The sequence below is a fragment of the Apodemus sylvaticus genome, chromosome 14, assembly GCF_947179515.1.
Source record: "Apodemus sylvaticus chromosome 14, mApoSyl1.1, whole genome shotgun sequence".
Lineage (NCBI taxonomy): Eukaryota > Metazoa > Chordata > Mammalia > Rodentia > Muridae > Apodemus > Apodemus sylvaticus.
In genome coordinates this window covers 20,614,811-20,686,899 of record NC_067485.1, presented here as the reverse complement: position 1 = coordinate 20,686,899, position 72,089 = coordinate 20,614,811, and the positions used below count along the sequence as shown (strand labels likewise).

The window sequence follows — 72,089 nt, the reverse complement described above, 5'->3', positions numbered from 1 at the left end:
TCCCTTGTCCACTTGACACACAAATGCATCACTATTAAGCCTCAACAGTTACTTTCTTATACATCCCTAAGATCTAAATAACTTTAAAAGCCCCATAGTCTTTTCAAATTCTTACATATTAAAATTTCAATCCCTTTAAAATATCCAATCTCTTTTGAAATCCAAAGTCCTTTTACAATTCAAAGTCTCTTAACTATGGGCTGCACTAAAATATTTTCTTACTTAAAGAGGGGAAATTATCAGGCCACAATCACAATCAAAAACAAAATCAAACTAATCATTCAATGTCTGGGATTCATTCACAATCTTTTGAGCTCCTCCAAGGGCTTGGGTCATTTCTCCAACTCTGCCCTTTGGAGCACACACCTTGTCTTCTAAGCTCCAGCTGCCTGTTCTCCACTGCTGCTGCTGTTCTTGGTGGTTATACCATGATACTGGCATCTCCAAAACACTGCTGTCTTCTGCTGCAACTAGACTGCACTTTCAAATGGTCTTTCATAGGCTCTTTTCATGATGCTAAGCCTCAACATCTCTGCATGACCCCTTCAGTCCTGGGCCTTCAATTGACACTGAGGCTGCACCTTCACCAATGGCCTCACCTGGCCTCTCATAGTACCAAGCGTCAGCTGCTACACCTTCATGTTTCAAAGCCAGTACCACCTGGAAGACTCGTATATGTTACTAAGTCTGGCTGCCAACACAAGGTACAACCGTTGCTGCCTCTGGAACACAGCTTCTCTTTGCTCTCAGAAAACACTTTAGTGATGCTGGTCTCTTCTTAATTACCTCTAATTTCTTAGCTCCAGCATCAATTGTCCCAGCAATGCAAAGGTTTCACTTTAGTAGTTCTGGTATCTTGTAAATCACAGCTGATTCTTTAGCCCCAGCTAACCAAAATCACGGAATTTTCACAATCAAAACAGCAACAGCCCTGATAAGAGTCTTTAATCTTCCCTCTGAAATTTCACAAGCCAGGCCCCCATCATTTGCACTGTTCTCAACATTATCTTCCAAGCTCCTACAGAACATCCCATAGAGCTCTCAACATCCCAATGGCTCTTCTAGCTCAAAGTTCCAAAATCCTTCCACAGTCTTCCCCAAAACATGGTCAGGCTGTCACAGGAATATTCTACTCCCAATACCAGTTTGTTTTAGTCAGGGTTTGTATTCCTGGGCAAACATCCTGACCAAGAAAAGCAAGTTGGGGAGGAAAGGATTTATTCAGTTTACACGTCTACATTGCTGTTCATCACCAAAGGAAGTCAGGGCAGGAACTCACACACAGGTTAAGAACTTGGAGACAAGAGCTGATGCAGAGGCCATGGAGAGATGCTGCTTACTGGATTGCTTCTCCTGGCTTGCTTAGCTTGCTTTCTTATAAAACCCAGTACTTCCAGCCCAGGCATGGTACCACCCACAATGGGCCCTCCCACCCTTGATCACTAATTAAGAAAATGCCCTACAGCTGGACTCATGGAGGCATTTCCTCAAAGAAAGCTCCTTTCCCTGTGATAACTCCAGTGTGTGTTATACTGACACACAAAACCAGCCAGTACAATATAACTATAACCTCTTAGATGTTCTCCATCGTGACCCCAACCCACTTAAACAGAAAGAGGTCAAATCCCACTGAATCCTCCAGGTCCCTAATGAAAGGACATTAACTGGTGCTTTATCAGCCTGTTAGACAGAAGGCTATAAAATTTCTTTTCTTTTAGGGGGCTCATGTGGACATAGACCAACACAACAATATCCTTCGTGCAACAAGGACAAGCCTTGAAGTATTGAACTGGTAGATAGGAGTTTTCTACGGAAAGCCACGTTGTCATGGTGAAAGCTCCCGCATCCATTTTCACTGGTTGCTTCATTTCTATCTGCCCTGTTTCCCAACGGACTGCAGACAGCTGACTCACGCTGTCTAGTTAACATGGTACCCAGTGAATTATTAATAACAATCCTTTCACTTGAAGGCTGTGGGTGATGCAAGCATTCTGAAGTTTTCTTAGTGTTCCTTTTAAAGTCTCTCTCAAGGGATAAGAAGATGGCTCAGTTAGCAAAGTGCTTGCTGCAAGACCATGAGGACCAGAATCTGAGTCCCAGAACCTACATTAAGAAATCCAGGAGTAGTGTTTCATGTTGGTAATCCCAGTACTAGAGAGGTAAAGATGGAGGGATCGCTGCAGCTTATTAGCCAGCTGGGCCAGCCCGACTGGCAAACTCTAAGCCAATGGGAGACTCCATGTCAACAAGGTGGGTGCCATCTGAGGATCAATATCAGAAGTTGTCCTTTGAATTCCATATGCACAAATCTGCACACAGAGGCGTATTTCAAACCTCATTCTATCACTTCCAATGTGTTAACTCGTGATCTTTTTAAAAAATATAGATACTATTGTTCTTATATAATGGACTAGCAATCTTTCTGCAGCCACAAATAATGCAAGGCAGCACAGAAAGACCTTTTGTTAGTCAATAAGCAGATCAATGTTATAATGGTAACTTTCTATTCCCTGGTCAGTTTCACAGGAGGGGGGCAGAAGAAAGCAATGATCTTGGCCTTTATCTATAATACAATTAGTAACTCTAACTTTCAGGAGACAAAATTGAGACTAGGCAAATGTGGAACCGAGTATAAAGTGACTTTATTATATCAAGGTTCATGCTCAGGTTGTCAGGTCTCTGGGCTTCTGCCTTCACCACGAGGAGGGGTGCTTCCCTACCCCCATCAGGGGATGTGGTCACACACACTGGGTGCCATAATGTCTTCATCTGTTTCAAAGATGGTCAAAGAAGCCACGTAGCTTTCACTCAAGCTAAGGCCCAGCTAAGGCCCCGTCTGAAGATAAGCCTGGGGTAAGTGTAGCTGCCTCGGTCTCTGTGTGAATAATCCATTCCTTTTCAAACCTCCCAGCTAAAACGATGAGATTGCAGATAGCATCACGAACAACACGGTTGATGAGTAGTCTCCCTGCCATTGGTACTCATTAGCTGAATTAGCAGTTATTACTTAGGACTGGAGAGGCCGACGTGGGAGGATTTGGCTAAGAAATGATCTGGGCAGATGATCCAATGCTCCAACAGTGCTGCATGCCAGAGTCTACTTCTCCCCCACCCCTGACTAAGCAAAAGTTTTTAAAATTATTATTGGAGTTGTTAATTCATTTATTGAGAGTGTGTGTGTTTGACTGTATATGTATGAGTGTGTGAGTGACTGTGTGTGTGTGAGTATATGTGTGTGTATATGTGTGAGTATATGTGTATGTGAGTGTATGTGTGTGAGAGTGTATGTGTGTGTATCTGTGAGTATGTGTGAGTGTGTGTGTGTGTGTGTGTGTGTGTGTGTGTGTGTGTGTGTGTGTGTTGGTCAGAGAACAACTCGTGAGAGTTGGCTCTCTCCTTCCACCACGTGAGTCCAGAGATTGAAGAGGATTGGTTTTTTGGTTTTGGTTTTGGTTTTGGTTTTCTACACTGAAATTCATTCCAGCTCCAGGACAATTCAGATCCCACCAGTCTACAAGAGTCAGTTCAATGCCCAGCTTCTGCAGTGAATCCATACCCTTGTCTGTCTGTCCTGTTTGGATTGGTTACTTTTCTCATTGCTATGACAAAACGCTCAGCAAACCAACACAAGAACAGAAGGGTTTATTTTGACTCGTGGTTTGGGGGTCCAGTCCGACAGTGCGACAGGCCAGGCAGAAGGAACACGGATAGACGGAACACGAGATAGACGGTTCCATATCATCCTAAGTCAGGAGGCATACAGAGGTGAATACTGGTTCTCATCTGGTTTTCTCCTTTTTAATTCTGCCCGGGACCTGGACCTATGGGATGATACCACCCACATTCAGGAAAGATCACCCTTCCTCAGTTAAACCTTCCTAGAAACACCCTTACAGACACACGAGAGGTGACTGTAAATCTAGCCAAATTGACAGTGGGCATTTACCATCACACTGATGCAACAAGAGATGCATCTGGGGAGCTCAGTGATTCTCTTAGAAAGAATGTCAGCATGCAGATGTAACTGCTTTGGTCAAGTTTTACCATGTTGTCAAGCCATAGTGACCAATGAGAGAGGGAAAGAGGATGGGAGGAAGTCCTGAGTAGAAGAGATAGAAGAGAATTGCCCATGAATACTAATTAGGGCCAAGGGAACTCATTAGAAGAGTACCCTAACATTCTTTAACACATCTACAGACAAAGCTGGAGAACAGACGACATTCATATTGTAGGACACAGACTCAGATCAACTTAGAAAGACAACTGATTATTCTGTGCTCTGATTCTGAAACCATACTTCCTAGTTAGGGAGAATATCCTTCACATCAGAGGGAAATTCCCTGTGGATGTGTGCAGACCCTATGGTTCACTCCCTAACCCTCTCTTTTATTAGCAGGCCTATACCTCTGGTGATTTGTCTATCATCTTCTTCATGACTCCGGAGTGGATCTTCATTAGCTTCAGACAATCATAACATCTTGTTTTCCTTGAGCGTGATTGTTTCAGGTATACATGTTTCTCCATTCAGACTGAATGAGACTTTGGGAGAACTCTATGGATGGCAAGTAGTTCTAGAAAAAAAAATGCTTATTTGTTTCTTTACATAGGATCTCAATATGTATCCCTGGCTGGTCTAGTCATCATTAGGTAGCCCAAGGTGGCCTCAAACTTGTGGCCTCAGCTTCCTGCATAACAGGGCTAGAGGTGTGTGTCATCACCCACAGATCAGTTTTTCTTAAATAGGACAAAGTTGACCTATTATATATGGTACCTCTTCTGGTACCCATTTTGGTAATAGTATCTAGCTCTGATACCTATACGTGCACACTCTTTATGACAGTAAGGACTCAGTCAAGGACAGACCTGACAGGGAAGGAGAATCTGGGCCTTCAGATGTAGTTCAGCCATTGAGTTCTCCATACTTGTCCAGGAACTTCCTGTTAGATATGATTCAGAGGGCCATATATAGTTCAGTGGTAGAGCACTTTCTGAGTCTTCCTACACCCCTAGATTCAATGCCCAGTATTGCAAAAGCAAAGACAGAGAGATGAGCGTGATTTGGTAAGAACTATGTTTTGATCTTTTCCTAAACTAGAGATGCATAGGGTCATACTCGTCGGAGATGTTGGGCAGGCACAGCAAGCAGCAGCTCCCAGCACATCATCCTCGGGTTCCTTCCTCCCTGACTTAAAGCATTTCTATTGCCTTAAGTAATTCTTTATCGACAGATACCTATTTTGCCCACACCTAAAAGGAAGAAAACCAGCCCACTGAGGCATAATCAGATAGCATGTTCTATTCTCATACATAACGAGAGGTTTCAGAGATGCTGAGAGGATACAACTTGTACAACAGAGAGATTCACAATGACACCAGAAGAGCATATTCATGTCTTCTCACTATTTTAACACTGTAGTGCTTTTGATATGATTGTTCTGTGGTCTCAAGAGACCCCATCTCACAACAGGGTTTACTTTTCAGTCCAGTGCAAAGATGCACCTAGAATCTGCTTAGTGGCTTCTACTTACCACCCCCACCCCCACACATTGCTTACATATGTCTACTTTCAACTCCAAAGCAGACAGGGCAGCATACTTTTCTGTTTCCTTGGGTCATCTGGAAAGTTCCACCCCTTAAGCTAACCAATGTGCTAATTTGGCTGTGCAATGTCTCCCAGTCTCATGTGTTTCAATAGTTGGTTCCCAGTAGGTGGCACTGCTTTTGGAAGGTCATAGAACCTTCTAGAAACAGAGCTTCTTTGGAGGAAGGGAGTCACTGGAAGCTGGCCTTCAGATTTTCTTTTCCCACCAAGATGTGAGGAGGTGAAGATTCCAAGCCACAAGCTCCTACCACATGAAATCACCCATTGCCACTCCTTCTTCTCCATAATGGACTGTGTCCCTTCAAACCGTAAATCAAAACAAACCTCTTAAATTGCTTCGTATTAGGTATTTTTGGTCACAATGACAGGAAAAGTTAACTAGTATGTAATAATTTTACACTTACAAGTCACCTCAAGCCCACTACCATGAAGATCACCCTCAAATCGCCTCAGAGTATAGAAACCCATTGAAAGCCTTTTTCTTTAGTAAATCAAAACCTTCGTTCTGCTTTTCCCAGTATAGACTATCTGGTATTCTTAATCTCTTAAATATGCAAATTGAGACCAAGAGTCTTGTCTGTTAAATATTAATGAGACTCTGCCTTCTCTCAGGCAAATCCTGTGTTCCGGATGCGTGAAGGGGAAGAGTGCGGTTCCCACAATGCGTTCTGCTCAAACTTTCCACAGCTTCATTAGAAACAGATCCTTTAGTCCCACGTGTTTCTTTTTTCTAATGTGATGACAAAAATAAGACATAAGTAAAATAATTATTTTTCCAGTAAAGAATGATTCCTCAAGAGAAAAGTGAGAAATGAAGGGAATCTTGTGTTCTCTATAACAAAGTATGGTAATAAAATAATTAGCATTTTAAGTGTGCCAGCAATTAGGAGCAGAGAGAATATTTGAAGGCTCTAAAAGGACCAGGTGTGGTGGTGCATACCTGTGATCTTGGCACTTGGGAGGCAAAGGCAGGAGAATTGCCATACGTGTGAGTCCAGCCTGGTCTACATGGCAAAATCTAGGCCAGCTAGAGCTACATAGTGAGACCCTGGCTTAGAAAAAAAGGAAGGAAATAAGAAAGGAAGAAAGGGAGGGAGGGAGGAAAGAACAGATGGGGAGAGGAAAGAGAAGAGAAGAGGAGAGAAGAGGAGAGAAGAGGAGAGGAGAGGAGAGGAGAGGAGAGGAGAGGAGAGGAGAGGAGAGGAGAGGAGAGGAGAGGAGAGGAGAGGAGAGGAGAGGAGAGGAGAGGAGAGGAGAGAAGCTTCAAACACGACTCTCCCTGTCTCTGCGTGTCCTAAATTGATGACTGTGCACACACAAGTCATGGAAATGTTAATTATGTAGATAGGCTGGTTGTAAATGTCATGGGCACAGGCTGGATTTGCCCTTCATAAGTAGGATTTGCAGGTAATTACAGTGGCTGATCAAACATCTCCACAATAGGGAGGCAACGTTTCACCCAGGGGCCAAGTTCCACCCCCTCAGTTCCTAAAATGGGTACCAGTCCCTTTAGGACTCAAAGTCAAATGAGAATATTGCCCACAGTGACCATGGTGACAGTATGTCACGTTTGCTACTTATGCTAATCATGAGTCTGAATGTTTTAGCCTGTTGCACGCATTAGCTAATTTCAATCTTAAGAACAGTTTCAAGATGGAGGGGTGCTAATCTGATCTGCTGCCATGATCCCCCATCACCGAAGATTCGCTCATCTAGAGGAGATAGGGAACAGAATAAAAGGTTAAGGGGGTTTGGAAGCGATTATAAATGGGTAGAATGGTCATAAGCAATGGGGGAGATGCTCTCTCTCTCTCTCTCTCTCTCTCTCTCTCTCTCTCTCCAATCAGGCTTCCAGTTTATTACTGTCACCCAAACTAGAAGCTACCAAAAAAAGTGAATTTAAGACTCGATACTTTGGTTAAATAGCATGTCAGAGCTTCATAGCAAAGCATCTAAGAGAGGGCATCACTTCCCTGCCTGTTCCAGATGGCTTCTTATGAAAAAATAAATTTTGTGTCTGGAACAAAAAAGGATTTATTAGAAAACACTCGGAAACACAAAGGGATTACACTAGCAGAGAAGATACTTGTCTCTACACATGTTGGTAATTTATATTCATCTAGTATTCAGGTACATCTCCAAGAGGGCTGTGTGGAAGTATTTATATTTGCATAATAATGTTTACAGAAATGATTTCTACTCTAGTCTGTGCTCTGCTGAAGGGAAGTGGATGTCTGAAAGAGGAGAGACATTAACCATGAGGACAACAGGAAAAATGCAAGTGACATAAAATACTGATAGGCACAACCTACATGCTGTGTGATGCTCAGAAAACTACAAGGAGACCTGAAGCATTGTTAGCTTTGGTTCACCGAAAAGTCATAATTTGAACTTGGTCATTAATAAAGGAATGTCCAGTCTGGGGAAACTGTGCTGACAGGGAGTTTCAAATGACATCTAGCAGGAAGAGATGGGGAAAAACTCTCAAAACATAACACTATGATTTCTGACCAAAAACATAATAACAGCTTTAAGACAGAGTAGGTTGGGGAGACAGCCTGCGTGATAAGGGGTTGATAGTGCCACATACTTGTAATCCTAGTCCTGGGGATGTGGAGAGAGGCTCATCTCTGGGGTTTGATGGCCAACTAGCCTAGTACGTGAGATAGCTCAAAGAAGGTACAGGATGCTCCTGGAGGTTAGCACTCCAGGTTTTTCTCTGGCCTCCATATACACTCATGCACTCACATAAATAAAGAAGCAAGATTTCCTAGTGGCAAAGCGTTTGTGCAGGTGTAACCGACCCTCCTACACTGGGCCCCTCCCTGTAGCTATGAATGAAGGGAGGAGCAGAAACAGTCCAAACATCACAGTCTATGTCTGTCTGCATGAGGCAGCTCTCAACTTCCCTACCCCCTTGCCTCAGGAGGCTCTTGCTCTAGAATACAAATGTCCCCAGTTGTTCACATACCTGATATAGAACCATCCTTCATCTCTGAGAAGCTAAGCAAAAGGTACTTAAAAGACCCCCTCAGAGGGTCTGCTGTCCTTTTTCTGATCCAGCTGGGTCCTTCAGCACCTGAAAGTTTACCAAGTTCATGGGACAACAATTCTGTCTTTTCGTCTTTCACTATCTTATGTCCCAAAGAAGTGAACCTGAGATGTCTGAATGTCACACTGTTTCCCTTGGACCAGTGACATGTTAGTCACTTCGAAGCACTGAGAGACATTTTGAGCCTTTTGGGGAAAAAAAAGGGAAGGAATGCCTAAACTTGTTGCATCTGCATTTTGCCAGATTAGGTGGAGGGGGGGGGATCCATATTCAGCCAGCTCCCTCCATAAATAAGTATTTTAGTGGCCAGTGCATGGTTGGCTCTTTAGTTGTGTTTACGGTATTTAATCTCATGTCTCCTGGCCAAGCTGGTTGACTGGGAAGGAATGGAAAGTTAAGGGAATGGATCTGAAGACTTACTATGTCAATCAGAAATTGGGAGAGGCCAAGAGAGGAAGAGAGGGGGGGAGGGGGGGGGAGAGAGAGAGAACATTTTCACACTGGGATACAGAAAAGAGTCGAGTGATATGCATATTATACATATTAAGAAACCAGTACATTTAACACAGTGCCCTTGGGCTGGGAAAGGCTAAAAGTCTCCGGTACCCCCTGATCTGCAGTGTAAGAAGAAAGGCGAGTGATTGGAACCCAAGTGTAAAGCTGTATCAGAAGAACTACCTGACAGGGGGCAGCTGCCTGTGGTGGCAGATGTGGTCAGTCTGTAGCAAGGCAGCGTGGGACAGGTTGAGATAATATGTAATCCAATCCCATCCTTGTACATCCTCCTGATGCCTCTAATGAACCAAGCTGGACCAAAAGACTGCCAAGGAGCCCCTGGGAGTCCATTCCGGCCAAGCATGACTCAGCAAGCAGAGTAAGGTTCAGAGAAGCACTGGGTCTGCATCAGTCAGCTACAATGTACACCAGGCTCAGCCTCCTATACCATCAGACCTCACACCTTACCTTCCCGGGGAGAAAAGCTTATTCCCAGCGGTGCAGACACACAAACATCATATTAATAACTCTGTCAGCATAAGACGTGTAAGATTAGTTAGCATTAGTGATCTTCCTAAAAGGCCTCAGTGGAAAACATAAAACAAGTACATATCACATAGCATGTAGCTGCTATGGCCTCTGTTTCAGGAGGCGTTCATAAGGTTCATAAAGCATTCATGGCGTCTTTGATTCGTGCAACATTCCCTCACTGCTTGCAGCAAGACATAGGTAGAGTGACTTAAGCCTTATGCCTGTAGGATCTGAAGCTTCAGTGGTCCCATCTTTATGAGGTTGCTCCAATATTCCATTGACTGACAGATGTAAAGTATTAAAAAGGCATGCCAACAAGCTTGCTGGGTTCTAGGCACAAGCTTCCTTACTCGGGTTATGTGGCAGTATCTTAATGTCCCTTTAGGAATCAATATTGATGACTCAAGAAAGGCCAGTGAGCTTCTTCTAATCGCTTCAGTGGCATGTGGAGCCCTAAATGACCATTTAGAGAGTGTCAGCTTTCCTCTATCGAAAATATCACTCTGTTCTCTGGAGGAAAAACTCTTCTCTTTGGGATTAGGATCAGTGTGCCCACTGAGCCCAAGTTTGTAGAGCTAGAAAGCCAAAATAATCTATCACTGATGCAACGAACCTTTACTGCCAAGAGTCCTTGAGGAATGATGTCAGAAAGAAAGGAAAACCAGGGAACCACTAGGTTTACACAAAGGCATAAAGACCTCCAGGAATGGCAGCTTCACACCTAAACGTGTCTTTTTCTTGAGCTTAGTCTATTTAAGGTAAACTCAAATGCCCTGTAAATAATGACAGCAATAAACAGAAGTGGAGGAAACAGCTGTTCTAAGGCTTTCTTCATATTTACAACATAGGACAATAGTGTGTGAATATGATATGGTGCGATTTAAAGATACAAGATACAAACTCTAAGATAACTACTAAAACACAGACAAAAGCAAAATAGCCACAGATACTACACCCACAAATGGGGCCAGGGCAGACAAAACTAGAATCACCCAACCAAGGCAAAGTAGATTATCTGAGCCTTCCACCCATTTCCCTGCAAGTATGAATTAAATTCCTTCCATTAAGTACGCAGGAGCGGTAGAGCAAGACTACATGCTAGCTCTATTTTTAGGGTTTTGAGACACCTCCATCCAAGTCTCCTTAGTGGCTGCTCCAGTTCGCACTCCCAGAAGCAGCACACAAGGATTCCCCCTGCCTCAGCCTCTCCAGCTCTTGTTAACTGTCTAAAAAACAAATGATTTGCCTAACTAGGTCAAACCTGGTTGTAGCCCTGTTGCCTTCCTCATTGCTACAACCAAACAGCTGACAGGAAAGGCACTGAAAGGAAGAAGGGCTCCTTCGGGCTCATGGTTGGAGAAGATCATCCCACCACGGAGGGAAAGGCTCGGTTACTGAGGCAGGAAGCTGGCTCATCACATCCACAGTGAAGAAGAGGGGAGGGGCTGTCAGGCCTCAAGGGTCACACTAGGGATCCATTTTCTCTCTTAAAGGTTCCACAACCTCCCCCAAACAAAGCCACTGGCGAGGGATCAAGTGTTCGAACAAGACCCGAGAATGATTTGTTTTGGATCGCGTTCTCCGTCTGTAGTTGCTTTGTCTTATCGCTTTGACTCTGGGAAGAGACTGGGGTTCATGATGAAAACTGTTTATGGTGTCAAAGTTTCACATTCATGGCGGTTTGAAAGTAGAGATAGAAAGGTTTCTGACGGACATGGAATGTCCTTTCAAAGGCTTGTCGCCAGTGAGCTACTTCCTCCAGGGAGGCCTTGACTCCAAGTAGTGTCTTCTGCATCATTGATCCCCTGGTGAGATCATAACACCCTTATGGTACAGTCAGTCAGTCCCTTTAATATTGGCAGCTGAGGACAAAGCCTTCACTTCATGAGCCTCTGGATACTGGATAGATTTAATACAAGCACTGAGATAGTCTTTATTGTCAGAAATCACCTAGGAGATGCTTCTAGACGTGGCTGTGGGTCATTGCTTGAGAACGTTCACTAAGGAAAAGAGACCCACCCTGAACGTAGACAGCGCCATTCTACGGGTTGTGATAGCAAATCAGAGCGGGGCATTGAACAGAGGCCATCATTCGTCTCTCTCTGCCTCTTGACTGCCGATGTAGCCTGTGTCCCCGCTGCTGTGCCCTCTTCACCACGTGACAGAGCCGCCCTCTTCAACACTGTGAGAGGCATCTCGCCAATCCACTGGACAGAATAATCCTTCATTTGACCGTTTGCTTTTTTTTTTCCAGACATTTTGTCCTAGCCACAACAAAGTAACTACTGCAGTTATTATCCATCTATCAAATATTTATAGATTAAGATACGAGGGTCCTGAGACTGCCTCCTCTGATAAACCTCGGTGGGTTTCCTGGAGGTTTCAATGAACCAACAGCAATATGACTACAGTCCATGATGTGGGTGGCAGGGTGTTATTAATCAAAGAATGCCAGGAAGCCTAGAATCAGGGAGAATAAACTGTAGATGGGGTAGATCTTGGGGTGGGCCCATTCAGAGCCCTGGGTCTGGGCCTGGAAGGAATCTGAGCTGGTCATCCCGTAGGTCTCATGCTTTTCCACGCTGGGGCTGGCTCACCAGTAACCCCAGCAACCAGGGCCAGCTCTATAGACATTTTTATATATTACTATTTTTTTTAGCATACTGATGGGGTTGTTCAAGATTTTTATTCTAAAGACTTAAAATAATCATTGCCCTGCTGATCACATTTACATGCCTTTTTCAATAACTCTTACTATGCCCTGATGAGAGTGGGCCCATTTGGTCCCTTTCAAAGGCCATAGCATTAAGGAGGAGAGTTTGACAAACTATTAAAGAAGTGTTAAGGGGCTGGAGAGATGGCTCAGCAGGTGAGAGCTCTTCCAGAGGTCCTGAATTCAATTCCCAGCAACCACATGGTGGCTCACAACCACCTGTATCTGAGGGATCCAGTGCCCTCTTCTGGTGTGTCTGAAGACAGCTACAGTGTACTCATATAAATAAATGAATAAATAAATAAATAAATAAATAAATAAATAAATAAATAAATAAATAAATCTTTTAAAAAGGTGTTAAGTTTACAGATCTCAAGGTATTTCCTAGCCTAGACTTTGGGGGTCAGACTTTATATTTGTTTTATTATACAGGACCTTACCAGGTAACCACACACACACACACACACACACACACACACTATCATCAGCCAAGGGACACAGCGTGTGAGAGACTCTGCTGGATAACAACCAGCAGGTTGCCTGACAGATCAGAGAGTATCTTAGGAACAAAGTAGAATTTCTTTTCTCCTTACCCTCCTCCCCACCCCTCTCTCTGATCATGATAACCAGAAATGGAAAAGAACACTGAACCAAAAATAGTAGCACCATTCACTCTGACGGAATAGGAAGCAAGAAGACTCTACTTGTGAGTTTAGGCTCTGGAAGCAAGCAACACCTCCACAACTCCCTTTTACTCATCCATCAAACTGAGAGCAGGAGTAGATGCGAATATGTCTTGGGGTGGGGGGCGGGCAAGGCCAGAATTAATGCAATCTTGAGGCCAGTTGTACAGCTCCGAATTTCACCAAGAGAATGGACCAACCAAATGGAGTGGCCAGTTTTAATGTAGTCCTATTTGTATTCAGAAGCAATTTGCAATGTCTGTGGGATCGAATAGATACATTCTTACTGCATGCGCTGCTCAGAGCACAGGGGAGCAGAACATCTTAGCACCTAAGTGAACAGTCTTTAAGAGTTGAACGCCGGGTGGGAAGGTAGAAATGCTTCCAAACTATGGTTCCTGTTCTCTGCTTGGCTTTCTGTGTGACTCTCGCGCCCACTGAAGCCTCAGTCATTACCTCTCAAATTTTTCACACAGTGTCCCTCTCTGCAAAGAGAGGCAAGGAGTACCATGTCCAAGCATTTGAGGAACATCTTGGAGCTAGATCTTGTAATTATAGCATCTCCTTTAAAACGCACTGACTGAAAAAAATAATCAAACAGAACTCTGAGTTTGGGCCTGCTTCTTGTGTTTCTCATCTTGAAATGAAAGTGGTTTTGAGCCATTTTTTTTTATACAGTTTGTTCTCTAGAACCCATGTTCATCATAGTCTGAGGCTTTAAGTTGCTGTTAAAACACGCTCTGGATCTCCAGGTTATGGAAGTAGGGGGAGTAGGAATGTGTGAACCACGGATACATGGTGACGGTGTAACTTAGTGATGTTTCAGTTTTAAAGCCCTACAAAAGTAACACATGGAGGGTGGGGCGGCTGGCTTAGTCTGCATCGTGCTTGCCCTGCAAGCACAAGGGCCTGAGATCAATCTCCAGAGCACACTGAAAGGTCTAGACCTGGGGGCAGCCATGTGTAATCCTAGCACTGGTGAGGCAGCGATGGATTGGTGGATCCCTGGCCCTTGCAGGTCAGCCAGTCCAGGCTAACTGACGAGCCCAGTTTCCCAGTGAAAGACTGTTTCCAAAACTAAGGTAGACGATTCCTGAGGAACAACACTCCAGGCTGACCTCCGGCCTCCGCAGACACACACGTACACTGGCTTATACACAAACCTGCACGCACATACTTTACACATACATAACATGACACCCGGTAAAAATATGGCACTGCAAATTGTGAATTTTGATTCCCCACTCCTTAATAGAGTGTGTACTCTAGAGATATGTACTTTAAGAAACTCTTCTGATGTCCTGGATGCAGCAGCAGTGAACTCCAGCTCCCCTCAACCACATGATCCTAGAGGGAGCACAAGCTAGTGAACACAGCCTCATGTTGGAACGCTAGACTATTCAGTGTGCAGGTGGACTAAACCTAAGTTCCATCTATAGAATTTTCAACCTACAATGGGTGGGTTTACTGAGACATGGTCCCCTCCTAGAGTATGAAGCAACTGTGTCCTAATTTTAAAAGTTCTGGCCTGAGTAATTACACAGATGAGGAAATTGTAACCAAATGTATTTTAGAACTTCCCACCTTAAAAGAAAAAAAAAATAGAAAATAAATATCCCTCCTGAGACCCATGACTCTTTTCAGCCCACTTAACCTTTTGATATTTTCCACCAGAATGAAAACCACTAACTGCTATCTTTCAGGTAATTGCCACTTTGGGTGTGTCCATGTGCATATACATGTATATGCATGCACGTGTGTGTGTGTGTATGTGTGCGTGCGTACATATCTAGGCTCCAGACACTCACCCTGAGCTAAGCTGGATTCACCCTTCCTCCTGCCTGCTGTCCTAACTCCCTGAGGTTCCCAGCCACACCTGGTGTCCAGGAGTTAGGGAACCCCAGCTACCTACGTTTTTTGAGGAGTTGGAGAGACAAGATCTCACACTGGCCTGAGACCTTACCAAAGATGCTGGCTTACCAGTGAGGTAGGTCCAGGGGTTCACCTTTACCTCCATAGTTCAGAGAATGCAAGTGATTGCTACAAGGGCCGGCCTTTTAAACACAAGGACTCTAGCTAGAGATCTAAGTTAACGCCCCATGCTTGCAAGACCAGAGCTTTACATACTGAGTCATCTCTCCAGCCCACTTAAGATTCTTCCTACATAGAAAAAGACATATATAGTTTGCTTCCTGCTGTACTGGCTAAAGAACCAGAGTTTGCTCTCTGCAAGCTTCGTGTCCCCATTGCTGCTCTCTGAGCCCAACTCTGCTGATGGTGGACAAACACTCTCGATTGATTTTGGCTATTTCACTGGAGAGTCACACTCTTGTTTCTAAACAGTGTTCTCGAACTTTCTATGACTAGACACGTGACACACAATCTTCTGCCCATTAAAATCAGACAGTGGTACAGCTTATCCCTTCCCATTCCAAGTGGTATTGGGTAGTGTTGGGTTTCAGTAAATATGCCACAATTTCTTTATCGGCTATCTTGAGACAGCTATATGAGCTGGCTCCAGGTTCTCTCTGTAATAAACACAGATACGGTGACCATCCCCAAGGTCTGGGCAGACAGGCAAGTGTTTCTCCACATCCCTAGATGTGACAATGGAGAATCCCTGGTGGAGATAGTCAACTCATTTTGTTTTTGTGAGTGTGTGTGTGTGGTGTGTGTGTGTGTGTGTGTGTGTGCGTGTGTGTGTGTGTGTGTGTGTGTGTGTGTGTGTGTGTGCCACAGAGGCCAGAAGAATATGCTGGGTCCCCTCGAGTTGAAGTTGCAGGCAGTCTTGAGCCGTCTGATATGGGTTCTGGAAATCTAACTCTGGTCCTCTGCAAGAGCAGTATGGGCTCCTAACCATTCAGCAGTTGCTCCAGACCCCGTGGGGGCAAGTGGAACCTTGTCACCAGACAAAAACTGGGCAATTTTTTACCATCAGACAGAAACCCCGGTAATTCTCATCTCTGAAAATGGTAGGCATTTTATCTATTCCTGACCCGGTTTCTGACCTGGTGCACAGGACTGCGACACCCTGCATGAGGATCCTTTCAACCAGTGACACAGTACAGGACAGAGTTCTCCATGTTAATGAGGTATCTAGATAGGCCCTGGGGAGTGAGTGGGTCAATAAGCTTCCCTTCCTGGATATTCCTTTCTGTAAAAGGTAGTTAATCTCTGGTCTACCCTGAGTATCTCCTATGTGTCTATTTTCTACTACCAATAAACAGTTTGGACAAGGACCATCTCTTATCATCAAGAACTGCCATAGGGGCAGGGAGGGGGGAAGCCTTCATCATACAGAGCCTCACCACCTAAGTCTCCTGCAGAAGGACCCTAGCACTCCATACACTTAGCCTGAGCTAAGCCTGATTCTCCCCTTCTCCTGCCTGCTGTCCTGACTCCCAGAGGTTCCCAGTGGCACCTGGGTGCCCCAGAGTTAGGGAGCCCAGCTTGGTCCCCAGCCTGTGTTGTTTCTTGTCCAGGCTGGGTCCCCCACCTTAGGCTCCATTCCAAGATCCCTGCACCCTAATGGGGTGAGGATGGTATGTAGCCTAGCGCCTCCCCTTTGTCTGCCTGAGCAGCGTTCACACACCCCAGCCACAAGGCTGAACTCAAGAACCCAAGTCCCCACAAAACAGTTCTTAGCTTTAAACACTAAAAGTTGTATTTATTATTCTTATCCTGTACAGTTGTTCTCTACTGGTGTGTTTAAAAATATGTTTAGTGTTCTAAAATCCTGGAAGCGTCCTTCCAAGTCTTAAATTTTTACCTCTCCAGTCTAAATCCATAACCCATCTGTTATGGTTCAATATGAAATGTTCCCTGAATGGGTTCATGAGTGAACACACAGCTGGTGGCACTATTTGAGGAATTTCTGAAAAACCTTAGGAGGTTGGGCCTGTCTACAGGAAGTAGGTCACCAGACCCCAGCCCTTTGAGGTATGTTTTCCCTGACCTCTTCCTTCCTATCTGCTTCCCTGTACTTCCTGTTGGCAATGTAATGAAGAAGTTTCAGTGCTCCGTCCTTCTGGCCAAACCCATGAAGTCAAATGACCACAGGCAAAAATCCTTTAAGACAGTAAGCCCAAATCAAGCCTTCGACTTCTTGGTTGTATATGACTGGCATTCAGTCACAGCTGTGGAAATCCAATATAACATCTATGGATAACTTCTGACTATCGTGTGCCATTTCCTTTTCAATTTTCCTTTAAGCTGAATTCTACATCCTTTGGATTGGCTGATAATGTTTTTGAGTCACTGAAGGACTCTACAGTGTACCTATCCAGACTCAAGTGACTCCATCTGAAAAAGATCTTCCCTCCATTTCCAGGGGCCCCCACTCACTCTCTGCAAGTGCTGGTTCTTAGTCTGGTTCTTAGCTGGTCCTCCTGGGTTCCTAGTACACTTGCTGCACTGTCCCTGGAGATAATCACATCTATTTCTGGGGCTTTTCACTGGTGATTCCTGAAACTGAGTCTCTACCTTACATCATCTCCCTCAGCTCCTTACCTCCCCCGCTTGAATGTCTCCAGGCATCCGAAATGATCGTGTTTAAAACTCCATCTTCTGTTCATCATCCCACCTCCCCTGGCTTAATGATGTCACTTCCTTCTACCACATCCCATGTTAGATGCTAAAGAGTCACCATTGATACCTTGCTCCTGCCTCACCTGCTTTCCTCACTGTGGGTCTGGGATATCTTTTGTCCTCTCTTCTCTGTGAAGCGAGACAAGACTGTCTCCCCGTCTCCTCTTCATTCCCGTCTCTTTGACTCCAGCTCCCTTCCAAACATTTTCCCAAACCAGAAGCCAGACTTGTAAAAGTCTGACCTTATAAAAACATTAATGGATCGCTCAACATTTAATTTTCTGAGTTAAAAAAAAAAAAAAAACCTCAAACTTTTAACATTATTTAGAGAGTGTCCTGTCATTAAAGGACATCACATCTCTCTGGTTAATCCAGTTTTCCTAGAGCACTGTTCCCCAAGTTGCTCCTTCATCTGTCCCTTAGATACCAGTTTCTGGCCATCCCTTCCCATGTTAGACCATCTCACAAGCACTTGCTCTTCTTCATATCATCTGTGGGATTTGGGAAAAGAGGTTTAATAATTAACCCATTGTCTTCATCCCCACCAGATTCTAGCACCCTGGGTCAGGGACTACACTTTATCCTTTACATTGTATCCTTACTGCTTACATTGTATCCTCACTGATTACATTGTGTCCTTACTGCTTAAGTTGTATCCTTACTGCTTACATTGTATCTTACTGCTTACACTGTATCTTACTGCTTACACTGTATCTTACTGCTTACACTGTATCCTTATTGCTTACACTGTATCCTTACTGTTTACATTGTATCCTTACTGCTATCTCTGCAGGACACAGTGCCTAAGCCTATATTAGGAACTTAAGAAGCCTATATTAAATGTAGCAGGTTCATGGAGGAGCTGAAGGACAATCAGAGCTCTTAAGAGATAGGACTCCAAACATCCCACTCCAGTCATGTTTCTTTGAGAAAGATTCTAGGAGGATCACCTTGTAGTTGGTCTCATGTTTTTTGATAAATTTGCCTCTTAGGCATCTCCACCTGCTGCCCAGTCATTTCCCACTTTCCAAAGATTCCCCTATAGAAGCCAAACAAGAAAAGGGAATAAACACTCCCAGCTCAGAAGTCTGCCTGGGCTGTATGGGCTGCTTCCCCTGATTATCACTGTTACTTTGAGAGGAGACATAATTAGCGGATTAGCACTTAATTGTAGCGTAGACAGTAGCACCCAGATCATCCATCCACCTAAGTTTATTCAGAGCCTTGGACACAATTAAGAGTAGCACTTAGTATCAGTGCGGTGATATCGCCCCCCAGTGGCTCTTAATGACTTCATCCCCAGCATCAGCATCTCAAAAGCCACTGTTGGTACAGAAGGCTTACTGTTGGTACAGCTTCCATAGCAGGTTGAGAGAGTCCCCATCTTCACTTTTCTCAGAGTAGAGCTAGAAAGTGAGTCTCTCTAGGAGCATCACCCCAACAAGCACCCTTTCCTTAAAGGAGACCTGAAGACATTGTTGTCCCTTCTCTGGCACTGTCTCAATAAACAATTAGCATAGCTGAGAAGTCTTTTGGTCTTTAAAAAGAACACAACAGGAACTTGTAGGTCCATGCTTAGACATTCAGACAGGGAAAATTATCTACAAGATCACAGAACTACTGCCAACTATGAAACATGAAGTCACGGGCAACCATCGCTGCATGTCCTTGGGAAGTGTTGTTGTTCAAGTGTCTTGTGCTTCTATGACAAGTCTCATTAAGTAGCCCAGGCTGACTTAGAACTCATTATGTGCCCCAGGCTAGCTCAAACTCACATCTATTCTCCTGCCTCAGTTTCCAAGAGCTGAGACTGCAGGCATGAGCTAGCTACCACATAAAACTAACCTGTCAGCTACTTGGAAGAGTGTTTTGGGGGCCATTGTTTTGTGTTTGTTTGTTTTTGTTTGTTTGTTTGTTTGTTGGGGGTTAGTTTTTAAATCTTTGGAAACTTATCCAAAGATATTACCAGGTTTTTTCTTTACTTCAAGCATGCTTCCATTTCTCCCCTCCCAGTCTTATGCAATGATTTCATGTCATACACTGTATTTTCCAGTTATATATATTTGGGGTGTGTGAGGTTGTCCTTCAGTTCATGATACTGGCCCTTTGGAGTTTTAATCTTTGCCCTCATAGGTTTTATTTGAGATATCGCTATGTCTACTAGCAATAGTAGACCACTACTCATATTTTCTCCAGTAATATCTAATAGTTTATTAATCTCACTCAATGTACTTTTTTAAATCTCATACATGAAAGTTTCAGATTGAAAAGTTCATCTGGACTTGGAAGTAGTGGCATATGCCTTTGACCAGAACTTGAGTGACAGAGACTGGTGGATCTCTGAGTTTGGAGCTAGCCTGGTCTACACAATAGACTGGTTCCTGGACAGTCAAAGCTATACAGAGAGACCATGTCTTTTAAAAATCAAAAACAAATAAAGAAAGAAAGAAATACAGACAGACAGACAGACAGACAGACAGAAAAAAGCCCATTCAGATCTTTTTAATGTTTCTCATGTTCTTATTCTCCCTCTCTGATGCTATGAGTATATGTGACACAATAATAAAACATATGTCCTGGTGACATTTAACTGTCAATTTGACACAGCCTAGAGTCACCTGAGAAGGATGTCTTGCTTCCCAAATTCACACAGATGAGGTAGAATTGACCATTTGGAGCAATCACAGCTCCAGCCTGCAGCACGGCCTGCCATGGACCTTTATTTACGTAATGCTAACACATGGCCTGCAGCCACTTGGGCCTGGAGCCTTGGATTAGCATATCCCCTTCCAAACTAGTACTGAATTCTGGTTTTGTTTTTGAACAGGGAATGTTTGATAATTTTCCATTCTTGGTCCCCCAGAGTCTGAAAGTCCCCATTGCTCTGTTAATGGTTGCCATTATTTGAATTCTGCCCAGTGAGCAGAGCTGTAGCTCATCTGGGTGGGTGAGTGGAGATACTTGTTTAGCATGTATTAGATTCCATCCCTAGCATCACAGACAATACTATAACAGCAACTACCCCATCTGATGCTGCTGCTGGTGCATCACATTTAGCCACACAGCTAAAAAGTGTGGCTGATCCTAAGTGGCTTGGACGGAAATGTGGTCCTGAAGACTATTAAATCAATGCTCAATAATTATTTGAGGAATAAAATCTAGGAGAGTCAGTTTTGTAAGCAATGACAGTGTTGCCAACAGGTGTGTGGATATGGCCGGGTGAGCCCCAGAGGGCAGAAGAACTGAATTCTTCTTTTTCCAGTGGAAGCTGGTTCAGGGCATATCTCTAGTATCTATTGTATTAGTCAGGGCTCTCTAGAGTCACAGAACTCATGGAATGTCTCCCTAAACAGGGAATTTATTGTAATGGCTTACAGTCTATAGTCCAACTAATCCAACAACGGGCAACTGTGAATGGGAAATCTAAGAACCTAGTAGTTGCTCAGTCCCACGAGGCTAGTTAGTTAAGCTGGTCATATGTAAAAAGTTAGATACAACAAATGTGCTGGCAAGTAAACAAAAGCAATCGATGTGAATCTTCCTGCACAGCAGCCTGGACCTGTTGAAGAGCCTTCTCCTGTTGCAGGCCCCACACAAAGTTAGTAACTTTCCAAATCACTTGGTAAATGAACCTGAGTAACACACCCAAGTGAGGAGTGTACTGTGTCCAGAATCTAAATAAACCCACTAAACGTTGTGCTTCTTTCTTGCTGGTGGGAGGAACCAGGTCCGGTAACTTGTCTTTCACCTTAGAAGGAGTATCTCTGCATGCCCCATACCAGTGTACTCCTAAGAAGTTCACTGGGGTAGACGGTCCTCGAGTTTTGGTTGGATTTATTTCCCATCCTCTGATACGCATATCAATGAGTCCAGAGTAGTTGCTACTCCTGATCACTTGGTCGAATGAGCATAATGTCATCAATATAGGACACTGATGTGATATTTTGTGGAAGAGACAAAAGATCAAGATCCCTTCTAACAAAGTTATGGCACACAGCAGGAGAGTTAATATATCCTTGAGGCAAAACTATAAAGGTATACTGCTGGCCTTGCCAGCTGAAAGCAAATTGCTTCTGGTGGTCCTTATGGACAGGTACTGAGAAAAAGACATTTGCCAGGTCAATAGCTGCATACCAGGTTCCAGGAGATGTGTTAATTTGCTCAATTAATGAAACTACAACTGGTATTGTAGCTGCAATAGAAGTTACTACCTGATATAGTTTTCAATAGTCAACTGTCATTCTCCATGATCCATCTGTCTTCTGCACTGGCCAGATAGGAGAGTTAAAGGGAGCTGTGGTGGGAACCACCACCCCTGCATTGTTCAAGTCCTTGATAGTGGCAGTAATTTCTGCAGTTCCTTCAGGAATATGATACTGGTTTTGATTCACTATTTTCTTTGCCAGAGGCAGCTCTAAAGGCTTCCATTTAGCCTTTCCAACCATAATGGCCCTCACTCCACAGGTCAGGGAACCAATGTGAGAATTCTGTCAGGTTCTAAATATATCTATCCTAATTATACATTCTGGAACTGGGGAAATGACCACAGGATGTGTTGGGGACCTACTGGACCTACTGTGAGTCAGACATCTGTCAAAACTCCATCAGTCACCTGTCCTTTATAAGCCCCTACTCTAACTGGAGGCCCACAATGTTTCTTGGGATCTCTTGGGAACCAGTATCCAATGGACCCCAAGAAAGTCCAATTGTTTCCTTTCCCCCAGTGCATAGTTACCCTTGTAAAAGGCCGTAGGTCCCTTGGAGGAAGAACTGACTAACAGCAAAACTTTTAGGTATCTTATCACGATCCTTCCCCAGGGCAACCTGGCCATGCCTTCATTCAAGGGGTTCTGGGTCTGCAAACTGACTCAAGTCTGGAAATTGAAAGGCCAAGATTGCCTTTTGCCACAATCTAATGCAGCCTTTCTTTCATTTGTTTGAGACTTTTTCTGCTTATACAGATCAAATAGATATGAAGTAGGCTTCCTTATCTATTTCATGCCTGGAAACACCATTACTGATTAGCCAGTACCAAAGGTCTGAACGAGTCATGCCATTATAAATTTTACCTCTCCTGTGCTGACCATTACGGGCTATAACATTATAAACATTTTGTCTATGCTGTCCATTATAATAACTACATTCACCTTGTCTCTGTCAATTCAATGCCTCAACCTGGCCCTTGTTACCTCGGGTCCCAGTTAAACCCATTACATTTAATTCATCTAATTGAGCAGCAGCATCTCCAACTCTAAGGTCTGGCACAAGGAAAAGGGCAAGAACAAAATTCTTCAAATGTGCTGGTGCGCCTCTCACCAGTTTACGTCTTATAGAATTCGTGAAGGGCATATCTTCTGGGCCTTCGCATTGTGGAAGATTAGGTTTTACACAATGTATCTACTCTAATGTTGCCATTTTCCTGAGCCTTAAAATTCCTTCATCAACATGAAGCCAAGGGATATTAGGCATCCAAAACTCCTTTCAGTAGGCCACCTCTTGATAAACACTTCAACCAACCATTCAAACAAACTTCTGATACCTTTTTTTAACTGCAAGCTTCTATATTAAACCTAGGATCTCCACTCAGAGGGCCCATGCCAATAAAGTCAGCCTGATCTAGTTTTATGTTTCTTCTACCATTATCCCTTAAAATCCATTCCCACACATATTCCCCAGACTTCTGTTTGAATGAATTAGCAAACTCATTGAACACCTTAGTAGTATAGCACATTTCCTCATGGACTACACTTTCTACCTCCCCTCTAAGGGCCTGCTTTGCCTTGAGTCTGGTTATAGTTCTAGAAGAAACTATTGGTGGGCCCTGAGGAGCATCAGTATTGTCCTGCCTGTTATTTTCTTCAGAGAAAGTCACTGCTGGTTTACCAGACTGTAAAGGATTAATTTCCTCCTGTGAAAGAGGCATTATTTCAAAGGGTAGGACTGAGGGTACTACTTCCTCAGGTGGGGTAAACCTTTAAGAATCTGAGGATTCAAAGTTCTCAGCTTCAACAGGGTCCTCTCACACATCCCCATCCCAAGTTACAGGATCCCATTCTTTGCCGATGAATGTCCTTACTTCAACTGCTGATACTCTCTGAGGCTAAGACTTGAATTTTTGCTGTAATTCAGCCAATCTTATAATGAGGGCTTCAGTTTGATTCTCTGTAACTCAAATTGTATGGCTGCCAGAGAGAAGAGTCTCTTCGAGAGCACACTTACAAAGCTATAAATTGTTGATTTGCACCTGGAGCCGTTCAAGTTTACCACACAGCTCATTCTTTCCCTTCGCCAATTTGTCCAGAGATGCTAAGAGCAACAAACCAGCAAAATCATTTTCTGAATTCCCCCGCCAAAGTTGAACAAAATTCTGTGTACTGGGTCACCTAATTCATTGTCAGTTATAATAGATAGATCAAGATAATCAAAGGCATTAACTTCTTAACGTTGAAATGTAGTTTCCACCATGGACTTTCAGTATACAGGAGAGCATCTGGAGGTGTTTCAGTAATTGAAAGTGCTGGTAAATTATTAAACCAATTACAGATTCTTAAAAGATTCATCTTTATTCTTCTGCTCCTCTAGAACCACTCCTGGTACCAACTTCTGCCTTAGCTAGGATTTCACTGCTGCCACGACCAAAGCAACTCTTATAAGGACAACATTTAATTGAAGCTGGCTTACAGGTTCTGAGGTTCAGTCCATTATCATCAAGGCGGGAGCACAGCAGCATCCAGACAGGCTTGGTGCAGGAGTTGCTGAGAGGTCTATATCTTCATCTTCAGGCCTCTAAGACTCACTTCCATGCAGATAGAACTAGGGTATTACAGACCCTTGCCCACAGTGACACACCTACTCCAACAAGGCCACAGCTCCTAATAGTGCCACTCCCTAGCCCAAGCATATATAAGCCATCACACCTATGTACTCTTGTCTGTTTAGGGGAAGTGTCTCAATATTCACCCTCATAAACTGCCTCAATATCTAACTCTATCTATCTATCTATCTATCCATCTATCTATCTATCTATCTATCTCCCTTTCTTCCTCTACCTCCCTCTCTCCCTCACCTCTGTCTCCTATATCTACCATTTATCTACCTATTCACTATGTATTCTATCATATCTATCTAACCACCTATTTAATATCTATTTATTATCTGCCGTTTGCCCTTCTGTCTATCCATATAGCTGTTTATCCATATATTTTCCTACCTCCTATAGTCAGCTGTCTAATTTTGTCTCCCTCTCTGATCTGTGTGTATGTGCATGCATCCCTCTCCTAATGCATGTCTCCTGCTCCCCTCCTTTCTCCTCCACAGCAAACCACATTTATCCTTGAGTTTCCCAGTCCTCCGGGAGAGAGAAATCAGTAGAAGCCCCATGTGAGGCTCAGCTGGCTTTCTTGAAGACTGCTAATTGCCTCCAGGTCATTTTGGCTCTCAGGCCCTTGCTGTGGCTATTTTGGAAGAGAAGAGGCAGCTCCCTGTTGCTGCCAGGTGAAAGAGAAGATGGAAGGAGCTATAAAGAGCAGCAGAGGATTGTGAAGATTCACAAAGCCATCCCCACTCAGAGCGGAGCTCCGCAGAGGGAAGACAGGTAGGGCTGGAGTCCAGATGAGAGAAGGCAACCCTGACTCCATGGTTTGATCTTCTTAAAGCTTTTAGCTGACACATCAGGCCAGAGGATAGCTGGGCTATGTCCGTATAAGATGATATAAGGGCGGGGTCTGGGAGGAGATGGGGGAAGAAGGGGTTGGATATGACCTAAGTATAATGTGTTCATCTACGAAATGACCAAGGACTGTATTCTAAAAGCAGATAAAACTAAGTTTCTGGGTTTAAAAGAAACTCTAACTACAAACCTAGTTTAGCTTACCTGCAAGAGAGTAGACTTGACCATTTATGGGCATCTGGTCAGAATTTACGATTTTACTGGGTTTTCCCATTTAAAAACACAACCCCTTAAGTAGCCAAGTATGGTTTAAGCCACCTCAGTGCCTACTTTGCATAATGACAGAGAGGGAAGGTGATTTGCAGGCATCCCTCCCCCTTTAACTTAGAGAATCAACCAGGAAGCAGCTACTGTTGATGGTGTGTGTGTGTGTGTGTGTGTGTGTGTGTGTGTGTTGTGTGTATTGTGCATTTGTGTGAGGGAGAGTGTCTGTGCATGTGTCTGTCTTAGTTAAGGTTGTACTGCTGTGAACAGACACCATGACCAAGGCAACTCTTATAAGGACAACATTTTATGGGGGCTGACTTACAGGTTCAGAGGTTCAGTCTATTATCAAGATGAGAGCATGGCAGCATCCAGGCAGACATGGTGCAGGAGGAGCTGAGTGTTCAACATCTTTATCTGAAAGCTACTAGTGGAAAACTGACTTCCAGGCAGCTAGAATGAGAGTCTTAAAGCCCACGCCCACAGTGACATGCCTACAGTCCAACAAGGTCACACCTCCAAATAGTGCCACTCCTTTTGCTGAGTATATACAAACCAAGACAGTGTCAATGTTGTATGCCTTTCTCAATGGCTCTCTACCTTGGTTTTATATATATATATATATATATATATATATATATATATATATATATATATATATATATATAAACTGACTGGCTATGGGTGGCTAGCCAGTAAGCTGGAGGGAACTGCTTGTCTGGCCACTCCCAAGCATTGGGGTCATACCCAGCATTTACATGAGTTCTGGGTATCCTAACTATAGTCCTCATGATTGTATAGTGATCACTTTACCAGCCTACTATCTCCTACCTTGCAGAATAACTAAAACAGAAAAATGAATTAATTTCCCAAGGTCAAAGTAGATGTCTCTTTCTGAAGGCTAAGTTATTGTCTCTCTGAGATGTGCCAGGCATCCATTTGTATCTGAATTATCAGGATATGTGTTAGAAAAGCCAAGTCTAGTGCTGCGGGTTTACCTGAAGCGTTAATGAGGCCCCTGGTTTATTTGCCAGCACAAAGGAATTACAAACATAGATTTAATCTATCTGTTCATGTTGCTGAGAATCTGTGCCACGGCGAGCATCAGAGATGATTCCAGAATAGTTGTGATAGGTCTGTTTATGGGCTTGTTTGAAACCAAGAACTGGTATCTCCCCAGTCTCTCTGGGACAGTCCCCTCATCTGAAGAGGGAGGAGCTAGTACTCCCTCCCTCCCTAGAAGACTCCCAAGAAGCCAGTCTACAGTCCAGAGCAGGAACGAATCTCACCAGCTGGCCCAGCATTCTTTCAGGCACATTCCAAGCACAAGAATTAAAAAGAAAAAAAAAAATTCAAGTCTCTTAGAGAACTTTCTTCTTTCATTTCCCCCCAGTTCCTGAAGCAGCCAAACTCCCCTGGAGCGTCAAACAATATGTTGAAGGCCAGCATGGAAAAATCACACCAGTAATTCAAAAAGTCTCAGCGTTCTGTGCCCACGTACTGCCAAAATTAGAAGGAAAAAAGAATCACTTAAATATTACTTTCCTTTCACTGTGAGGGTATCAGTGTGTGAAATTGCCACACGGAACCTGAAGGAGTTGTTGCAGGTTTCTGAAAGGCACGTTCAACTTCCTGGATGCCAGTTAGCAAAGACCACACCTCCTCATCCGTACCCCCAACCAAGCTCTCTGCATTCTTAAATGTCTAAGCAGGGTTCAATCATGCCAGAGTCACAAGGGCTCATAGCAATGAAAGTCTTATAATTCCATGGGACTATTTCAGCACCACTTCCTACTAAGTCGCCCTTTTCTGATTGGTGTCTCAAGATTGGTGCTTTCTCTCTGTGTTTATCCAGTTTGTATTGAATGAGCAAACATCGAGATTGTTGGCCTAACGCCAAGGCGGCCGAGGAGCCTCAAGGCTCGGCAAACAATTGTTCCCCTGTTTGTGGGCTTGTTTGTTTCTGGTTGCTCTGTGCTTGTCACACCAAGTCCCTTAAGGGGACAAAGCAAACATGCGTGCATTCTGCATCGGGGTCAACTCTATTTAAATCTTTGGCTGGTATTACTGTGAGGGCTGGCCAGCGCTTTGTGTTCTCATTTTGTGGGGTGTGCATGGATGGGAGTTTTTCTTAGTGATAATACTTTCCATCATCACAAGATGCTTTGTGGGCCGCCTTGGGAGTGGACTCTGGTGGAGTGGGTTAAGAGACAGAGAGCTCAGCTCTGAGTAACAGGATGAATGGATGTCACAAGGGTCATTTCTCAGAATGGCAGACATCAGGTTGAAATGATCACAAGAGGGGTGTCAAGATCTGCAACTTTAAAATGAGATCTTTGAGGGCTAGAGAGATAGCTCGATGGTTAGAGCACCTGTGACTCTTGCACAGGACCCAGGTTCGATTCCCAGCACCCACATGATGGATCACAACCACCCATAACTTCAGTTTCAGGGAATCCAACACCTTCTTCTGGCCTCCACAGGTGCTAGGCATACACATGGTGCACAGACATATATGGAGGCAAAACACCTGCATAGCCACATAGATAGATAGATAGATAGATAGATAGATAGATAGATAGATAGATAAAGGTAGCACTTGAACTGATACCCCTGTCTGACTGTTACTTTCCTTTCTTGTTTCCAGAAATGGCAATGTCCCCACCCCAGCTCTGATAAAAACCAGCAAATCAACCAAGCAAGGTTTTCTTCAGTACTATATAGTCCTCCTGTGGAACAGAGCACTCCAGCAAAGGGGAGTGAGGGGATGCTCAGCTGAATGGAGTGTCTTACAGGCTGGAAGCTCAACTGTTTAGTGAGTCCTACCCACCTCCCTACTCTTACCCCTATGCCCAACACACACACACACACACACACACACACACACACACATACTCACAAAAGCAGACACATGCATGCACAGGCACACGTGCATGCACAAACGATTACACAGGCACATGCATGCGCACCCTTGTAAGGCTAAAAGGAAAAACAAAGTCACCATCCAGGCCAGCACGGTGGTAAACCCCTATTATAATGGCATAGAGGCGGTTTGAGACAGGAGAATGATGAGTTACACCCAAAGACCCTGTTTCAGACAACCAAAATATAAACAACAAACAAATAAAATCAAGCCTTGAATATTTTCTACAAAATCTAAATAATAACTCTCGTAGGCCTCGCAGGCCATATGCTCTCCGCAGCAGCTGCTTAGTTCTGCTTGGGGGTAACGCAAACGTGCCATGGATGCTACATAAACAGGGCAGATGGGCCATATTCTGGTAAGATTTTATTATAGATGCTGGGTTTTGAATTTTGCATAATTTTTAAATTGCTACATAATGGCCGTCTCTTGGTCTCTTTCAACCCTTTAAAAACATAGAATCTATTCTTAACAAGTAGGTCACATAAAGCCAGGGCTGTGGGACAAAACTGGTTTTGGGTCCTGGTTGTCGAACCTGAACCAGTAGTATATTGATGAACTAGAAATAAGAATCATCAGCTTCATTATTGACCTCATTTTTAGCAAGCACTTGAGGTATTAGCTATTCCTGGGACCATAGCAGTCTCAAGGGTTTGGACATGAAAGTCAGGGTAGGATCTTTCTATGCATCGAAAGAATGCTTAAAAAACAGTGAGCAGTCGTTGACACCCACAATACCTAGTGTTAAGTTGGAAGGTTTTCAATGCGGAGTGTGGTGTATCTCACTCCATGTGCTCCCCTCTGACTAAAGGAGAAGAGTCCTGTATGGCTGGAATGTCTTGCTGCAGGTTAACCGCCCTTCCCAGGCACATAAACGTCCTAGCGGAGTGTGATTGTTCACACCTATAATCCTAGCTGAGTGTGATTGTTCACACCTATAATCCTAGCTTTCCTTGGAGCCTGAGAAGGACTGAGATTGAGGAAAGCATTGGCCACATAGTGAGGGAAAGGCGAGCTAGAGAAGGAGGGAGAGGGAGGGAGGAAAAGAGGAAGGAAGAGAGGGAGGAAGGGAGGGAGAGAGAGACAGAGACAGACAGGGACAGAAAGAGACATAGAAAGGTGGGGGAGGGGGAGAAGAGGTGAGTGACAGAGGTGAGACACAGAGAGAGAGAGAGAGAGAGAGAGAGAGAGAGAGAGAGAGAGAGAGAGAGAGAGAGAGATTGGAAGAGGAGGAGGAGAGAGAGAGACTGAGCATTCTGTCTTTTCCATGCCCCCCTCTCCACCAGGAAGGAGGGACAAGAAGGTACCATCACGGATCCTACTTGTGATTTTGGTGTAGAGATCTCTAAACCTAAGCCAATGTCTCCCTTGCCCACCATTTTCCTCCTTCCCCATCTCTTCCCTTTCTGCATTTTGAAGTAATAAGGAATGCTTTCTTCACACCATTGCTACGCCTAGTCTCCATTTTTTTTAACCATTGTTTTCAACATAATTCACTGTAAGGTTATGAGACTTAATTTTTATACCAGCTGTGTTTAGCAACTGGAACCCAACAGTGCTAGTGAGGGGCTCTTCTGAACCAGCAGGAGCTGGCCCCAGCACATTGCTAAGAAAAGGGTGTTTTCATAGATTTGGACCACAGTCTTAGGATGCTGCAGAAGATGCCTACATAACACATTTGGTACCACCTCATCCCTTCCCTGAAAACTTCTGTCTACAGATCGCCTCAAAGAAAACAATGGGTGTCTGCTATAGTTACTTTCTAGTTTTATCAACACCAGTTAAACCTTCCTGGGAATATTTTGTTAAGTGCCTTCTAGGTTGGATAATCCTAGGTAAGATTTCTCCAAAGTAACTTAGTTTAGCCCTGAGCCTGTTTCCAGAGGTAAACCTCATGAACATAAATATTCATTGTTTCTTGTTTCCTGGTTATAAGACTTGGACTGAGGTTTGATGCATCTTTCTCCATGTTAGTAAAATAATGGAAACACCATTATTTGAGCAGCAAGAGAGTGACTGTAAAATAAACCTCAGAATGGTGATTCACATTTATAATCCCAGTACTTGAGAGGCAGGGGGATTTCTGTGAGTCAAAGACAGGCCTGTGTTCTGTACTGAGGACCAGGCTACATAGGAAAACCTTCTCTCAAAAAGGCCAAAAAGAAAAAATTGAAAGTAATTTCATACACTGTAATCACAACACTTGTGAGGCAGAGGCGGGATGATCATCAGGAGTTCAAGGTCATCCCCAAGCTGTATAGTATGCTGAGACCAGCCTGTACTGCAGTAAACAAATGCATGTTATGAAGCAGCTGTATAATCTAACTATGTAGAGCAGAGCTGGCCTCCGGATTCATTGGGAAGATCCTGGGGGTTTTGCATTTCCAGGAAGCCTGGGCCACATTTTCCAGTTGTTTGGAAAAGTGGAGGGACAGAGCCTGCCCCCTGGGTCCTGGTTGCAGCTCTTTCAGTAACTAGCTCCCTGGAGAGCTTGGGAAAGTCACGTGGCTTCCCTAAGCCTTGAAAACAAAGGGTTGGGACCTGTCAAGCGGCTTTTCAACTCTACCTTCTTAGTCCTCAAAAAGGAAAACAGAAAATAGGATGAAAGTTCTGAAACTTGCTGCTCATGTGAGCAACCCACAGTTCCCTGCTCCTCCTCTCTTGACATTCTTAGAGAATGGAGGTGTTGGGGAGGGGGGATGACATGACGACACCCTGTACATTACCATAACCCCCTGCGCAAGCCCTCCTAAAGTGGACTTTGCAAATCAAAAATGATTTCAAGACTCGCTGGCAGCCACAGAGCTATTTGTGGTCCTGGGTGATTTTCATCATGAAGTGGGGTTTATTTCTTGGGTGACCATCCTTTCTGGGGTCGCACAACAGCATAGTTTGCTGTTGGCTGTCTGCGTCACCCGCCACTCTTGGCTGCTGCTGTTACCTGGACCAGATAAGGAGCATGGGGGCGGGGCCCGCGGTCCTGGCAAAGAAAAAGACACTGAGCGTCTGTCCGACAGGTTGCTTAGACTCACTTCAGCCTTTGCCTCCCCTCCCTCCTAGTAGAGATTTGGGATAGCTTCTCAGATCTTCTAGTTTTCCCTTGCAAAAGTCACATCCTCACTCACGCAGGTCCCAGGTCTGTGTGACTGCGATGCCCCGTTTATTATGGCAACAGTTTCCAGCAACTGTCCAGATGCTGAGCCTGGAGGTAAGGGAGGGGGGAGTGCTGGGCCCTGACTGTCGAACAAGATAGAAGCTCCGGGGGACACAGCCTAGAGTGGAGGAGCGATGGGCTGTGGACCTTCCCAGCAAACGGAGGACCAGAGCCAGAGCCGCATACCCTCTCCGCGGAAGGGCTGGGAAGAGGGAGCCAAGGTAACAGACGATCACAGACCTTGTGGGAGCGCACACCTGGAATACATAGTGAACACTGGAGCTGCATCACAAGACACTGTCAGAGAGAGCAGAAGGGGGGATGCGGGAGGAGAAAACAGAGGAGAGGGAGGGGGAAGGGAGGGGAGGGGAGGGGAGGGGAGGAGGAGCTCTGAAGTGATCTGGAGCCAGTGGGCAGTTTACGGCCCTCTTAGTAGGTATGTGACTGAGGGTGTGAACCAAATGACAGCGAGTTTATTCTGCCACTGTTGGCTGGTGTCTCTAAATCCAGAAAGTGCACATGCCTCTGTGTATCTGTATCTGCAGACACAGGCATGAGAGGTCACAGTCCTGGCAGATGCAGGTTGACAGGAAGGAGGGGGAGTGGTTACTGCCACCAACCCTGTGTCTCACAGGAAGGTGGGCGTTCCTTAGTGGCCAGCTAATGTTGGTCCTGGAATGCTGTCCTCTGTGTACAGCACACAGAGCTCTGTCAACCAGCCAGCTATATCATCTGGGGTTGTTCAGCTTTTTGGGGACAGAGATAGAAGGAACCTGGTTTTTAAGATTCCCCTTCCAATCCACTGTGCTTCTAGCTTGTATCATTTACCGAGGCATACTGAGGGAAGTTCCCACAGGGCAGTGGGAGCCAGAGGCTGGGCTGTTTATCATCTTTCCCTGACTCTAAAATAATGCTTATGCCCTAACAGACCTAATAAGTTAGGCCTGGCCATTTATACTCCATCAGCCTTTTTAAAAAAATAATAATAATAATAGTGAGAAGCAGGGAAATGTTTAAGTTTTTTTTCAATGTGGTCACATTGGAAGAAGAAAAACAGAGGTTCAGAATTTCCCCAAGTCTATCTTTGGGGTCCTGATGTGAAGTGTAGGTCTAAACTGAGGAAGAGCTGGTTTAGCAGGTAAGGATTATTTATGCCAAGACTGAAGACCCAAATTCAGTGCCCTGGTGCCACACAGTGGAAGGAAAGACCTGACTCCTGAAAACTGTTTTCTGAGCTCCACACATGTGCACACACATACAAATGGAATTTTTTTTTTTAGTACAAGAAGCACTGAAAATTAATCAGTCCTGATCCCAGTGTGGTCTTGTCCATCACCGACTCTACCATGGTCTCAACTCCAGACTCTGTCAGACCTGTGTGGAAGAGGCAAAGCCTGTCTCTGACACAAATTCAGCTGTTCTCTCTCCTAGCCTGAGACTCTGGGAGAAATTCCAAATTTTGGGGAACTGATGTCTCACACTAGTCAAATAGCTAGAGGGAAAGGCACAAGAGTCACTTTAGAATTCTCTCTCTCCTGTCAGGAAAGTTATAGTTTCACCAATAGAGTGAGCATCTCATGGGCATCAAGACCTCAACTCACTGGGGTGACCCAAGGAGAGGTCCATCACATACTTCAACAAAACTGTACTTTTGAAGAGTGACAGAGAGCCTGTAACCCCCTTTCTCAGGCTGAGGGAAGCAACTCACAGCCACCCGGACTGCTGTTTCCACAAGGCATTCTTCAGGCTGCTGTGTGAAGGGCAGACACTGTCTTCTCACAGTGTGAGCATGCTCGGGGGCCAGTGATAGCACCCCACACAGATATGGTCCATCTGAGCTCCTGGAGTGGGTATAAAAAAGCAAACCCGAAGGATGGGGCTTGTGACTCAGTGGGTAGAGTGCTGGCCTAGTATATACAAAGCCCTGGGTTTTAGCCCAGCAATGCAAAACTCAGGTGTGCTGGTGCATGCCTGTGATCCCAGCGCTCAGGAAGCAGAGGGTCCTGAGTTCAAGGTCATCCTCAGCTACAGAGTGAGTTCAAGGCAAACCTGGGACACATGAGGCCCTATCTTTAGATAGATAGACAGACAGACAGACAGACAGACAGACAATTGGGGCGGGCTATAGGGCTCCATCGCTCAGTCCCTCATACTCTGAGAGAAGCCTGTGCCCAGATGCCACCCACACAAATGCTGTGTTCATCTTTCTGCTCCTAACAGTGATTGTCTGAGTTTAATTGAGGTATCAATACTGTGTGTGTGTGTGTGTGTGTGTGTGTGTGTGTGTGTGTGTGTGTGTGATGATTTTTTTACAGCCAGGGATGACTTTGGACTCAGGGACTTTTGCTTTCCTTGCCACAACCTAACCGCTAACCGCTCCACCAGCACTCTGCCTCCTGTCTTCTCAAGAAAGGCCTCCCTGTGTGCTAACCCTCTACCCTCGCTTGTTCCTGTCATGCTCCCTGTACTACCCTTCCTCTCTATAGACCTTGCTCTTCCAAGCCAAATGGCCTATGGTGCTTGCTTCTGGGCCTGCCCACGCCTCCCTGCCTTTCCCATGTTGTTCCCTGGCCCTATGGAAGGTCATTCCTAGACCTGCTCCTCAGCAGGACTAAGGAGCGTCCAATCCATCCCTCAGTGCACAGCTCCACCCCCAGCTGGTGGCCCCAACATTACCCTCTGCTTTGAAAGCCCTTCGCTTCCACAGGCTCATGAGCTCCAAGGCAGCTCTCTGGGCACCTCGGTTATTGTTGCTTCGATTCCACATTTCCCCTCTCTTTTCCCAAAAAATATGTTTATGAAATGTAGATTACTATGCTATGATTCCTTATCTCATTAATTAATTTCTCCGGTAGGGTTATATGTGGGTAATCTTTCACTATTCATATTTCTTTTACAACTACTTTCATTTGCTCCACCATATAATTATTACCAAATATAGTTTTATTATATAGACTAGGTGTCAGGGCCACAAGTCAAGTCCTTCCAAGTGTCAAATACACAAGTCAGAAGAATTAGTGTATTTGCCAAGTCACCAGAGTCTACAAGCGGTCCTGGATGTCTATCCAGTTTTCTCTCTGTTGTTGCGACAAATAACATAACCAAAAGTAACTTGGGAGGGAGATTTATTTGGCTCATACTTCCAGATCACAGAGACTTAAGCAGGAACTTAAAGCAGAAACCATGGACAAGGCTGCTTGCTGCCTCATTCATATGCTCACACTTACCTAGCCTTTTTATACAGCCCAGGACCATCTGCCTAGGGAATGGTGTTGCCCACTGTAGACGGGGACCTCCTACATTGATTGACAGTCAAGACAGTGTCCCACAGACATGCTTATAAACCAACCCTTTAACCTCTACAGTGTCTGTTTCCTTATCTATAAAGTAACAGGAATGGTAATATTTATCTTTGTCATGTTCTTGTGGGAATTGGGTGAATTTAATTCACATAAAGTGCTCACACCCGTATTTCCACACAGAATAGCGTCAGAAAATAAGTTAGGGCAATATTTTTATTATCCTGACATAAAATCCTTAGCATTCTTCGCTTAGTCATCCATGTTTACCCTTGAGCTGACCCTGAGATCTTCTCCTGCTTTCTCCTTCTTGTATCAATGTTTTAAGCAAAAGTACTTCCTTTTCCACCCCATGGAATGTACCCACCATTCTCCCCTGTTGGGTTTTCCTTTCTTCCCATATAGGTCACACATGCCATCTTTTAGACAATTCCTAGTCACTCCTCCCTTTGCTGCCTCTGGCCACCTGCTCCTGACCATCATGCTGGTGAGGTTGATCTACCTTCTCCTGTTGGACTGAGGAGAGAGCTTCCATTGTTCATTTATTGTGTCCTCCCACTGTGAGCTGTTCCTACAGACAGTAACGGTCTTTATCGGTTTATCTATCGCACACTGATTCAGACAAACCAACCACAAAGGAATACCTTGTGATCCCATGCTTTCCTTTCCCCTACTGCCCAGGTTCCCCACCATGTTCTTGTCTTCCAGCAGCATAATGAGAGTAAAGATGATGGCTAGGAGAAAGCTCAACATTGAAATCACTGGAAAACAGACTCACTTGACTCCCGAGTACATCTTCCCTTCCTGTGCTCTTGACTTTACAAATCTGAACTGGGAAGGGTATTAATTAAACACTAGGTGACCATTACTATAGCAAGGCCTCCATGACTTTCCCTCAAGTTTAGGAGTTCAGAGATGTCAAATAAATAAATTAATCAATAAAACACTGAGATGAGTGTGTTTGCTTATATGAAGCATTTAAGTTTCTTGGCATTTTCTTTTTTGTTGTTGTTTGGGGGGGGGTGTTGGGGTTTTTTGGTGGGGTTTTTTGTTTGTTTTTTTCGAGACAGGGTTTCTCTGTGTAACCCTGGCTGTCCTGGAACTCACTCTGTAGACCAGGCTGGCCTCTAACTCAGAAATCTGCCTGCCTCTGCCTCCCAAGTGCTGGGAATAAAGGTGTGTACCACCACCACCTGGCTTCTTAGCATTTTCTATGTTAAAATATATTCTAAATTAAAACCCTTGGGAGTTGTCTATGGACTTCCGGCTCACTTTTACCTTAGTCTAAATAGGTGTGATGACATTGCAGAAAAATAATGCATCATAACAGAAATAGCCTGGGCAGCTTTTCTTGGTAGGCGTCATGTTCTTTTTCTATATAAGTAACTCAACATTCTGAACTAAGAGCTTAAAACGTAGTGAGTGATCATGGAGGACCTGTCATAGGTTTTCTCTAACATCTGACAAAAGCTTGCTTTTTTACCACAAAAAGGACTAAATTATGCCTTAAAATGACGTGTGTGTGTGTGTGTGTGCATGTATGTGCAAGCATGTCTCTGTGGGTACACATGTGTGTGCATGGGGGTGCATGCCCCCATGCATTTGTGGTTACACATGTGTGTGCATAGGGGTGCATGCCCCCATGCACTTGTGGGTACACGTGTGTGTGCATGGGGGTGCATGCCCCCATGCATTTGTGGGTACACGTGTGTGTGCATGGGGGTGCATGCCCCCATGCATTTGTGGGTACACGTGTGTGTGCATGGGGGTGCATGCCCCCATGCATTTGTGGGTACACATGTGTGTGCATGGGGGTGCATGCCCACATGCATTTGTGGAAGCCAGAAGTCAATGCTGGGTACCATCCTCTGTTGCTCACTATTTGTATTGCATTTTATATACACACATTTTACATACACACTAAAATGCAATATTTGTTTTGCATTTTATATACACACTAATAGAAGTCACTGAACAACCTGTGGGAGTCAGTTCTTTCCTCCCACTTTAAGAGAGTGCTTCTCACTGACCCTGGTGTTCATTCACTAGCTAGACTGGTTAACCAACCAGACCCTACAGTCTCCCTGTCTGTGTCTTCTAGCACTGGGAATACAGGCACACACCACACTCAGAGTCGTATGTGGGTGTTGGAGAGCCAGACTCCTAGCCTCATGTTTGTAAACCAAGAACTTCACTTGCTGAGCCATTTCTCGGCCCTCTTAAATCTTGTTAAATAGTCATTCCTGAGTGGTTTTTGAGGGGTTGCTATTTGTAATTAAATTACTAAAAGTAAATTAGCAAAAATTCTAGTTCTGAAGAACAAAGTCTTCCCATAGGTCCACAGGCAAATGTATTTATACATGCTTCTGCTTGTGAAGTGATTGAAGATTTCAGCTCAGGGAGTATCAACAAGTAATTCCTGCCAAGCTGTTTGGAAAATATGTTTCCCAAAAGAAGCTACAGAAGTACATAGAGTACTTTACACTATTTAAACACACACACACACACACCAACCATAAAAAGTAAACAACAGACACCTGTCTATAGTGAAACCGGTATCTTTTTATAACTGATGTTTTATTTCAGAATGGTGGTGACTCTCTCACAGCTGTCAGCTAAGTTTTTAATGCTAAACTTGATAAAAGTGTTATCTCCAAGGCATTAAAATATACAAAATATAGACACACATTGACCATATACTTTGACAACTTCATCTTAAAAAAAAAAAAAACAAAACCTTCCATTCTCCTTCTGTAAAGACGCCCAGTACCCTTTCTTAAGACAATATGTAATACATACTAGTGTGAAATTATAAACTTTGTACACATAGGCAGATTTGAGCACTGCTGGCCACATCCCCAGTGAGATTCAATTATTTGTTAGTAATGCTGGTGTCTTTGACTTACAGCTACTTCAATCTAGATAACAAAACGGGGCCAACGTTCCTAAAACATGTTACAAATTGACATGACATTTGAAAGATGTTCTTTATTTTCCAAAGAGAGAGACCTTTCATCTCTTTCTAGGAACTGAAGGCTGGTATATGTTAGGGGATGCTTTAAGACCGTGTTCTGTCTGTTACACATCAAGTTTTACCCACTGCCAGGACTCAAAAGTACCTGTCTGTAAACACAAATAGGTAGAGATCTCTGCTGGGGTTCCCATCCTAAATTGAGCAGGCCCATGATGAGGAAGCCATTGTAAGGTCATTGGAATCTATTCCAAGCAGAATGTGGGGAAAGAAAGCCAACTCTTTCGGTTTATTAACACTCACATTTTCACTCAGTTCTTAAGTGGTGCTTTGTCATTATTTTAGTGTGGCTGTCATTAAGCCTCTTATATTTTTCAATATCTCTACTTAGAAATGCTAAATGACAAAAATCATTCCTTACAGGTCCCATTGTACATTGATGGTTTTTAAAAAAATGAGTCAGAAAATGCAATGAATTTGTGAAAATATCCCTCTTACTATTGCTGGCTTTAACCATCTGAAAAATAGGAAAAGAACCCACAACAGGGACTACACATCTTTAAAGTCAACAGGAACCATGACCCCTGGAGAGGAATGCATCATAGAAAGTCTCAGTCAGCTCTGTCAGATGGACACATCCTAGAGTCACCTGAAGGCTCTAAGCCATCCCTTCACTGAGAGATTGCCTGGATCAGATTGGCCTCTGGGCCTGTCTGTGGAGGGATCATCTTGATTGCTAATTGATGTAGATGTAGGAGATCCCATCCCCGCCACTGTGGGAGGCGCCATGCCTAGGCAAGTGGCCCTAAGACTGTATTGCAAAGCTAGCTAAACATGAGTCTTCAAGCAAGCAGAAGGTGATTCATGGATAACATCACTCTATAGTTTCTGCTTTAAGTTCCTATCTTGAGCTCCTGCTCTGACTCCCTCCAATGATGGACTACAGGCTGGAAGTAGAAAACAAGATCCTTTCTTCACTTGAGTCGTTTTGTTTTGTTTTGTTTTTTTAATTCAGGGTGGTTTTGTCACAACAAGAAAGAAACTAGAGCAATCTCATTTTTTTTTGCTAGACATGTCAAATAAAATACATGTGTGTGCATGTTATGTGCTGTGTATGGTATAAGTATGTTGTATGTATAGGCTTTCATGCTGGCTACTTTAGTCAAGTAAAAAGAGGGAACTCCAGTCGAGAAATGCCTCCGTGAGACTGGGTCATAGGCAAGCCTGTAAAGCATTTTCTTAATTAGTGATTGATGGAGGATACCCCAGCCTATTGTAGGTCAGACCATCCCTGGGCTGCTGGTCTTGAATTCTATAAGAAAGCAGGCTAAGTAAGCCATGAGGAGCAAGCCAGTAAGCAGTAAGCAGCATTCCTCCATGGCCTCTGCAACAGCTCCTGACTCCAGGCTCCTACCTTTTTTTCTTTTTCTTTTTCTTTTTCTTTTTCTTTTTTTTTATGTTTTTTTATTCCATATATATTTTTTTTTACATTTCAAATGATTTCCCCTTTTCTAGCCCCCCCACTCCCCGAAAGTCCCGTAAGCCCCCTTCTCTCCCCCTGTCCTCCCACCCACCCCTTCCCACTTCCCCGTTCTGGTTTTGCCGAATACTGCTTCACTGAGTCTTTCCAGAACAAGGGGCCACTCCTCCTTTCTTCTTGTACCTCATTTGATGTGTGGATTATGTTTTGGGTATTCCAGTTTTCTAGGTTAATATCCACTTATTAGTGAGTGCATACCATGATTCACCTTTTGAGTCTGGGTTACCTCACTTAGTATGATGTTCTCTAGCTCCATCCATTTGCCTAAGAATTTCATGAATTCATTGTTTCTAATGGCTGAATAGTACTCCATTGTGTAGATATACCACATTTTTTGCATCCACTCTTCTGTTGAGGGATACCTGGGTTCTTTCCAGCATCTGACAATTATAAATAGGGCTGCTATGAACATAGTAGAGCATATATCCTTATTACATGGTGGGGAATCCTCTGAGTATATGCCCAGGAGTGGTATAGCAGGATCTTCTGGAAGTGAGGTGCCCAGTTTTCGGAGGAACCGCCAGACTGATTTCCAGAGTGGTTGTACCAATTTGCAACCCCACCAGCAGTGGAGGAGTGTTCCTCTTTCTCCACACCCTCTCCAACACCTGCTGTCTCCTGAATTTTTAATCTTAGCCATTCTGACTGGTGTAAGGTGAAATCTCAGGGTTGTTTTGATTTGCATTTCCCTAATGACTAATGAAGTTGAGCATTTTTTAAGATGCTTCTCCGCCATCCAAAGTTCTTCAGGTGAGAATTCTTTGTTTAACTCTGTACCCCATTTTTTAATAGGGTTGTTTGGTTTTCTGGAGTCTAACTTCTTGAGTTCTTTATATATATTGGATATTAGCCCTCTATCTGATGTAGGATTGGTGAAGATCATTTCCCAATTTGTTGGTTGCCGATTTGTCCTCTTGATGGTGTCCTTTGCCTTTGTAATTTTATGAGGTCCCATTTGTCAATTCTTGCTCTTAGAGCATACGCTATTGGTGTTCTGTTCAGAAACTTTCTCCCTGCACCGATGTCCTCAAGGGTCTTCCCCAGTTTCTTTTCTATTAGCTTCAGAGTGTCTGGCTTTATGTGGAGGTCCTTGATCCATTTGGATTGGAGCTTAGTACAAGGAGACAAGGATGGATCAATTCGCATTCTTCTGCATGCTGACCTCCAGTTGAACCAGCACCATTTGTTGAAAAGGCTATCTTTTTTCCATTGGATGTTTTCAGCCTCTTTGTTGAGGATCAAGTGGCCATAGGTGTGTGGGTTCATTTCTGGATCTTCAATCCTGTTCCATTGATTCTCCTGCCTGTCACTGTACCAATACCATGCAGGTTTTAACACTATTGCTCTGTAGTATTGCTTGAGGTCAGGGATACTGATTCCCCCAGACTTTCTTTTGTTGCTGAGAATAGTTTTAGCTATCCTGGGTTTTTTGTTATTCCAGATGAATTTGATAATTGCTCTTTCTAACTCTGAAGAATTGAGTTGGGATTTTGATGGGTATTGCATTGAATCTGTATATTGCTTTTGGCAAAATGGCCATTTTAACTATATTGATTCTACCGATCCATGAGCATGGGAGGTTTTCCCATTTTTTGAGGTCTTCTTCCATTTCCCTCTTCAGAGTCTTGAAGTTCTTGTCATATAGATCTTTCACATGTTTGGTAAGAGTCACCCCAAGATACTTTATACTGTTTGTGGCTATTGTGAAGGGGGTCATTTCCCTAATTTCTTCTTCAGCCTGCTTATCCTTTGAGTATAGGAAGGCCACTGATTTGCTTGAGTTGATTTTATAACCTGCCACTTTGCTGAAGTTGTTTATCAGCTGTAGGAGTTCTCTAGTGGAGTTTTTTGGGTCACTTAGGTAGACTATCATGTCATCTGCAAATAATGATAGTTTGACTTCTTCCTTTCCAATTTGTATCCCTTTGACCTCCTTATGTTGTCGAATTGCCCGAGCTAGTACCTCAAGTACAATATTGAAAAGATAAGGAGAAAGGGGGCAGCCCTGTCTAGTCCCTGATTTTAGTGGGATTGCTTCAAGTTTCTCTCCATTTAGTTTGATGCTGGCTACCGGTTTGCTGTATATTGCTTTTACTATGTTTAGGTATGGGCCTTGAATTCCTGTTCTTAAAGTCTTTCTCTCTCTCTCTCTCTCTCTCTCTCTCTCTCTCTCTCTCTCTCTCTCTCTCTCTCTCTTTCTCTCCCTCTCTCTCTCTCTCTCTCTCTCTCTCTCTTGAGTTCCTATCCTGACTTTCTTTGATGATGAACAGTGAGTGATACAGGAGTGTAAGCCAAATAAACCCTTTCTTCCCAGAGTTCCTTTAATCATGGTGTTTCATCACAGCAATAGTAACCCCAGCTAAGACAGCGCTTCTCAGGAGTCTGATTTCTCATCATTGGCAATGATGCCTATGACGGTGAAGAGGTGGAAGAAAAACACACTATATTTTTACTCCTTTGCTATGAGACTATGGAAAGTTTCACAGGGATCTGTGTCTTGTATTTGTGTCTTGCAGACTATATAAGCAATGGAGCAGGGACTTATGAATTGGTGCAGTGATTATGGAGACTCCTCTAGAAATATATAGAGTACTGAAAGCTAGAATGTATATATCTGGGAACTGTAACAAAATCCACTAACAAATATGTGGATGAACTAGCCTGCCTTATAATACTAGAAAATTAGAAGTCCCCGGAATGGGCTAAATAAATTATGGTTCAGTTACACGGCCAACTATATAATAACTAACACCATTGTCCATAAATAACTACTCTCTGCCATTAAATAGAATGAAGTCAAACTGGGTAAATGTCTCTAATACATTGTCAGTGTGGGAAAATATGTATCACACAAATATATGACATCACAAAGAATCTAATCTATTTTATTTTTAATAACAGCTTAATTGTAATATAATTCACACATTATATAACTCATCCTTAAAATAAGCAGGTGATAGCCATCTGTGTCATCTATTTTTAGCACATCGTTCCCCAGAGAAATGACTTCCTATGAGCAGATTATACTCTTCCCCTCACTGATTCCCTTCCCCAAATCTCTTTACCCTACATGGTCTCCGAATCTACCTACTGCGACTGAGACCACCTGGTCTGAGCATGAACAGTCTTTGTGACTGGATCCTCTCATTTAAGAGAGTTGTTCAATGTCTATGTTATGACATATGTCAGTATTTAATCTCCTGTTATTGTTAAATAATGTTTTTGCATGATTATGATATATTTCCTTTCCCTAACCATCAGTTGATAGACATTTGAGTTGAGTTGTTTCCACTTTTTGAACATTATGAATAGTAATTATAGGCACTATGCACAAATTTTTTATCTAAATGCTATTTTCATTTTGCTAGGGCATAAACTAGGGAGTGGAGTTTCCATGCCTCACAGTCAATCCATAATTAACTTTCTGCAGGAACTTTTAATTTTTATTTTGTTTTTCCCCAAGAACTGAATAATTCTGAATTTCTTTCCATTGGTTTTTTAGTCAATCCTAATTTATCTTTTTAAAATCAACTATGAGCAAATATGCTTTGAAGACGATAATACCAACATGTTGATAATGCTTCTGTCCAGGGGTTGTTGTTTACCATTTTCTACTGAGTCTCTGTATCAGTCAGGATTCTACCAGAGGAACAGACCCAGAAGGATGAATGAATGAATGAATGAATGAATGAGTAGATGGGTGGGTTGACGGGTGGAAAGACAAATGTATGACAGAGGAATGCTTACAGGAGACTGGTCAGCCCTAGCCATACCCAAACTCTACAGTATGGGACAGGAATGAGAGGACTACAAGTGAAACTGCAGCCTATAGACACACTGTCTCCTCCCTCCAGTAGACTCAGGTCTACTTCAGAAGCCTTACAACTGATTAGAAGAGACCCACCCAGACAGTCTAAAGAATCTCTTCTACTTTAAGTCAATGGTAGGTGCAATGCAATTATATCTACAAAATCCCTTCTCCACCATGCTTAGATTATAGTTTGACTGGAAAACTGGCTACTGCAGCCTATCTCAATTGATAAAGACTTGATGACTACCGTGATCCTCTTCTATATGACTTGGTTATGTTAATGGGTTTTATTACATGTTAAACTGCAAAACCTGCATTTTTAAAAATATTCATTTTATATAGTGGTATCTCTAGTTTCATACCTGATTGGTGACTGTGAACATGTTCATCTTGGTCAACTACCATTTTGAGTCCTACTGTGCAACTCCTTCATATGGATTAGACTAAGGCTTGCATCAAACCCTTAGCTTTAAGTCCACATAAAGTTACAAAAGCTGTGAACACAGCTCAATGGTAATACATTTGCCTACAGTCAACACACAAGGCTCCAAATTTGATCTCTAGCCATGATAAAAATATAAGAGAAAAATTAAGTTATATATCACACAGATCAAACATTTCTGTTCCAAAAAGAGGAGAGGGAAAGAAGGCCAAACCAGACTGGAATCCAGCAGGGCAAACAATAAATTCTCTTCTTCATGTTGGGCATCAGACACATGAGGTGGCAAGATGTGGACCTCAAGGGCTTGATGAACTCCACCCCCACAGCCTTGCTGGTCAAAGCCCATACTCTTTTCCCCAGCTGGCCGTAATCATTGGCAGAAATGTCCTCAGTAGATGTATGTTTCCATACCATCACAGGATCTCCCCTGAAGCTTAGGTTTCACCCTTGCAACTTCTTGTTACACCCTTTCAAGGGCACGCCTGTAAGCACACTAACCCTACCATGCAATTGGGTGGCTCCTTAGCCTTTCCTTAGTAAACTTGGTGAAAGCTTCCATCATTCCATAACGCTTACATTCTAGATGCCTTAAAAAACCAGCATCATGTGAATGATGCCAAAGGCCGTTCCTAGGGGGAAATATCCTCTGATGTCTCCATGTACATGGATGACTAAACACAGAAAATTACCTTCCAGGTAGCCCTGTATAGGCATGTTCTTCAGCGCTATCCTCTCAAAGGAAAGTCTTTCAAATGAGTTATTGTGAGCCATTGATGGATGCCACCAGGCCAACTCCTGATGTTTCTTCTAGCTACTTTTCCTACTATCTCAAAGCCAAGTACTTAGTGATAATTTCCTTACCAGTTATAAACATAGTCCTTTTCTGTCTATATGGCCAGGGTTTTTTTTTCTATTCCTTTTGCTCTGATTTTTGATACCAGGTTTCACCATAAATTAGGCTAAAAGAAGCCAGAAATATCCATGCCATGATGTGTGTGTGTGTGTGTGTGTGTGTGTGTGTGTGTGTGTGTGTGTGTATGTTCTTCCTGAGACTGTCCTCTTGCAAATTAGTCTGTCAACTTGAAATTTAGCCTTACACAAATTCTCAGGGCATGGGTAAAATGTAGAGTCCTTTGGCAGAATGTAAATTTATGGTCCCTTGTCCAATCCCCACTAGAGTTCTTATTTCCATTTGAAACCTCATGAGAACATTTTTTACTATCAGCATTTCTATTGATAATCTTGAATTCTGTGGTCTATTCATGATTTCCCATCAACTCTGCTTACATTCTTCTGGGGTTTCTCTAGCCGGTAGCTCCAAACTTTCCTAAGTTTCTCCAATAACCCATGTCCATAAGGTTCTGAGTCATACAGTCAGGAGTAGTTACACTAACGGGTTTGCTTCTTAGTATCAATAATTTTACATGTTAGTAAGTTTTCTGTTGCTAGGGCAAATGTTTGAGATAAACAACATAAGTGGATATTATTTTTGCTACAAGTTTCAGAAGTCTCCAACCATGGGTTCTTGGCCCTATTGCTGTGAAGCGAAGCACAACAGCAAAAAGCTTGATCCAGTGAAGTTGCTAAACTTATTGCAAATTGGAAACAGAGTGAACAAAAAACAAGGGTCTGAAGACAAGACTACATTCCTTAATGTCTTTTTTTTTAAATTATGTACCACACCCTAAGCCTATTCAGCTATGATTCTTGTCAAGGAGTCATCTCACTGAGCAGATTATCATTCTCATGATTCAGGCACTTCCCAACAGAGCTGCCAGCTGGGGACCAAGCCTTCAGTACATGAACCTTTAAGGCATTTTATATTCAAACCATGACCCCCCTCTCTCTTATAAGAATAACTGTATTGCATCTGGGCTTCCCATGAAAAATTCAATAGCCTTACCATCTTGGGAACATCACTTAATCACATCTGCTAGCTCACTTTGCTGTATACTGTAACATCCACAGGCTGTTGTTACTAATAACAGTACTGCAGACGCTAACTGGTAAATGCTCACAAAGCAGCCCTATATTGTTCTTTTCCTAAGAAATCTTGACGCTCACCAAGCTGCTCTCCTTCCACAGGCTGATGTCAGAGCAACTTCTCCCAAAGAGAATTGCAGTCACCAAACTGAAGCTGCATGGCCCAAGGACACTGTAGACAACGCCAAAAGCCTGGACCAACAAGCACAGATGGGAAGCTTGCCTGGGACTATTCCAGAAAGTTCTCCAACTCCTAGTAAGACAAACAGGAGAATAAATTCAGGTAACCTCTGCCTCTGTTCTTGTTCCTATCTCCCAGACATCTGGTAGACCTCTAAATATATAATGCAAGTATCTGACGGCCCATTGATCACTTCTTTTTTTGGGTCATAGTGTATTTTATATGGCAAGGGATCGCCAAGACATTAGAATTTAAACTTAAGCCTTTATCATGTGCATAAATACTGCCAGTCATTAATCTTGTGGATGAAGTAATTAAAGCCATCTTTAAAACAATAACAAAAAAAAAGGAAAAAAAACAAGGACCCTTGTTGAGAATTGAAAACACATTTTAGGAGTAGAAATCACAGGGCTTAAGGGAATGTGAACCCTGTAATGTTGTCATCTTCTTAAGGGAAATGTTTACATTTGTAAAAATAAATAATACCTTCATTAAACTGTCCCCCCACTTTTCCCCATCCACAACATCAGAGAATTCACAGTAAAAACATAAAAGAAGTAATTATGATCTAGTGTGCCATTTAAAAGCTCTTTGTGGCCCTTCTGAAGCAATGCCGTGGTTTCCCCTCCTGTGAGCTCTTTCTTGCCATTGAGTGTTGACATCTTATTTATAGTTGGCCAGCCTTTGGAACAAAATGAACAGCACAGATCTGGAGGGAATGAACATTGTTTTAGTTTAGAGGGAAAACATTTATTCCACGTCCCCATTGTCTCTTCTCTGATTACATGTTAGGATCAGAAAATAGCCAGGACTGGAACCAGAGTGATGGCTTAGTAGTTACTAGCACTCACTGCTGGCACATAGAACCTAGGTTTGGTTCCCAGCACCCGTGTCAGGTAGCTCACAACCACTTGAAACTCCAGTTTATCAGTTGATGCCTGCATGATATAAAGGCAGAGTGTCTTGAGAAAGCCAGTGCTTACTGTTTTAACTAGCCAGCTAGCCCTGGGGATTCCCTGTCTCTGCTTCCTGCATACTGGGATTCCAGGTAGAATCTCACATTCACCCAGCTTTTCTTCCGGTTCTTGGGATACAAACTCCAGCCCTTGTGCTTGCAAGTGCTTCTCTTGCCAAGGCCCTTTTCTATCTTTTAAAACCTTGACATATTCAGGCCTTTTGTTTCCTACACTGTTCCTCCATTTGGATGATTTTTTTTTAAGTCTCAATTGTCAACTTCATTAGATTAAGAAAAACATAAGACAAGCCTGAGACAGACACATCCCAGCCATGTCTGTGAGGATGATTCCAGAGTGGGTGAACAGAGGGAAGAAGACCCATAGTGGATGTGGGTGGCCTCACCCCATGAACTGGGATCCTAGACAGGATTAAAAAGGAAAAAGGGAGGAAACCATGAGAGCACAGTCTTTGCTTCTTGATCAGTGTCACAGACCAAGCTACACCCAGTGCCGGTGCCAAAATAAAACCTTCCTTCCTCCCTCAGCTATTTGGTCACAGCAGTGAGAGAAGTCATGAACATACTTAATAAAATAGAAGCACAGGGTTATTTTTAACCCCCACCCTACACAATATGCTCCAATGTTCCAAAAAGCAGAAGAATGAGTTGAAATAATTGGCATTTCCTAAGAATCTCGGTCTAGGGTCTAGGTCTACTTGTTAAGACAAATAATTTAGTAGACTCACAAGACATTGGGTTGGAATGGTTACATTCATCTCTTTACATTAGTGATACCTTTTGGAAATATCTGGGAAAGAGGGAATACCTGTGGTCCAACTACTCCTATATCATATTTAGGAAAGAGACAAGCAAGGTTGAGAACTGGGTGTGAAACTGAATTCAGTTACCACTCTACTAGTCTCATCCCCCTGAGCATCTAACTTCTATCATATCAGTGTACTTATTGGTAAAATAGGGATTATAGTTCTTCTCTCACAGATTGGTTCTTGAACCGGGTGCTACACAGAGTATAAAGCAATTAGCATTGTGAGTAAAGACTCAGTAAACAGTAACCCTTTCTGTAAGTCCACCTTTTTTATTTGTTTGGTTTTGGTTTTGATATGGGGTCTCCAATAGGGATGACATGAAACACCGGATTTTCCTGCCTCCACCTCCTGAGTTCTAGGGTTATAGGAGTGTGCCCCACTCTAGGCAACCCCACTTTTTAACAATAATAACAATAAAATCATTCTGGATCCATGGAGGTATTTACTTATAGTGTCCTTTACATTGAATTTTCCTCTATGTTACCAAGTTCCTGGCCTGCTTACAGGTTTGAGTGCTTTCTATAAGACCATGCAAGCTCTTTGCAGTAAGAGTGGGTTCTATTTCACCTATGAGGCTGAAGAGCCAGCACTGGAAAGAACTGAGCTGACTGGTCCTTTACTGGTGCCATGTGATGCTCAGTCAGAGCCCTCTCTCATGACAGGTGGATTAATGGTCTGAAATGCGAAACAGCTGGTCAGCTTGTGTAGACATCTCTGCATATGTTTTCAAACCACAAAAACCCATGAAAGTGGTCTTTGTAGCCACAGAGTTTAGGAACAGCTGCGAATGTCTCCATCCACTGACAGTGGGCTTTTTGAAGAGAACTTACTGCAGATAGCTCTGCACAGTGTCATTTTTGACTTGAGAAGTAGGACCATCTTTGGGACAACAAGCAGGCACCCTTTATTTTATGATGTGGTGGTGTGGAGGTGGCTGTTTCTTGGCATGGATGATTTGCAATGAGGAGGCCTCTCTCAAGAGGGCAGTTCATAAATCCTCTCCTGTGACTGGCTCCAGGGCTCATCTTTAAAATAATTAATAAGATCTGAGCTGATAGTGCTCTAGCTCCAATTCTGGTCTGATTGAAGGACTCTTTCCGAAAAGGCGTGCTTTCTCTCTGTAGACTTAGCAGATGGTGAAACTGTATACCAAGGCTGCAGAGCCAGACAGCCCTTGGCAACCTCGTGCTGTTTACCTTTTGTATATAAAGCATAGAAACCAAACAGCAGCTACTAAGAGTCACCAGAAGAATGTCTCAAACCTTAGCTGGAGTTGAGCCTTGTAATTAGTGGAGCAAATCAGTGACATCCGACTGGAGTATATGAATGTTTATTGGAACACAATAAAAAAGCTGTACATAGCATCCTAGAGACAAGACTTGATTGTGGTCATGTGAGACTCACTCCATAAAGAATAGATTATGCTGATTCATTTCCTCTAAAAAGACGCCAGAAACTCGAACTTCAGAAAAATCACAGAACTTTATAATGGAAACCAGATACTAGGTTTGGGGATGGCCACTGCCAACCTGAATTCAATCCTTGGAATGCCCATGGTATAAGGAGAAAACAAACTCCCTCCACTCATACACACACATGCACACACACACATATACACACACACACATGCACTCATACATACACACTCATACACATACTCACACGCATGCACTCACACATTCACACACACACATGCACTCACAAATACACACACACTCACACAAGATAGATAGATAGATAGATAGATAGATAGATAGATAGATAGATGATAGGCAGACAGAGAGATGACTGATTGATAGATGAATAGATAAATAGATTGATAGATGATAGTTAAGTAGGTATATAAATAAATAAGTAGATGGTAAAAGTGTTTAAAAAGAACCCAGATATTTAGAGAAAACTGTTGAGGTAAGATTTTACTCAGTGACTTGAATGAGGCATGCACTTAGCATTTTTAAATTCTTTACTTTGTGTAGGTGTGTATGCATGTGTGTCTGTGTGTGTGTGTATGCATACACATGGTGCATGTGTATGCTGTGTATGCTAGAGTGTGTGTGGGTGCACATGCCTGTGAGCACAGAGGCTAGAAATGGATGTCCAAGTGTCCTGATCTATCATTCCTTACCTTACACTTGTTCCCTGGAGACAGGGTCTCTTGCTGGATCTGGAGTTAGGCTGATGGCCAGCAAGACCCCAGGGATCCTCTTTCCCAATGCCCTGTTTCCCTGCAAAATGCTGGAGTTGTAGGTATAATGACTATGACAGACATTTTTACATGGGTGTTGAGGATTTGAACTTGGGTCCTCATGAGTTTTCAACAAGCCGTCTTACCCACAGAGCTCTCTCTCCAGCCCGCTCCCCCCACCCATTTAGCATTTAAGTGATAAACTCTTTATTCTTACATTTCTCTATCTTTATGCTTTTCCTTTTGGAAGACCCAGTGGCCAATGGATTGACCAACAAACCCCAACTCCTGGAGAGCTGGGAACGACCAAAGTCATCAGACATCTTGGAAGAGCTAATTGTCCAAGGAATCATTCAGAGCCGGAGCAAAGTATTTAGAAATGGAGAGTCGTATGATGTCATGGCAAGTGATTTTGTAATTAACGTTTGCTTATACTTAAAATTAGCAACAAAATGTGATTAATCACAACTCATTATTTCCAGTATATAGGACCTACAGTATAAATGATAGCATTTATCTAAGCCAGATTTGTCCTCCATAAATTGTTATTTCTCTGCACACTGTGATTCTCAGTGGATTCAGACTCACCCTGATCATTCATGATTAATGAGGCCAATAAAACATTCTTCAGGCTTTACTAAATTTGGACATAATAAGTCCCAGTAAATAACGAGCTTTCATACTATCAGCAATTTTTATTAAGCGTTGCCTTGTAGAATATAAAACTAAACTGCAGTTTGTCCAAAAGAAAACAAAACAAAACAAAAAACCAAAACTCCAGCAGACATGCTACATGGGAACAGGTGTAACCATGAGGAAACAAAAAGATTCCAGAAATTGTCACGTGGTTTCTTCTCTTCGTTGAATCATCTCATTTTGTCTTTGATGTTAATGTGAAAAATATTTTTCCTCTAATTTTAACTGATTTGATGAACATCTCTAGGTCTAAGTCTTTACTTAAGTGTGTGTGTGTGTCTGTGTATGTGTACATGAATGTGTGTGTGATTGTGCGTGAGCACGTGCACACGTGCATGCGCATGTGCGCATTCATTCATGTTGGAAATGCAGTATGTGTGTTAATATATGTGGAGGATGCAGTGTATGTGTGTATATGTATTCATTCGTGCAGGGGATACAGTGTGTGTATGTCTTTGTGTGTATGTCTGTGTGTGTGTGTCTGAGTGTGTGTGCATCGAATACATTTGGAGATCAGAGAAGAACCACAGATACCAGTCCTGGGATGGTTTCCACCTATTATTTGAGATAAGGTCTCTCTTTAGCCTGGACCTTTGCCACATAGGCTGACCCACGTGTTTCCAGGGCTCCACCTCTTTCCCCATCTCATCATTGGGATTACAGCTGTGTCCCACTTTGTCTGGGGACACAGCACACACATGCTTTTTATAAGGATTTGGAGGATCAAAAAGATCACAGGAAGCGGGGCGGTGGTGGCACACGACTGTAATCCCAGCACTCTGGGAGGCAGAGGCAGGCAGATTTCTGAGTTCAAGGCCAGCCTGGTCTACAGAGTGAGTTCCAGAACAGCCAGGGCTATACAGAGAAACCCGGTCTCGGAAAAAACAAAATCCAAAAAACAACAACAACAAAAAAAAAAACAAACAAAAAAATCACAGGGTTAAGAATGATAAATAAAATGAGATGGATCAGCCAAGAAAAGTAACAGCAGGACAATTTCTAGAACCTTGTTTCTTCCTGCTCACACAGCCCAAGCCATGTCTACAGCCCTGACGTTTTTAATAAGTTCTATATAACACTCTGGTGAGAAGTAAATATTTTGTTTGTTTGTTCTTTTGTTTGTTTGTTCTTAAGCCAAGGCTCCCAGCTATCACTTGAGTCAGCCAAAAGAGAGGTTAGAACAGTGCTTCTCAGCCTGCCCCAGTGCCAACATCTAACACAGATATCCCTTTGTTTCTCTTAAAAATTGTAACTGTGAGGTCATTGGCTGCTGTTTTTCTGCCTGAGTCAGAAAGCGGAGGCTTTAACTTTTCTTCCCCACTTAAGTAAGGATCTCTCTGAGAAAACAAGTTTGGGTGTGGTTTATGCCTAATGAGGGGGGAGGGACACCCCCCTGTTGTGGGGTAGAGGGTCCCCTTCAGTCTCAGCTGGAGGAATGTGAGACAGCTGGTTACACTGCATCCACAATCAAAAAACAAAGCAAGCTAAATGCTCACATCAGCTCATCTCCTCTTTTCCTTAGAGTCTAGGATCCCAGCCCAGGCAATGGGGCCACCCTCAGTTCTTCCCAGCCTATGGGATGACACCACGCACAGTTCTTCCCATCCATCCCCAACAACCTAAGAAAGATGTCTTAGAATAGTCTAGGATGCCGTGATTGATTGGGTGTGTTAATTAAGTGAACCAAAGGGGGCTTTGGTTGCTGGACTTCGATACTTTGATAGCTGGACTTGGTAGTTAGCTTCAGAAGGAGGAAGTAGCCAAATAAGGGAATAGACCTTGGTGGCTAGCTTTAGGGATGCAATCTGACGGTCTTTAGCAAGGCAGGGGGAAATGGGGGAGAAGGACAAGGCCTGCCAGAGCCATGTTCACCATCCTTGAGCTGGCCAGAGTCCCTTTAGAGACTTCGTGGCATGATAGTCTGTACCTGGAACCATGAGCCAAGACAAGCTTCCTTCCTGACATTTCTTTCATCAGGGTGTTTTATCACAGCAAGGAAAAAGTAGAATGTCATTTGACATTTCTAAAATGTCGTCACGATTCACTATAGTTTGGAGGACAATAAATAGCTGATTGTATTTGAATCTAACTAGAAAAACAAGTTGGTTAATGAAGGGGAGAGGCTATTTTTCCAATTATGGGTGAGTCTCTGGAGAATAAAAAAGAAACCATGTCAAAAGATGGGAGAGCAATTCCAGTGGAGGAAGACATATGGAAACACTCTGTTGCTAAGCGATGCCTCCTTAAGGGAAATGCAGTAACTCCTTGATGCTTAACTGGTGGGAATACAATCACAACTTACACTAGCAGGCCAGTCACCAGAGGTGAATGAGTTCTGACTTCTGTCTAACAAGAGAATGCATGGGTTGGTTAGGAAGAAATCCATCTATTTATGACAATGATGGGCTTGACTTTTGATATCATTAAGTGAACTAAAAGTAGATTCTGTTGTAATATAGGACAGGATAGGATAGAATAGGGTAAGGAAGAATAGAATAGGAAGCATGAATAGTAGGCTCTCCAAAGTACTTTATGTCACAGTTTACAAGTATACCACAATTTTTTCCTCTATGTCATTAAACCCGCATGTTCCAGAATAAGCCAAGCCAGATACAGGCCAGAGCAGCAACACGCACACACATCCCTGTTTATTTTATAACCCAATGTCCTGGTTTTTAATCTGACATCAGAGTAAATCACTTAGAAAGATTTTAAAACCTGGGGACCCAGATCCCACCTTGGACCAGTGCCCCAGCATAGGGCATGGCTTTCATGCTTTCAGAATCTTCTAGAGGACTCCATGAATAGCCCAGCCTGAGAACCACGACTCTGGCCATAAGCCTGCATATGAAGCTGAGTTAATCTGCAGGTGGAAATGGCTGGAGCATTTGCAATTGTAGGTGATAACCCTTTATTGTAAAAGAGAATTCTAAAAGATTCCTGAAAATACATTTTCAAGAAAGAAAAGACACTGAGATCGTCCCCCAGGAAAATCTCAGAAGTGAGGAGGAGATGTGAGTGCTGTGGCCAGAGAAGAAGTCTCATCCTGTTGTGGATGTACCTGGTGCTGTTCTTGTAAACCAATCCTCCAATGAATAAAGGAGCCAATCACTAGGCAAGTAGGCGGGACTTCCTGGTTGGATGGAAGGAGAGAGGAAGCAGGAGAGAGTCCTTTTGGAGCTGAGACAGCAGAGGGGTAAGATGTAGCTGCTAGAGTTTCCCAGGTATCATGGTGGATCTCCAAGGATTCGCCACCAAAGGAATCCGATTTTAATAAGGCTTACAAGATTAGGTTTTAGTTGTTGTGCCCAGAGATTGAGTTACTATTGTTTATGAACCAAGTTTGTGTTGTGTTTTCCTTCGCAAGGCAGTTCATCTGGGTTCAAGAGAGAAAGGTACAGTGGCCAAGAATGGGTTTGCCTGAGGTGCTCCACAAAAGCCATGAGTGATTTGAAGCACAGGATTAGCATGGTAGTGACTCGCCAGTAGGAACCTAGTGAGCTGGGTAGAGAGATTATGGAGTTCAAAGTCAGAATCTCCATAAGACAAAAACAGGTTGGCCATTGCACACCAGTGCATGGCCAGCAAGGCTGCTGGGGCAAAGGCACAAGCATGGGAACACGACAGTTCTACTTTTTTAATATTTCACTCAACATCATCCAGCTTGTATAAGCTTGAGTATATAACACATAGCGTGGTTGTTGAATACCTGGTGGAAAGTTGGGGACTAAAATAAAAAAGATCACAATTAAAATAGCATGGAGTCATTATCAAGTCTGAGAAGTCGCACTGTTCATACTTTAAGGTAGAGGGTATTTTTAGAAAGCCTCATAATTGACTAAAAATTGAACCTAGGAACCAAGGGAAATACAGAGGAAATAATTTTAAAATGGTCACAAATGCCAGCGGTTATCCCGCTTCAATGAATCCAGAGGACCGCTCAACTGGTGCCTCCTCCCTACTCTGGGGGAATTTTGGCTTTGTTGGTTTTTGTTTTCTGAGGCAGAATCCTGCTGTATAGCTTAACTGCTCTCAAACTTGGCATCCTCCTGGGTCAGCTGGCCAAGTACTAGGATTACAGGTGTGCGCCACCACACCTAAGCGCCACCACACCTAACTGGGAGAAAATGAACACATTACGGGCATCTAGGATAAGCTTGAAAATGCTTGAAAAAAGAGACTTATGGTGTCGGGCACTGGCATTCACAAACATGGGAGAACTATAAACATAGGTCTGTCCTCACCTGCCCCTCTTCTCATCCTTCACCACATTTTGCCTTGAAGTATAAAAGAGTAAAGGATGCTGGAGGTGATGTGCCTTCATTACTCTAATCTGGGAGCATCTTAGGAAGCCAGTCTCTTCCCATTTGTCCATGGAATACCTGTGCCCACCACAACACCCCCCTTTTACCTATTTCCCCTATCTTATCACTTATGAGGCCCTCTCTGCATAAACAGTTTTCAAGCATGCTTGCACTTTGAGCTGAAATCCTCCAAGAAGGTCACACGCGTTTGTGTTGAGGATCTATCTCGTCTTTGAAAAATCAGTGAGCTCCAGGTTCAGTGACAGACCCTGTGGGCCAGCTAGTTTTATGCCAAGTTGACACAAGCCAAAGTCATCTGAGGGGAGGGAACTTCAATTAAGAAAATACTAGGCAATCGGCAATTCAGTTGGGTATTTTCTCAATTAGTGATTGATGGAGGAAGGCCCAATTCATTGTGCATGGTGTTGTCCTGGGGTGATAGTCCTGAGTTCTATAATAAAGCCGGCTGAACAAGACATGAGGATCAAGCAGAAAAAATAGCTCTTCTCCTTGTCTTCTGTTTCGGGAACCTCCAGGCCCCTGCCCTGCTGAGTTGCTGTCCTGATCTCCTTCAGTGATAAACAATGCTGTGGAAGTATAGTGAAAATAAACCCTTTCCTCCCCAGTAGCCTGTGGGTGTGGTGTTTCATCACAGTAATAACAACCCTAACCCACATACCCCGTCTCAATAAATAAAATTGAAAGCAGCAGAGGAGGACACTCAGCATCCACCTCTGGCCTCCACATGTGCACATATACATATACATGCATGCCTGCACACAAACGTGTGTGCGTGTAAATGCACACACACAAACACACACACACATATGGGGATGGAACCCATAAGAAGCTGAATATCAGCTCAGAAAAGGAATATCCCCCACGTATTTTAAACTATAATGAGACTTGAAGTGTCCACACTAAGTGACAACCAAAATGTGCATAGGTTGTATATGTGTCATGGTAGAGATCACCCTTTGCACCAGTACATGACTGGCTTTCATGTATTCACAGATGTTATGGCCTTCAGGTGACTTCGATCTCAAACTCACTCCCCTGCATCTCTTAGCATACTCTGGCTGCTTTCCACAAACTCTGTGAATTATTTATTAATTCCTCCTGTCTGGTCAAAGTTTATTGTCATCTCTGCTTCTGGACTGGGTCACCTTCGAGATGGCTTAATGAATTCACATTGCAGCAGAAACTCTAATATCATGTGCCAAGCCTCATGGAGAGGTACAGAGGAAGCTGGTTGAGTTAGGACTCAAATAATACACCAGTGATCCCAGTGACCTCCCTTACGGAAGGCTTGGAGGCCCAAGAACAGGAATGATCATGTCTGCTGCAGGGAGCTTTGGCCTCTTCTGTGCAGGAGACTCCCTTAGGAAGCATAACCAGGATGGGTTCATTTGTAGGTCAAGAGCTAATTAGGAAATCCCTAAGGAACATGCAGTGGATGTAAGACAGACCTGCACAGGTATCGCAGCCAAAAATGTGATTTATCTCTTAGCACCTAATGTTGTCAGTCTCCTGAGACTATTCTCAGTGAATGCCATTTAACTGATAGCTTCTCTAGACTTCAAGGTATTGGAGATTTCGAGTCTAGACATCTCTGTGTATAATGGCAACACCATTAACACCTGTAAACGCCACGGTTTCAAAGATTCTGCCTACCTGAATTTCATTTATAAAGAATCCAAATCTGATTATAGGGATCTTTTTATTCTGTTGTCTTTATCTATCTTGAGGTAAGGTTTTTGTGTCACCTAGGCTGGCCTTAAACTCACTGTTTAGCCAAGGATGATCTCACTGCTTCCACCTTCTGAGAGCTGGGACCACAGCCATGCACCGACAGCCCTGATTTATACAGTACTGGAGATTTAAACCAAGATCTTCTTCACTCACAATAGGCAAGCATTCTATAGAGTGAGCTACCCCTAAAGCCAGATTGCTACAGTGGTGGTTCTAGCATAACGTATCACACTCAAGAAAGAACAAGGACCTCAGAGGTATAGTCCACGCCTCAAAGAGAGGCAGAGGGTAAAACCACAGGCATTGTTCTGGGATGTTAACAGGAAGCATCTTCCCCAATCAGAAAACCCAAACTGCCCTTGGAGCCTTTATCGGTTCACAGTTTCTGTCAAGACTCAGGCTGCTTTGAGATGTCTGGCTTTCCATCCCCTCGTTGGTTCCTGGGTTGCATTTTCTTTTAGCTTTCTGCGAGCAAACATCCCAAGTGATGGTTTCATAGAAATTTCAAAATATCCCTAGTTCGAGCCTCCATAGCAAGTATGTCCCTCTTTCCAGCAAGTGGCATTTGCCAGCAGGAAGCTTAAGAACCAGATGTCAAAAGCTAACATAAAGTGAGGGCCAGCGGGAACTTGCTTTACCGAGTATCTCAGTTTTCATGGAGTGAAAAACCTTATACTACATAAAACCGTCCCAATGGTTGTAAGGAGCCATGAGTCCAGTGAAAGTTTTCCTTCTTAAAGACTTTCTGAGATGGGGCTGGAACGTTGGTTTGTGGGTTGAGAGCACTGGCTGTTTGTCCAGAGGTCCTGGGTTCAATTCTCAGCACAGTAGTTCATAAACATTTGTAACTCTAATTCCCGGAGACCAAAAGCCCTCTTCTAGTCTCTTTGGGCACTAGATGGGCGTGTTGCATACATGCAGGCAAAACACCCATAATAAAATGAAAAAGACTTTAAAGACTTCCTAAGGATCCTATATCTTAAAAATGGAAACGTAGCAATCCTCTGTCCTGACATGATTGTATAAATAAGAGAACTGTATCCCAAGAGAAGATGTGTACACCTCGTACACACAGTGGCTGTTAGTAACAGCGCCTACTGCTTCAGCACTTCCTGTTCTGGTTTGTCATCTGCTCCTGGCGCCCTTCCTGTCTGCAGACATCATTGTGATAATTCTGCCCTTGGTTTCAATGTTACATGTTGCCCCTGAAAGCAAGCACTGGCCTCACTGAGGTGTAGTTGCTTTTACTAAGTGGAAATTACAGGCTTTCTCCTCTGTGTGAAAGGTTGTTAGCTCCTGTTGCCAGCAAGGGCATCAAGCTCACAGAGTGGATTAAGCATTCGTGGAAAGTCACTTTGGGGATCCAAAGACAAGCCTGAGTCCCATCATTGGCCTTTCCCTACTGTGTTAAATGGCCTCTCTTTGTCTGCCTGATCTATTTTCCTTATTCTGATGAGTCAGTCTTTAGGAAATTATAATAAATATTAATAGCTCTGTTACCCAGAGCAAAAAACTTGGTTCATTTTATAGTGAAGACTTGGAGTTCATTAAAACCTCCCCCCACTCATAATAAATCTATATACACTGATCTAGAAAGATGCTGGTATTAAATGAACAAAGCAAACATGGGCCATGTGTACAGTACAATCATGTTTAGATCTTATTTAGTATTGCAGACGCCATGCACATATATGCTTGCATATATATGCATATGCATATACATATGCACATACATCATATACATATGCATATACATCATATACATATGCATATACACATACATATACACATACACATACACATATACATACCTTTTTACCACATCCTCATTGCATTACAAATGCATGCCATCCTGTCTTGCTTTTTTTATTTGGGTTGTGGGGATGGGGTCAAACTTTGTTCCTCATAATTGTGAAGCAAATACATTACTGACTGGACTATCTCTCAGCCTTTGCAAAGAGCATCACAGAGAACATCCAGAAAGACGCAACACACCCTTTAAAAGGAGGAGCTGTGGAGATGGCTTAGCAGGGAAAACAATCTCTGAGGACCTGAGTTTGGCTCCTGGGAGCCCACATAAAGCTGGGTGTGGCCATGTATGTCTATATAATCCCAACTCTCCAATGGCTAAACACAAAGTGGAGACAGGTGGATCCCATGACTCTCCGGGGACAGCAATCCTGCAGAAGCAGTAGTAACTAAGTGGTCTTCTCTGAAGCACAGTGGAAGGCAAGGACAGCCATCTGAGGTTAACCTCAGACCTTCATCTATGTACCATAGGATGTGCGTACCTGAGTGGTGCGTGCACGCGCACACACATTCACACGATGGGGGGAAATGGAGGGAGGGAGAGAGATTTAAAAACTAGGTTCCTATTGAAGGGTCAGACTGGGTGATTGAGAAGAGGATTAGGAGGGTGTTCATGTATTATTTCAATTTCCCATTGTAGATGCATACTATATTTGCTGTGTCGTTGGAGAATGATACAAGTTAAAAACTTTGCGGCTCTTTATTATAATCTTATTATAATTTTACTTTTCATAACTAGATAAGTAACTAGAAAGTCACTATCACTGTTCTGAACTGCTGAAAGAGTAGTCATTCATATAAAATGGGAATTTTTTTTACTGTTGTCAAATACCAATAACAAAGCCCAGCCAAGCATTGTGACTCAATAACAGCTAATGATCCCTCTCCATCATAAGATGAGAAAAGTAATAAAAGCTAATCTCTAGCCAAGTGAAAATAATTTGTAACACAGGGAATATTATGAAATCAATTGCTGCTGCTGAAGACTATAGATTAATCAATCAAACAATCTGAATTTCTTACACTGAGCTAGACCTCCATATTTTTTGCTTAGTTTTCAGCCTTGAGATCTCTCTCATGAGTCCTCTGCCGTCTGGCTTCATGGAGCGCATTCTCAGCCTTTGTCCTAATAGCTCGGTGTTTTGAAGGCATGAAATACATTTTACCATTGACATTTCTGTGGTTGGGTCACCAAGAAGTCTCTGTGTCTCATCAGGTAAAGGTACAGATGCCTAAGCTGGTGGAAAGGGAAAATGACTGCACAAAGTTGTCCTCTGACCTCCACCCACATGCAGTGACATATCCATCCTTGCGCGCGCACACACAGACACAGACACGAGTGCACATTAGTAACAGTAATAATAAAATAATTCTGATCTTAACAGATTTCAAGTTTTTATTGCATTTATCTGCCAGCTGAAAGTTTATATTTTGAAATATGCATTCCAAACTGTTCTCGCACCTGTGCCTCTCCCAGGCCAAGGCAGTAAATCACTTCTTTAAAAACGAAATGTTTTCCTCCAGGTGGACGCTACTGAAAAGCCACTGAGAAAGCCACCAGCCAGACTGAAAAAGCTTCAGGTGAAAAAGGAGGTGAAGGATTTCACAATCCAAGACATAGAAGAAAAGATGCAGGCAGCAGAGGAGCGCCGAAAGGTATGAGCTGTGGGTGCTGATTCTGAGGAGCCGACTGTGGGCTCGAATGAGCATGCACCAGAACTTGCCAATCAGCTGCCTGGACAGAATGCATGCTCGGATCTTCTGCATTTCAATGACCTGCGTGCTTCTTGCACTGGACACTCCCCCCCACCCCCCCACCCCCGCCTCAAAAATTCCTTTTGAGTAGTGTGGAAATGAAGCAGCACCATGAACCCGGTTGAAAACTGTTGTTCCATCTATACGGCCTAAATAAATACTATATTCATTATTCTGAATTAAGTCAAGTTTGAGGGAATTTACCATTGGAGATAGGAAGGAAAACAACCAGAGCAAGGGTGGGTATTGAGCTAAGAGTGGGTTCTGAAGAGCATCAGATCAGCTCCTGCAGTTTTGAGTACCTGAACCCACAATCCACCGTTCCTCAAGAACATAGCTTTAGTCTGGTGTCCCTACTTGGCAGCCCTGGGAACACGGACTAGACTACAAAGTCTATGAGGGTAAACCCTACGTTTGTCTCTTTCAACATGGGTTTCCCAGCAACCGTCTGTTCCAAGACTGAGTAGCGAAAGTGATCGTGACAAGCAATATGACCAGAACATGTTAAAAACAGAGTCACCAGGGCTCTTTTCATTCTTTAATATTACTTTTCAGACAAAAAAGGAGGAAATAAGAAAAAGGCTACGGAGTGACCGGCTTCTGCCCACAGCTAGCCCTTTAGATGAAGCGGAACCACCGGGCAAGATGGAGGTTCCATTTACAAAAGGTCTTCCAACTGTGAGCGCCCCTGCTTTGGAGAAGTCTTATACAGAGGAAGGAGAGCCACTGAGGAGGAAGAAGAGTGAAAGTGATGTGGCCCAGATGAACCGGAACTATTCCTGTACAGGTTTGGAGCTTGTGGAGTCAGACATGTATTACAACCAAGAGGACAACATATTCTGATATGCCATTTTAAAAACACGTTTCACAAAATGGTCCATGCTCTCCAGTAGTGACAGTCTTAGTGTGTCTCACAGTCTACTTGTAAAGACTTCTGCCTGGGTTTAGGGATGGTTCTGTGAGCATCAGGGGATGGATTTTAGTTGAGTGAATCAAAGGCTATCCTTACCAAAAAGGGGTTGCTTCAGAATGGCTTCCAGCACCAGTTAGAGATCTTAGATTCAGAAGTCCCTGCTAACACACCTGAATTATGTTTGTGCCAAAAGAAATTCTTTTTTCATTTCTGACCTTGGCTGTACCTGTGGATGAGTCCTTTATGGCAAACTGCATAAGTGTATATTTTAATATTCTGTGTGTTTCTAATGTTTTAATTCTCTGTTGTTAAATAATAAAGCAGTGCCCTGCAGTTGGTTTAATTATACTTTTATCTATACCATTTAAGTACTCTGTATCTAGTGGTCAAAGCAATGTCAAGTATGCGGGGTTGGGATAGCACCCTATGGGAGAACACTATCCCTCATGGGAGTTGACCAGGGTCGCCCTTTCCATGGAAAACAAAGTAACATAGAATTGTCTAAAGTATCATTCATTCTTCATGTGGAAGAAGGAAAACTCTGATTAGGGGAAGAAGACTCCTCGCCACAGGCTCTCTGAGCTCAGGAGCCTGCTGCACTCATCTTACTGGAATTATTTCTTGGGTCTGTCCTCCCTTAACCACCTACATCCAATCAAGAGTCCGGACTTCCAAGTTTACATTCTGAAGATCTGGTCCATCCATTTTTTCCACACGTTTCTCCTGTCCATACCTAATGCATCATCATCCAACTGTTTCCAGCTGAGGTCTGTTTTAAGACCTCTGCTCCATCATTTCTGACTCCTACACCTAAACTGCTAAAATAAAAATACACATTGCTTGTGTCTGGGGCTCATTTGGATAGCAAGGTCCATTGCTAACCAGAAGATCAATGGTTTGTTTCTACTCTTGGACTTGGGTTGTAACTTAGTTTGAAGAGTGCTTGTCTGGTATGCACAAATCCAGGGTTACATCCTCAGCACTACATAAACAAGGTACGGTAATACCAAATAATCTGAGTATTTGGACAGTGGAAACAAGAGGATCAGAAGCTCGTGGTCAACCTCAGCTACATAGTAAATTCAAGGCTAGCATGGGCTATATGAGACTCTGTCAAACAAACAAAACAGTCTCTGAATTGTTGGTAAGGGACTTAGATTTTACAGCTCACCCAAATTGGACTTCTAGTCACTTAGAGTCAACACACACACACACACACACACACACACACGCTAGCGTATTGGTATTTGCATATGGCATATCCTCTGTTCCTCTTCGAAGCCTTTACGACTATTGGTGAATGTCTTCTTGTTTTTCTTGTGTCATCTCAGAGGTCACTTCCCCAACCAGGGCTAGTTCTTGACCTTCTTTCTGTGTCTCTCACTTTTATCATTTTATGTAAGAATGACTGACAGATGTCTATCTTTGGTAGTAAATTATTTCCATTTCCTGTAGAGCAGTAACCACTGTTCTCTGAAAATACTTCTGTCATTTGTATCTTGGAGAGTTTTTTTGTACAAAGCAAGTGAGGTGTAAACATTGTTTAGTGACAAATACATCTTCTAGAACTAGGAATGGCCTTTCCCACTGGGAGCCAGCAGCTGGGAACAGTCCTGATTTGGCCTCCAGACTTCTTAGCATCTCCCATTTCTTTGGATTTTGCAGAAGGGAACTTTAGGGTTTCTCTTTGTTCAAGAACTTAGATATCCTCAGGCCACTGAGGTAGCAGGCAAGGACATCATTATATAATCAATACAAGCCAAGTCAGCAACTACTCCAATATGACCTTGGAAGGTATAGCGACTTTGTGTCTCTGCCTTGTCTGCTCATTGCAGATCATCTCCGTTAGAGAGATGCATCAAATGAAATCATGTATTTAACAATACACTGTAAAGTAGGATATGTCCCAATATTTATAGAGTATTATTTCAATAAAGTCACACATAAGCAACCCAATGTTTCATTATCCATCCTGGGACTCTTCTAAGGGAGTGTGTTCCCATAGTGACAGTTGCTAATCTTGCAAAAATGGTAGAGTGGCTGAAAGAGTTGCACAGGGAGAAAGGGTAAACTGAGTATCACTCTCATGTCTATGCATAATGTTTAAATCACCACATACTATATCCAGGCAAGCATGTAGTAGCTGCAAATTAAATTCACAAACTCCATAAATTTTGAAATAATAGTTTTCCCTCAACTCTTGTGCTGTGATTTGCAAACCTTTAAGAGGCTCAAATGACAACAGCAATTGAAATACGACAGCGATTCCTCTGTGCCGGTGGATTTTTCATCTGAGGATTCAACTAACTGTGGGGAGAAAATATTCAGAAAACAAAAAGCATCTGTGCTGAGCACATACAGCCATTTTTCTTGCCCTCATTCCCTGAGCCGTGCAGTGTGATAGATGTTTACAGGGCATCTACATGGACTTAGCCACAGTAAGTAGTCTAGAGATTATGTAAAGAATGCCAGGGAATGTGTGCAGTCATACAGCATCTTACAGGAGGGAGAAAGCATCCTTAAATTTCAAGACCCATGGGTGGCTCTGGATCCAGTCCTCCCATGCATGCAGAAGGATGACAATGTAGTGTAGAGGAAAACATCATCATTGCCATCCTACCTTGAATATCTCTCTACTTAACATAGAGTTGAATAAGCAAAGAAGTAACAGAAGCAAAACCTTTATGATCAGTACTCTTCCTGGTGGGAACTTGACAAGGAATATGAACTTTCTGTCTCCCTAAAGACTCTTGAATAACAACTGCTTATGTTCTTAATGGTACCATTCACATCTACAAGATGGGAAGAGTGTTGATTGGAACATCCAAAAGCGAAACTATCTGTAAATGTTTTCAGTAAACATTATTTAAGGTATAGATGCACCAATCTTAAGACTCTCAAGTTGACCATTATAAGACAGAAAATAAACATTTTCTCTTAAATTTCCTATTCTTATCTGCTCATTAAAGTCTGTGTTTAAATAAATGACTCTTGAAACTCTAGCCAGAGAAACAACTAGACTGACTATAGACTTTCACCTCTCCCTTAGCTTCTGCAAATACCCCCAATTTCATCCTTAGCTCTGGAAAAGACTACCTGCTAGACCTCCCTTTCCTCTCTGTTTCCATCTGCAATCTATCACACAGATCTTCCCTCCAAATTCCCCTTCCTCTGCTCACTGATTTAGCCCAGCCCCAACCCCAGCAACCATTACCTGGAAGCTACAGGCCCGTCCAGCCACTGAAGCAGGTAGGATAACTGCAAATCTTCACCTCTCCCTCAGCTCCTCCACGTCTAATCTCCCAGCCTCATCTCCAGATTTGTAGCACACCATCTACTACATTTGGCCTCTCCTCACTCTCTGACCTCCTTCCCAGGGGATTAAGCAGATCATGGTGGAACCCCCTGCTCTACTCCTTCCTGTAGAGCCCCTCAGTACCCAACTCCTAGCTCATGCCCATTTTTACCTGTCAGTTCTTAATCTAAAAACACATTTTACTTGGGACCCCCCCAGTGGCCACACCAATCCTAGAAGAATTTCCTACCATGCAACCAACACACAGTCACCATGCTCTCCTAAGAACCACAGACTAAGACAGAGACTAAGGAACAAAATACGACTCAACAAAGACAAGACCAGATATCAGCACCCAGAATTAGTCTTCCCAAATGCAGATGCCTAGGCTCTAGCATAAAAACAATCAGCAGCAGACAGGATGATATGTATCCACTAGAGCCCAGCAACCTTACCACAGCATTCCCTGAGTATCGCAACACAGCTGAAGCACAAGAAAGGGGACCTTGAAATAGCCTTTATGAATATGATAGAAATCCTTATAGAGGAAATGAATATGCCCCTTAAAGAAATCTCTGCAAACCCACACAGCAGAAGAGATGAGTAAAATGCTTCAAGACCCAAAACTGGAAAGAGAATCAATAAAGAAAACCCAAACTAAGGGCCTTACGGGAATGAAAAATTTAGGAACTTAGACAGGAACCTCAGAGGGAAGCCTCACCAATAGAATACAAGAAATGGGAGAGAGACTCTCAGGCATTGAAGACTTGATAGAAGAAATGACTACCTTGGTCAATGAAAATGTTACATCTAAAAAAAGCCAGGAAATCTTGGATGCTATGAAAAAATCTAAAGATAGTATGAATTGAGGAAGGAAAAGAAACACAGACACTGAAAATATTTTCATCAAAATCATAGAAGAATTTTTTCCTAACCTAAAGAGATGTCTATCAAGGTACAAGAAGCATATAGAACACCAAAGAGACTGGACCAGAAAAGAAAGTCTCTTCCACACATAATAAAATACTAAACATACAGAACAGAGAGAATATTATAAGTTACAAGAGGGAAAGATAAAGTAATATATAAAGGCAGACCTAATAGAATCTACCCAACTTTTCAATGGAGACTCTAAAACCCAGAAGAGCTTGGACAGATGTTTTACTGAATCTAAGAGATTACAGATACTAGTCCAGACTATTATAGCCAACAAAACTTTCAATCATAATAGATATAGAGAGAAAGATAGCCCATGATAAAACCAAATTTACACAGTATCTGAAAATCCAGCCCTACAAAAGGTGCTAAAAGGAAAACTTCAAACTAAAGAGATTAACCATACCCAAGAAAACACAAGGAATAAACAATCCCAGACCAGCAAATCAAAAGAGGAAAAACACACACCACAAAAACAAAATGACAGGATTCAACAAATACTGCTCACTGATATCTCTCAATAACAATGGTCTGAATTGATAAATAACAGAATAGATGTGAGAACAGGATCCATCTCTCTGTTGCATCCAAGAAATATACCTTAATATCAAGGATACACATCCCCTCAAGGTTAAAAAATTTGAAGGAAAGACATTTCAAGCAAATGGGCCTAAGAAGCAAGCTGGGGTAGCCATTTTAATATCTGACAAAATAGACTTCAAACCAGAACTAACCAGAAGAGATATGGAAGGACACTATACACTCATCAAAGGAAAAATCCACCAAGAGGATATTGTAATTATAAGCATCTATGCATCAAACACAAGCATACCCATGCTCATAAAAGAAACACTAGCACAGCTTTAATCGTATATCAACCTTCATACACTGATAGTAGGCAATTTTAAGCCCAGCTTTCACCAATAGACAGGCAATCCAAAACAAAAAAAAAAAAAAACAAACAAAAAAAAAAAAAAAAACCTAAGCAGAGAAATGCTGGAGCTAACAGATGTTATAAACCATGTGTACCTAACATATTTACAGAACATTTCACTCAAACAGAAAAGAATATGCTTTCTTCTTACTGCCTCATTCAACTTTCTCCAAAATTAACCACATACTTGGACACAAAGCAAGTCTCAACTGACACAAGAAAACTGAAATAGTACCCTGCATCCTATCTGACAACAATGACTTAAAACTGGATATCAACAACAGAAACAACAGAAAGCTTACAAATTCATGGAAACTGACAACTCAATACTGAATGAAAAATAAATCAAGACAGAAATTAAGAATTTAAAGACTTCCTAGAATTGAATGAAAATGAATACACAATGAATCCAAACTTATAGAACACAATGAAGGTGGTTCTAAGAGGCAAGTTATTGCACTAAATGTCTACATTTTCTTTTAAAAGGAGAAATCTCATCTAGTAATGAGGATGATGGAGGATACATGGAGGAGATTGGGGATACAAGTTAAAACGTATGAAGTCAAAGTATCTTTATTTTCAAATGAAATAATAGTATACATAAGTGACCCTAAAAGTTTCACCAGGAAACTCCTACACCTGATAGATACATTCAGCAAAGTAGCTGGATACAAAATGTACTAACAAAAGTCACTAACCCTCCTATATAAAAATGACAAATAGTTGGAGAAAAAAATCAGGGAAACAATACCTTTCACAATAGCCTCAAATAATAGGAGAACTCTAACCAATCAAGCTAAAGATTTATATGACAAAAACTTTAAGACACTGAAGAAAGAAATCAAAGGAGATGTCAGAAGATGGTAAGATCTTCCAGGCTCATGGATCAGTAGGATTAACAGAGTAAAAATTCCCATCTTACCAAAAGCAATCTATAGATTCAATGTAATAGCCATCAAAATTCCAACACAATTCTTTACAGATCTTGAAAGGACAATTTTCAGCTTCATATAAACACACACACACACACACAATAAATAAATAAATAAATAAATAAACAAACAAACAAACAAATAAATAAATAAATAAATAAATTCAGCATAGCTAAAACAATCTTAAATAATAAAAGAACTATGGAAGGTCTCACCATCCCTCTTCATGCTATACAATTGAGCTATCATAATAAAAACGTCATGGTACACACACATGCACACACATATGCACACACAAAACAGACAAATTGATAAACGGAAACAAATTGAAGACCCAGACCTTTGGACACACCTTTGGACCCTATAAGGTAAATAAAATGGAAGATTTAATTTAGACTCTTATGTCTACCATTGCTAGAGAATTTTCATCCTCACAACAATGTTCTGGCAGTGTGTGTGACTGCCCAATTAAGACAGATTACATGGAACCAGGCCTCGTTAATTTTGATTGCTAGTTTGAGTGGATTAAGAAACACCCAAAGCATTGATGATACACATCTTGTGGTAGGTGGGTGGGTGATGTTTCCAGACGGGATTAACTGAGAGTCAAGGAAACCACTAATTGCAAGCAGCACCTTGCCATAGGTAGGAAAACAGCTGAGTACCAGCATTCCATACAGTCTGCTTCCTAATCTTCTCAGATGTGAGCCACATAGCTGCCAAGGTAGACTATACTTCCAAATTATGCAACAGAATAAAGCCTTCTTCATTTGAGTTAATTATTTCTTATTGTGTAGTTGGATGCAGGTAGGAAAAAAGTGAGTTTAAGAATATAGGGTTATTATCCTTTCAAGTCTCCAAGGAATTGATATTTGTGTTTTTGTCCTTCTTCACTTGTCTGCAGCAAGGTCCTTGAAACCATGCAAAGAAGAAGAACAAAGTAAGGGACCATCTCTATCTAGTTAGAACTGAGATAAATTCTGAGACAGTCTCTGGGCTAAGGGAATCAATTTCTAGCCTGCACCATCACTGGGAAGATGCCCATCTTCATCACAACATGTTGCATGGCAAATGGGAAAAGTAATATCCTTGAACCATTTTAGTTAAAATGCCATACTGGCACTAGCATCCTGCTCACCTTAATCACTGTCTGCTGGTATACATTATCCAAGAGCATTTCAAGGCCCATATAAGCTGTCCACCCCTGGGATGTCGATAGCCAGAAGAGGAAGAAACCTTAGGCTTTTATTGAGGGATATGAGGACCTGGACGCACCAGATAGAGAGCCTTCCAACAGCAAGCCAGCATAAGCTCCCACAAGTGACTACTAATTAACTGTTCTTTTCCTCTGTTTTAGTTGAAGAATTTGGAATTCTTTCATCTATCATCTGTGATGGTTAGCTTTGTCAACTTGAAGAAATCTAGAATCACTTAGGAAGTCTCAATGAGGGTTGTCTATATAGGGTTGGCATGTGGGCATGCTTTAATTAAGCTAATTGATATGGAAAATTCCAGCCCACTCTGAGCGGCACCATTCCCTAGGCAAAAGATCCTGGACTTTGGAAGAGGAGATGAATTGAGCCAACCATAAGTAGGCAAAGATACATGTATTTATTTCTCTCTGTTTTAAAGAACCAGCTGTTCCTACTCCTTTGATTTTGCATCAGTGATAGACCCAAAACCATAAGCTGAAATAGATACCTGTCTTTTCTAAGTTGTTTTTTGTCAGGGTATTTTTTTTTTATCACAGCAACCTATATGAAACTATAATACCACCCTCTTATCCCCATTCATGCTGTTAAAGTACCTACAGAATATTCTATTTTATAACTTGAGGCAAGTTAGAAACTATATTTGAGATAACCCAACAATTTACTTTTATAATTTCAGATAGAATATAATTATTTTGTTGCTTTCACTTTTCTCTTGCTTATCCTCTCCCCTCCCCTGTCTCTGTCTCTCTGTCTCTCTCTGTCTCTCTGTCTCTCTCTGTCTCTCTGTCTCTCTCTCTGTCTCTCTCTTTGTCTCTCTCTCTCTCTCTCTCTCTCTGTGTGTGTGTGTGTGTGTGTGTGTGTGTGTGTGTGTGTGTGTGTTTCTCTCTCTTTTTGAGACAGAGTCTTACTATGTAACACTGGCTGGCCTAAGACTCACTGAGATTTTCTTCTCCCTGCTGTCTGATTTCTGCAGTTAAACATACAGACTACCATGCTCAGGTTTGTCTTGTTGAATGGCTGTGAGAGTTTGTGGTTTGGTTACAATATACCCTTTAACAAATCTCTCTTTTAGTATCATCCATGAATTGTAGTAGTCTCTCACATTATTTTCTTTGCATGTGAGCTGGGATAACTTGGCTGGGTATAAAACTGTAGTTCTTTCCTCTCAGAGGTATACAGCTCCAATTCTCCCAGCTTCTATTAATAGATATATAAATTTCCATGCCAATCTCTGTCTTATTCTTTAAGAGGTAATTTCTTTTTTATGATTTTTTTTCTTATTCACATTCAAGAATTATAGTAGGACTTGCCCAGATCTTTCCTTACCAACATTGTATGGAAATCAGTATAGCCTTTCAGCCTACAGGCCACTATTTTTAAACTTAATTTGTACTGTTTTTAAGTATTGTTTCTGATCTCCTAAAGCTTGATTATTGTATTTGATTTTCAGCATGTTCTCCAAATACACAGTCATTTGTCTTCATATGTTGATATGCTGTCTTTTTCTCTAACTGTTGTGATTTTTTAGTTTTACTTGCTTCATTTTATGTATATGAGCATTTTGCTTTTATATATGGATATGCATCATGCAAGTGTCTGGTGCACAAGCTTCAGATCCTCTGGAATTGGGAATGTGTGTGGGTGTTAGGAACTGAACCTCAGTTACATGCAAGAGCAACAAATGCTCTAATTGCAGTGCTAAATCGATAATCCTGAAGTTGTTGTCTTTAATCTCATCTTCAACTCTTGAACCTCTTTTCCCCTCTCCCCCCAGATTTTCCCTAAACTTGGTATGAACACCTAATCCTCTTGTCTCTGCTTTCCAAGTGTTGGAATTATAGGCATGTACCATAGCTCCTGGCTCTTGGAGCTGCATTGTATTTTTAAATTCTTCACCACATGGTAAAAATTCCTTATATTTGACCTTTCTTCCCATTAAACTATTATTTCTTCTAGATGCTCTATTTTTTTCAGGACATATAATTTTATTTGCAATGATGTATTCCCTTTGATGGACGAATCTTCCATATAGTGTAATTTTGTTGTTGGATGTTTGATTGGAGCACCAGGTAAGGTCATTTAAATCCCCTAAAATGCCGTTGTAAGAGAGAAGAGGCAAATGAGACTCCCTTTGAAGCAGTTACCATGGAGAAGTCAGTCTGCCAGTCTCTCTCTGGTGTGCATGGAGAAAGGTGCCCTGACACTGCTCTCTCACTCCCTCAACAACCCTACATGCAGTACAGTACACTTAGCTGGCCTTGTCAGCTTCTTCCTGCCTTCATGGAAGTCCCTGGGGTTCCTTTTCCTGAGATGCCTATCACTGTTAGCTTCTGATCCTATGTTAGCCTCTATGCTATCATCAACCAGCTTCTAGAAGAGCAGGCTACCCTGGTCTCTCTCCTGGGGTCTAGGTAACACTAAGACTTTTCTTTCATCCACATTCCCGTGAACCCCAAATATTGTATGCTCAGAAGATATGAGGTATATTTGGGAATTGTGATGGTTTGAATATGCTTGGCCCAGGGGTGGCATTCTTAAGAAGTGTGGCCTTGTTGGAAGAAGCGTGTCACTGTGGGTGTGGGCTTTAAGACCCTCATCCTAGCTGCCTGGAAGTCAGTCTCCTCCTTTTGGCCTTTGGAACAAGCAGAGGAACTCTCAATTCCTCCAGTTTCATGCCTGACTGGATGCTGCCATGCTTTTCACCATAATGATAATGGACAAAAGAACCACTTAATCTATAAGCCACCCCCAATTAAATGTTTTCCTTTACAAGACTTGTTGTGGTCATGGTATCTTTTCACAGCAATGAAACCCTAGCCGAGACCAGGATAGAGAGAAACAGCTATACTTCAATGGACAAATGCTAAAAATGTCCCTAATGGCTTAGAAGCATTTTTCTATCTGCTGTTCAGCATTTGTATTTAAGTTTTCTCAAATGCATCTTCAGGGTTTATCAGAGTAATTTATATTGCATATTGTTCCTTTCTTCCATCCTCCCTTTCCTTTTTCTTTCCCTTCTTTTCTTTTTATATCTGAGACACATCTTTCTAGAGGTCCCAGACTGGTCTTAAACTTCCAGATTCTTTTTTGTCAGCCCTCAAGCACTGGAATTACAGGTGTGTGCTGCCATGTTCACCTCTTCCTATGGCCACTCTCCCCTGGCCTATTAATGGAATAAATGTTACCAGCATCCTTGGAGGGACAGAACACCACTGCCATTCCTGAAAGAACGCTATAACTCCATTTCTCTCTTTCTATTAATTTCTGTTTTCTTCTGTTTTCCATAAGCCATTGAAAAACCAAGCTTTGTGGTAAGGATCATGTACAGCGAAATTCACAAGGGACTCTTCTGATGAATCCCAACCCACAGAGAACTTTACTCTCCCCATTTGCTGTGCAAGTTATCAATGGCACAGCTTTTAGCAATGTTCCTTGCAGTTAACTGGTCTCCAGCAGGTGGTGCCAAAGGATTGTTAATAGAAGTCAGTTTTGTGGTTTGACAATAAATACATTTAAAAATTAACTGGCATTGGGGGCATTTTGTATTTTTCCTTTCCTTTTTTTTTTTGTTTCTTGTTTGTGTGTGCATGTGTGTATACATGTTAGCATGTATGAGTGTGATGATCTGAGGACAATCTCAGATGTCCTTCCCCTACCATCTTGCTTGAGATAGGATCTCTTC

At 42.7% G+C, this 72,089-nt stretch overlaps 1 protein-coding gene across 1 annotated transcript; it reads left to right on the top strand.

The window, feature by feature from the left end:
* Positions 1–31,807: 31,807 nt before the first annotated feature.
* On the top strand, positions 31,808–61,026 carry Stmnd1 (stathmin domain containing 1). The gene is made up of 5 exons (XM_052156277.1): positions 31,808–31,894; positions 45,822–46,002; positions 50,118–50,269; positions 59,953–60,084; positions 60,739–61,026. The coding sequence occupies exons 1-5, from the start codon at positions 31,808–31,810 to the stop codon at positions 61,024–61,026; spliced, it is 840 nt and encodes a 279-aa protein (XP_052012237.1).
* The last annotated feature ends 11,063 nt before the right edge of the window (positions 61,027–72,089 follow it).

What these genes read in the sequence shown, in the direction of transcription:
- Stmnd1 (XM_052156277.1), top strand. Translation starts at nt 31,808, where the DNA reads ATGGGCTGTGGACCTTCCCAGCAAACGGAGGACCAGAGCCAGAGCCGC. An exon ending in GCTGGGAAGAGGGAGCCAAG is followed by an intron (nt 31,895 to 45,821) that starts GTAACAGACGAT and finishes CTCCTTCCACAG; the next exon opens with GCTGATGTCAGAGCAACTTC. An exon ending in GAGAGTCGTATGATGTCATG is followed by an intron (nt 50,270 to 59,952) that starts GCAAGTGATTTT and finishes GTTTTCCTCCAG; the next exon opens with GTGGACGCTACTGAAAAGCC.